Here is a 56462-nt window from a genome sequence, read left to right on the forward strand (position 1 = left end):
AAAGTGCTGCTGTAAAAATGGCATTGTGTGATTCCATGTGTATTATGCCTTACTAGCTCCATATCAAATTGCTCAGTTTAAAAGATAAGATGTGTTTTCCTAATTGACAGCCCTGCAAAATCAATCTGGGAGCCTTCGGGGTGAAAAGATTCCTTAGGGCATATTATTCCAGAACATCCCTTTCTTGAGCCCTGCACTTGAGAACTGGTCAATTTTAGTGATGTTAAACAAGCCAGAATAAAATCCAGCTTGCTCTTATATAGCTGTGCTTAACTCTGAAGAGCTATAGTAACAAAGTAGTAGGAAAATGTATGCTACTAAGGTGAGCAGTTGTAACAACACACAGGCTACATATTTCTTCAGTAAGAAGACGATTGTAACAGTGTGGCTTGCCCCTTAAGGGATAGAGGCATGGGGACAGCCAACCCTCATTATTGAAGAGACACACCTGAGAGAGATCAGGTGATTCTATTATAAGAGCAGCAGGAAGTTATAATGAGTTCAGAAAATGGCAAAGAGTGAGAGAGATTTTAGCAGAGAAGACCCCGACCCCAGGGGTGGTTGGAAGTCAGAGCTGGAAATCTGACCTCCACCCAGGTAAGGCTTGTGAACAGTGATTGAATTGGCACCCAGCTCTGGGAAGGTGGGCTGGGGACTCTGAATCTAAGGGGAGAAAGACATTAAATGAGGGTTTGGCCATGAGCGCCAAATGCTGTACGGACTAAATAAACTGGACTCTAGGAGGGCAATGTTTTAAGTTAACCTTGGACTGGGGAGTGGAGTTTAAAAGCCCCTGAAGAGGAGAAACTGAGGCAGGCTGCCTAAAGTGTGACCCTGAGCCATGAAGAAGTGGTCAGCTCTATGACAACTAGCCTAGTCTGTAACATCCTCTCCCATCGAGAAGGCCAACAGTGCAGCAATGGAGAGCAAGATGAAGGAGAGAGTCACACCAGGGACTGCAGTATCTTCTTGAAACTCCTGCAGAATCAGCAGAGGCAGTGGGAGGTGCTGTGGTCAGCCTAGCAGAATCAGCAGCAGTGGTAGGAGGCCCACCACCATCAGCAACAGAGTAATGCCCAGGGCTCCTGTTTCCAGTGTAGGGAAGTCAGGACATAAAGAGTTTGAATGTTGCAGGTGGTAGCCTGATTCCTGGGTGTGGTCAGGCCAGAAGCGGAGAAATGCTGATGGATAGACCCGAATGCTTTGTGTGTGGAAAGGAGGGGTACTGTTCCATGAAGAAGCAGTTGGGGAGACTCTTCCAGAGCAAGGGAGGTAATTCTCCAGCGAGAAAAGTCAAGGGGGAGAGGGTGCAGCAGATCCCCACTCAGAAACCAGTAGAGATAAAGGCCAAGGAGCACTTGTAGAATCAGCCCCCCTCCCCTCCCCTTCCCCCCCCCAGGATATGGACTACTATAGTTTGCTGGCAAATGTGCAAAGACCAGAGACCTGGCATGAATGCAGACAGTCATGAGTAAACTGATTATACAGCATAAAATTACCCCCCCCTTTTTATTAGACAGTATGAAATGTAAATAAGGGGGGATTAATTTCATGTTGTATAATCAGTTTACTCATGTCTGTCTGCATGCATTTTAGTTAAGGAATGTCTTTCAGCACAGTAAAGGTTTTCCCCTCCAGTAATGTTATAATAGTCAGTTCAGGGTGAACAGACAATATTTCAGAAGTCTCCTTTCTAGTTGTCATGTGCCCACCATTCCACTTCTCCATTAGCCTGCTCTGAGCCCATTACATTTCCCTACATCTCTTGCATATGTTTGCTGTTGGTAACCAGATGAAATTAAAAAGACATAACTTTGAAAGCAAGTTAGTGTAATACTGAGACTAATGATTGAGTTTTCACTCTTTCCTGAACAAATAGTTGTGCGTTTAACTATTAACTGTATCTTCAGAAGAAGCAGATAAACCTTTGGGAAACCTCAGCACACTAGATCTCTGAGGAGGCACTTGACTTAGAAACAGCAGTTTGTATGTCTGCTTAGCTCATTAAATTAGTAACCATTACCGTAAGGATACCTGTATTCATATATAACACTTGTATAGGAGTGACAGTTACTACACAAGGTGACTTTAAATTGAAGTGCAGTGACACATATGGCCCACTTCAACTCTAGATATTGTAATACCAGCAGATAACATATCTATAAAAATGAGAGGTCTAATATTTGAATAATTTCAGAACTGAAATGTGTTGTAGAATGCCATATTTAGTACATTATATATACACACCAGCACTTCTATAATTGATAGACATGTATGCATTTATATTACAATCTTTGTAATTTGCTCACTTCCATAAAAAAGGAGAGTAGAAAAAGTACCAAAAAATGAAGCAATTAGACAAAGGGCAAATAAGCCTCAAGAAGGGAAAACTTGAGATGCAGAAAGTGATGAAAGAACTTCACCTACAGTATATTTAAATCACAAACATGGATGAAAAACACCTCCATGAAAGACACTGCATAAGCTGCTGTCTCCAAAACACTTCACACAGAGGCGGAGCAAAAGAAGACCTCATGATCACCATGTGTTTGCTGCACATCTGCCTTGTAATGCTGTTCTCCATTGAGATCTCTTCTCTGGACTGTACCATGCTTCACTTCCAGCAAAATAAAATGAACATGGAAAGCTTAGAGCTTCTGAGCAAAATGGGTGGGCAATTTCCTCTACAATGCCTAAATGAAAATAGGAACTTCAGGCTCCCCCAGAAAGCTCTCAGGCCCAGAGAGTCCCAGGAGAAGAATGCCAAGATGGTAATCCAGGAGATCCTTCAGCAGATCTTCAATATCTTCAGCAAAAACCTCACGCAAGCTGCCTGGGACAGGAGTTCTGTAGAGACATTACAAAATGGACTTCACCAGCAAACTGAGAAGCTAGAGACATGTTTGCATTCAGAGATGGAGAATGAGCCACCCTATTTGGGCAACAAGAAACTCCTGTTCCCCATGTTGAAACTGAAGAAATACTTCCAAAGAATCAGGGATTTCCTGAAAGAAAAACAATATAGCTTGTGTGCCTGGGAGACCATCCGCTTGGAAATGGGGAGATGTCTTTTGTTTGTTGACCAGCTGATAAAAAGGCTTAAAAACTAAGGTAAGGTATAAATATCCTCAGAATAACTTATTTCAAACAATATTGCAACCCAAAAGGCATGAAGTAGAATTTAATATACAGTAACTCCTCATTTAAAGTTGTCCTGGTTAATGTTGTTTTGTTTGGTTGCTGATCAATTAGGGAACATGCTTTTTAAAGTTGTGCAATGCTCCCTTATAACGTTGTTTGGCAGCTGCCTGCTTTGTCCACTGCTTGCAGGAAGAGCAGCCTATTGCAGCTAGCTGGTGGGGGCTTGGAACCAGGGTGGACTGGCAGCCCCCACATCAGCTCCCCACTCCCCTAAGTTCCCTGTGTGGCAGCCGGCCAGCAGGCTATCAATTGCTGCAGTTCAGCTGTCCCTCCCCCCACTGCCATGTGCTGCTCCTGCCCTCTGCCTTGGAGCTGCTTCTCGGAGCCTCCTGCTTGCTACGCAGGGGAGGTGTGCTAATGTCAGGGTGTCGTCATCCCCTTACCTCATCCATAGAGCAAGGGGGACAGGACAGGGTTCAGGATAGAGGGAGCTTCTTGGCAGCAGCTGCTGTCTCAACTTGCTGATCTAATTAAAAAGGCAATGTACTTAGAGTGGGGTCAGCATACTTAAAGGGGCAATGTGTATCTCTCACACACACTGTGTGTGTGTGTGTGTCTGCCATGATGTGTGTGAGGCTACATTAACAACGTGTTAACCCTTGAGGGCTCAGCTGAATGCTAGTTCCTCATTTAGCAGTAAGGCATTCCCTGGGAAATATCCCAACCTCTGACTCCACCACCTCGACCAAGCTTCACAATCAAAAACTTAGTGTGTGTGTGTGTGTGTGTGTGTGTGTATAGAGAGAGATCTATCTATCTGGTACCTAACCCCCCCCCCCCCCCCATTTACATTAATTCTTATGGGCAATTGGATTCGCTTAACATCGTTAGGCTTGAAGTAGCATTTTTCAGGAACATAACTACAATGTTAAACAAGGAGTTACTGTATTTAGGGTTCTCTTCCCATAGAAACCATTTGCTAAACTCTTTGACTTCAATAGTAGCAAGATCAGGTGATTACCTTCCTCTACTGTGCAAGTGCTGTAAATTAGTACCACTGGATTTGTAATGGTATGTCTATTTTTCTCTTTATAAGATGCCATGTAACAATATGGTAATATCTAGGTGATGCATTCTATTTCAGGCCCCTTGATAGCCTCATCTGAGCCCAACCCACTAATCATCTCTGCTGGTAATTATTTCAAATATTGCAAGCCCCTAACAGTTTCCTACAGCTGCATTTACATATTTTTAAAAGCTTGCCAAAAAGTTTCCCTCCCCTCCACCCTAAAAATGTGTACTTACCACCAACCCCTCCTCCCCCCCCAAAAAATTACACTAGCTTGAAGCCCAAGGCAATAACGTTCAGTCCTGGACCGATGACTCTTTGAAAGTTAGACTTGATATAACTGATCAGGCCTAGAAACTCAGTCAAGAGGTGTGGGAGTTTTAGCTTTTGTTTAAATATCTAGTGATTTTTGGGGCCCTCAGTTTTCGGATGCCCAACTTGACATTAAAAGGACCCAACTTTCAGAGCGTGGGTGCTTGACATTTTCTGGCCAGAACCTTTATACCAGAAAAAGGAGAGTCTAAGTTTTCAAATGGGGCACCGAGCATTTGCTTCTAACACTGGGGGATTAGAATAGATTCTAAGTGTCCCTTTTTACATTAAAAAGGATGAACTTTAGGTAATCTTTACAGGCTTCAAAATTCATAAGCTATGTTTTTTTTTTCTGTGTTCTATACAGTTTTGGCACTCTCAGGAGGCACAAATCCCTTTTCACTTATTTGTTGTGTGTGTATTATATAAACAAATGTTGTATATCCAGGAATATAATTATTTCCTATAGGTTGAAGGAATGGAGAGGAGAACAAGCTACCTCTAAACAATCTTCCTCAACTTTGTTGTCCTAAACCAGGGGTGGGCAAACTATAGCCCATGGGCTGGAACTGGACCATGAGCCGTTTTAAGCTGGCCCGCAAGCTCCCGCTGGGGAGCCGGGTTGGGGGCTGTACCACGTGGCTTGGCCCCGCTCTGGTGCTTCAGCCAGGTCACCGGGTTGGGGGCCACACCACACCTAGGGTCTGGGGCCACTCCCGGCCTAGAAGCCGGAGAAGCGACATGCCACTGCTTCTGGGAGCTGCTTGAGGTAAGCGCCGCTTGGAGCCCTGCCCCAGCTCTGATTCCCGCTCTCCAAACCCCTTGATCCCAACATGGAGCATCCTCCTGCGCCCTAAACATCTCATCCCCAGCTGGAACCTGCACCCCTTCCCGCACCCCAGCCCTGACCCCCCTCAGTCCCAGCCCAGAGCACCCTCCTACATCCCAAACTCCTCATCCCCAGTCCCACCCCCAACCAGAGCCTTCATCCCCTCTCATGCCCCAACCCCAATTTTGTGAGCATTCATGGCCCACCATACAATTTCTATTTCCTGATGTAGCCCACAAAAAGTTTGCCCACCCCTGTCCTAAACAGAAGTGTCATCTTGAGTGAATATTCTGTCCCCATATTGCATTATCACTACATAAGTGACTCCTGTTAGAGAGGGAGTGGGGGCAGGCTGAAAGGGATAAGTAGAATTTTTCTGTTCTTCTTCTTCATGGCTATACAGAGCCAATAAATCTTGCATTGCTTCAGTTTATACACACAAGAGCACCTTTAACTTAACTTTCTTGCATTAATTTTAAGATAGATGCTCATTTCTGAAAATATTTGTTAGAGATCCATTTAGAAACAGATTGTGTGTTTGAACCATTTCCCTCTTCATTCCAGCTTGGAATTATCAGTACTTCAGCTACAGATATAGTCTACGCCAGAATCTCACATTTCTCAGTTGCCTCTTCCAAGTGAAAACTTTCTGCCTTTTGAATTAAGCAACAGACTGAGATAACATGCACTCTACACGTGTTCTGTATGATCAAATGTCACTTTCATGATATTTTGAAATGCTTTGTTCACGTCTTAAAATTCACAGAAGAGGAAAATGATGGTGGCGGAGCAGGGAAACCACTTTGTTAAAAAACGAACGTTTTAAGACTTGGACATAAATCAGTTCAGAAACATGGATTAAAATATATTGAGTCTGCAAAAGACTTTACAATCCACAGTTGATATTAACAGACAGGGAGTATAAGACTACGTGAACTTGACAGCTATGTGTCTGCTGCAAATGCTAAGATGACAGTCCAAGAGATCGCACATCAGAGCTTCAGTGTCTTTAATACAAATCTCACCCAAATTGCCTGGAATGGCAATTCCATAAAGACATGCCAAAATGAACATCATGGAGACCTGTTCAGGTGCAGATTTGGAGGGAAAAAATCAATTCAGGAAGTGTGTGGATCTAAAGCTTTACCCTGACACTGACAGGGGAATGAAACATTGCAAAGACCTATTTCCCAAAAGGTGAACTTATTTGCTTATATGCCTGAGAAATTCTCCAAACAGAAACTAAGTTAAGTTATCTGTTTACTCAACATCAGAAGGCTTAAAGTCTGATATAAAGATCAGGTCCTGGATCAAACAAAACAGTTTATACAAAGTTATTACCTAAAGAGTTGAGTATTTAAAATTATTACTTTTGTTTCCTAAACTGAAAACACTGTTTACTTTACTTTGTTTGTAGCACTATTTGTTTGAAATCATCTTTCACACTATTTCTAAATAAAATTATTTTTATAATATAGAAAACTACTACAGTTGTGATAGTTACTCCAGATAAGCAGTGACATCTGTTGATTTATGCATTTATCACACAATCATGTCACTTTGTAGCAAGTTCAGTGACTCTGATTCTGCATTCCTAGAACACACAGTAAATTAAATGCAAGAGTGTACCAAACATGTTCACATGCGATCATTGCCTTTGATTTATTCCCACTTGATTTACTAGTTAGGATTCTGGGGACACTACAGGGATTTATCTCTTGCTACTATCCCAGCAAAATAAATGCAAAGGGCCAAATCCCACTCATTAAACCATGAGGGATTTTAATGAGACCACTAATTTAAATAAAATAACTAGGATTAGGCCATAGCTAACTAAAACTATGGCTAGGATTTTAAAGAACTCTAATAATTTTAAAGAATATAACAACACTATAAAACAATTTAGATGAAGAAATTAGTAGTGTCAGTATCTAATTCTCAAATCCCCCTTGCAGTTTCAATTTGATCAGGACACTAGAATTAACATACCCTAGTGTTGGGTAGAAAGGGGTGTTGTAATGTGAGTACCAAGAAACTATCACAAAGACCACTAAAAATGTATAGGCTAGAAGAGTGGTGACAACTTTTTGTCATGCCTCTCCCCCCCATAATGTGATCTGTGTGCTGCCCCTCCCCCTCAGAGCCAGGGTGAGAGGCTGGAGCTGGGGCCAGGAGCAGAGCTGTGGCTGGGCTGAGGTAAGGGCTGAGTGCAGTGGGGGTGCAGCTTGTGGCAGGGCCAAAGCAGGGCTGGATGGCACTCCCTCCCCATCCCCTGTGGGGGCTGACCCAGGCCCTGCCACACTCTCCTGAATGTTCCTCCATGCCAAGCCCTTCCTATTTAAAGGACAATTTTAAACTTTACCTGCTTAGGTGGATTGCCTTGATGTTTGGGGTGTCTTCGGGGGTAGGGTTACTGATGCGACTTTGGGGTCAATGGAGCAAGGGAGTTCCCAAGATACAGCATTTCTTAAAGCTCACCCATTCAACTCTTTTTGGTGCACAGAACTGGAGCTCAAACTCTGGCTCTGATCATCCCCACTGCACAACTGATCTCCGTCATTCACCATTTACCCAGCAAGTGCATAGCTCCCACAACCCCTTGGGATATTGAAAATGTGACCTTTAAAAAGGTTTCCAGTTCAGGATTGGTGCATGGCAAATGGAGGGGGTGTTAACGGGCCACTTCACCTTGAATGATCCTTTGAAATGTTTGAGTGGTAGCTGTGTTAGTCTGTATCAGCAAAAAGAACGAGGAGTACTTGTGGCACCTTAGAGACTAACAAATTTTTTGGGCATAAGCTTTCATGGGCTAAAAGCCACTTATGCCCAAATAAATTTTAGTCTCCAAGGTGCCACAAGTACTCCTTTGAAATGTGTTAACTACTAATGTTAAACAATCTGTTCAAACCTGGTATTTAACAGCATCCCTTTGAGTCAGGCCTTGTCTACACTGGCAAGTTTCTGCGCAGTAAAGCAGCTTTTTGCATTGTAACTCCTGCGGTGTACACACTGCCAATCCACTTAGTGCGCAGAAACTGCACAGTTGCAGCGCTGTAACAAATCCACCCCGATGAGAGCCGTACAGCTTTCTGCGCCGGGGTACAGTGCTGCGGTGCCAGTGTAGACACACTGGTCGATTATAGTGCTGCAATTGGCCTCCAGGAGGTGTCCCACAATGCCTGTTCTCGCCTCTCTGGTCATCGGTTTGAACTCTACTGCCCTGCCCTCAGGTGACCAACCGTCATCCCTACCCCATAAATTCCTTTGCAAATTTGAAAGTCCCCTTCCTGTTTGCTCGGTGATGTGTGCAGTGGTCTCAGCGCATCTTTCCAGGTTACCATGCATGCAACAAGTGATCCCCTGCTTGGAGCAATGCCGAGCTGCTGGACCTATCAGCATTTGGGCAGAGGAGGCTGTCCAGTCCCAGCTGTGCTCCCGCTGTAGGAATTGTGATACCTATGGACAGATTTCACAATGCATGACAGAAAGGGGCCATGACCGGGACACACTGCAGTGCAGGGTCAAAGTGAAGGAGCTGCAGAATGCCTACTGTTGGGGTTACTAGGCCTATATGAGCCAGAGTTCTTCCATGTTTAAACTCTGTCCTTCCATGCTTAACTCTAATCGACCTCAAGAGCCAAGGACAGGAATTGGAATGTGTAAATAGCCAGTTACCAATTACAGCCCCCCCCTCCCCTCATACCAGGTACCAAGCAATAATGATGAGGTTTGCATGTTTTTAGCTGGAGAAGGGGTAATAAACTAAGGGTAAACAGAACCAAATAACTGTTTAGAGGAATGTTACTAACAAGCTAGATTTATAGCCCTAGAATGATTTAACGGCTTAAATGTATAAACATGCCTTAGGTAGAGAGGGGAGGGGGAGTAGGGGGGGGTGGTAGAGGGGGAGGGGGGGGGGCTTAGTTGTGAAAAGTATATGAAGAGAGAAACTGTTTTTGCTGGGGTGCTCGATTTGAGACTTGCCTGTCTCCTTGCACCACTTTGAGATCTCAAATAAACTTTGATTGTTTCTCCACCCCGGTATGTTTATTGGCGCGAAGCACGCCGGGCAACAAACCCCGCTGTTGCTGTCCTTGGGCCTCTGTGCCTGCAACAGTCTTGGCGTCCCTGGGTGGGCTCGAGGCTGAAATTTAGCCTTGCCCGGACCCCTCTCGGAGGTCAAAGGATTGCGACGACCGACGCCCAACGCCCAGCGCGCACCAGTGACTTCATCGGGGGCCTCGGTGGAGATGTGGTTTGGTCGACCCCGGAGGGTACAACGGTGCAACGCGCTCGATTAGTGGAGAAGCAGCTGCGGGCGACGGTGCAGAACCGGACCCTTGGATAAGGTAGGAACAGTCCAGTGGGGACTTTACCTGTTTTGACCTGGGAACGCCCAGTGTCTCCCTAGAGTATGGGGCAGGGACAGAGTACTGCAGGCAGGGCAAGGTGTATGCCCTTAGAATGCATTCTGGTGAACTGGAAAGTGTTTGGATGGGATCTGTTGATTAAAAGTAAACTGAAAAGATTCTGTACAGTAGACTGGCCTCAATATCAGCTAGAGGACCAGGAAAGGTGGCCACCGGAGGGATCACTTAATTATAATACGATCCTTCAATTGCTTTTGTTTTGTCAGCGTACGGGTAAATGGAATGAACATATGTATGTACAGTTGTTTATGTTGTTAAGAGATAGGTCAGATCTTTTGCAAAGGTGTAATTTGACTCCGACAGGTTCGGTAGTAACTACTGTTAGTCCCCAGAACCCTCCCCCGGTTGTGATGGCAGAGTCGGTGTCCCCTTTGGCTCCAACACCCCCACCATATAAAGACAGGGTGCCTCAGGTCCCAGAGATTGCCCCCTCGGTGGGATTCTATCCATTGATTACTGAGACTCGGATAGCCCGTACTGGAACAGATAATCGCCCAGCCACTACAATGCAGGTTTATACCCATGTGCCTTTTAACCCAGTCGACCTAGCAGCTTTTAAGACACAGGCAGGGGAATTTTCTACGAATCCAAGCAAGTTTATCTCGGTCTTTGAAGGGTGTTTGGCTAGCCATAAGCCTGACTGGGATGACTGTAATATCCTTATGCGGACCCTGCTGTCTGAGGTGGAGTGTAATCAGGTTGTGTCTAAGGCACGGGAGGAGGCACAGCATAGACATGAGGCAGATGCAGCAAACGTCCCTGTTGCTGCAGTTCAGGTCCCTACAGCAGACCCCCGGTGGAATCCCAATGTGCCGGCAGATTTCACCCGTCTCACTGTATACAAGGAGATCCTATTACATGGTCTCCGACACTCAGCTGTCCAACATAACAATTGGGCTAAGCCGTATGAGTTAGTACAGGAGCCAAAAGAGAGTCCAGTTGCTTTTCTGCAGCGTATTCGGGATACCATCAGGCAAACTACTAATGCAAACCCCGATGATCAGGCTACTGAGGCAATTATATAGGGTATCTTTACCAGCCGTGCTGCCCCTGATATTAAAAGGAAACTGCAGAAAAAGGAGGATTTGATGGGCATGACAATGGCACAGATTCTGGAAACTGCAAACAGGGCTTACAGCCTTAGGGAGGGAGAAAAGGAAAAGAGGCAAGTGAAAATGATGGTTGCAGCAGTACAGGCTGGTGGCAGGGGAAGATTTCAGGAAGGTGGAAGGGGCCGGGGAATGAGAGGACGTGGGCGTGGGCGCCCTGGCTTGCAGGAAAGGCGTTTGGGTCGCAACCAGTGTGCCATATGCCGAAAGGAGGGACATTGGAAAAATGAGTGCCCCGAAAGGGAAGGTACCCCTATGATGGCAGTGGAGGATCAAGAATAGGGGTGTCAGGGGAGACGGACTATCCTGCCCCTGGAACCCCGAGTAAAAATGCGGGTGGGAGATTCAGACATAGACTTTTTAATAGACTCTGGAGCTGCACGAACTGCTGTAAACCAACCCCTTCAGCTGCCTGTGGCAGATTCCCTCACTGTGGTGGGAGCCACAGGGAAAGGAACTAAGTGCCCAGTATATGCCCCAGCGGAATGTGCTTTGGGGAACAGAACTCTATCTCACAGACTGGTTTACCTCCCCGATTGTCCAACGCCACTATTAGGACGGGACCTGCTTTGTCGCTTAGGTGCCACCCTGCATTTCACTCAAGATGAAATAAGCCTCACCTTACCCCCAGAGAATGCCTGGATAATGACACTTGCAATTGAGCCCTCAGCTATGCAAGCCCCAGAGTGGAGTCAGTGGGAGAAGCGGGTTTTTCCTCTGGTATGGGCATCAGGGATCCCAGGAAAGGCAGCCCATCATACTCCTATTATTGTTCAGCTCTTGCCAGGAAAAGGTCCAGTGCGAATCGAGCAGTATCCGATCAAAAGGGAAGCCAGAGAGGGACTGCAGGAGACTATAGACCAGTTCCTAAAGTGCGGGGTACTTCGAGAATGCCAGTCAGCTTGGAACACTCCTATCTTGCCTGTACAAAAGCCCAATGGCACATACCGGCTGGTCCAGGACCTGAGGGCAGTTAATGAGCGGGTTAAGACTCTACACCCCCTTGTTCCAAATCTGTATACATTGTTGGCCTCTATAGGGGGGCAGTACACCCATTTTACAGTCCTGGATTTAAAGGATGCTTTCTTCACGATTCCGGTTGACCCCCAGTCTCAGGAGATTTTCTCCTTCGAGTGGGAGGACAAAAGGAGGGTTAGAAAGCAGCTTTGCTGGACAGTGCTGGCCCAGGGATTTAAAAATTTCCCCCACCCTTTTCAGCCAGGCCCTGGCTAGAGACTTGGAGGAGTGGGACAACGAGGACAAAGTCCTCCTCCTGCAATATGTGGATGACTTGTTAATTGCTGCTGTGGGTCTAACCTCTTGCCTTAAAGCCACTGTGAGCCTCCTGAACTTTGTTGGACTCTGAGGATATCGAGTAGCACAGAGTAAGGCTCAGATTGCTCTCCCAGTGGATGGAATCTGACAATGGAACACACTTCACATCCCAAGTCGTTCAGAAGATATCGGATGCCCTACAGATCCCCTGGAAGCTTCACACGCCATGGCGACCGCAGGCCAGTGGGGTAGTGGAGCGTACAAATCAGACTCTTAAGCGGCACCTCTCAAAGGTTTGCCAAGAGGCTTCCCTTAAGTGGCCTGATGCTTTGCCCCTTGTTTTGCTCCGCATTCACGCTCTCCCTAAGGGCAGGTTAGGGCTCAGTCCCTTCGAGATTATGTTTGGAAGGGCATGGCCTATGAATGGTACACCGGTTCTGGCAGGGGAGTGGGAAATGGGGTGTGGCTTCTCATCTCAGTACATGTGCTCTCTGTCTGCTGTTCTTTGTTCTCTCCACAGGTATACCAAAGATTTGCAGCCTCTCCCGCTGGATGCCCCGATCCACTCCTTGCAGCCAGGCGATTCCGTACTCGTTCGGACTTGGAAGGACGAGCCTCTCCAAGAGAAGTGGAAGGGACCTCACACCGTCCTGCTGGTCTCCCATACAGCAGCAAAGGTTGAGGGACACAAGAACTGGATTCATCACTTCCGTCTGAAAGCAGTGCCTGCTCCTGAACGGTGGACCGTCCAGCCTGCAGAGAAGACTGCCAGCGACGATCTGGGACTTAAGCTGTTATTCAGGCGACAATAGTGTCTGCTGGGAATGCCCTGTGATCTCTTTGGACAGTCACAGCGCACTCCCCGCGAGACCTCTGAGCGTTGGTTGTGTTTATTTTCACAGGGCCGGCCTAACCTGGTGGCCTGGTCCCTGTTGTTTTTAATCTGCTTGCTATTGGTAATTGTTATTTTGTGGGTATTTGGGGAATTGTGATTGTTAGGCCCTAGGGTCACCTGCCCAATATGAGTTCAAGTCCAGGGTCTGCCACAGTGGTGCTCTTTGCCATAGAGACACTCCTCTTGTTAACTCCCGTTTCCCCCCCAGGCACATGCGGGATGGAAAGGAATCCCTACTAACTTAGAGACAAACACATACGAGTCCCTGCAGGTTTGCTTTGCCCAAGAGTTTAACCTCTCTAACTGTTGGGTATGCTCCCAAATCCCGCACCATGCTGCAGGGTTACCCTGGAGGGTAGTTCCCCAGAATTGGTCAGATATCTGTTGGGGATGGTTCAGTAGGGGGAAAAATGCCTCGGGTACCCCCTTGTCACAGAACTGTACCATTGAGTCCCAGTATGCGTTAAGGGACGACCCCTGGAAGCCGCAGGCCAACTCAACGTATATCCCTTCCCCTATTAGGTTGCGGCCAGTGGCCCCTGGTTTGGTGTGCTATCGACAGTTTAAGTCCAGCAATCGCACCTGGTTTGCTGGGAATAGCACCTGTCAGTATTATTTATCCCCTGACAGTGATGCTTCCATCCCTGTCTATGTTAATGGCAAATCCGACTCTACCGCCCGGTTCGGATCGTTTAATGACAGATAAGCAAATAGGTGGAGTAGCGGTTATAATGGCTTGGTAGGGAATGGCCACTCCTTTTATATTTGCAGTACCTCTGCCTATAAGTGGCTACCGCATCGGTGGTATGGAAGCTGCTATCTAGGATATCTTGCCCCTCCCCTTCGTGTCTTCCCTAAACTGCCCCCTGGCCGCCCTAGGCAGCGTAGATCTTTGTATGCCACCCCAGAGCCCATTATAGAAGGAGACAGATTGGGTATGATCTTTCTCCCATCCTATGGGGTGGGACGACTGGCTCAATTTTATCGTAGGCTCTCTGTGTTTCTCACCAAGTATGCCAATGAGACCTTGGCCATAGAGAAAAGCCTTAACTCAGAGCTTTACCAGCTCCGGTTGCTGTCCCTGCAAAACAGACAGGCCTTAGATTATGTTTTAGCCTCCCAGGGCGGGGTGTGTGTCCTTATTGGGAGTGAATGTTGTACTTATGTCCCAGAAAACTCACAGGACATTAACAAACACCTCCTGTCAGCCGAACAGGCTTTTGAGCAGTGGAAGGCTCAGGAAAGGGAACCCACAGTTTTTGATTCCCTTTGGAGTTGGTTGCCCAACCTAGGAGGACTGGATAGCCTTGTGCGTCTCCTCCTCACAGGTGTGGTACTGTGCCTGGTCACCCTCCTCCTGATTGCTTGTTTTAAATTGCTCCTCCGTAAGCTTTGTGCCCCCCGTTCCCCAGAAATCCCAGCATACCCTCTCATTGAGAACCCTAGCTCTATGGCACTCAATCGTATCTTGTCTACAGAATATGAGAAAACTCAGCCAAAAGCTTGTTGAGTATTCTCAAAGGAGGGAACTGTTGGGGTTACTAGGCCTATATGAGCCAGAGTTCTTCCATGTTTAAACTCTGTCCTTCCATGTTTAACTCTAATCGACCTCAAGAGCCAAGGACAGGAATTGGAATGTGTAAATAGCCAGTTACCAATTACAGCCCCCCCCCCCCCCCCATACCAGGTACCAAGCAATAATGATGAGGTTTGCATGTTTTTAGCTGGAGAAGGGGTAATAAACTAAGGGTAAACAGAACCAAATAACTGTTTAGAGGAATGTTACTAACAAGCTAGATTTATAGCCCTAGAATGATTTAACGGCTTAAATGTATAAACATGCCTTAGGTAGAGAGGGGAGGGGGAGTAGGAGGGTGGTAGAGGGGGAGAGAGGGGGGAGCTTAGTTGTGAAAAGTATATGAAGAGAGAAACTGTTTTTGCTGGGGTGCTCGATTTGAGACTTGCCTGTCTCCTTGCACCACTTTGAGATCTCAAATAAACTTTGATTGTTTCTCCACCCCGGTATGTTTATTGGCGCGAAGCACGCCGGGCAACGAACCCCGCTGTTGCTGTCCTCGGGCCTCTGTGCCTGCAACACTACCACAAGGTGCAAGAGGCAAACTGGTGCTGCACCCACAAGCCACCAGTTCCACAAAGAGCTGGACACGATACTTGGTGGCGACCTCGCCTGCACTGCGAAGGCCACTGTGGCTACTTCGGTGGCTTGCGTGCCAGTCAAGAGTGGACCAAGCCAGGAGGAGGAAATCTTGGGATGAGGAGCGGGAGGGGGACACAGAGGCAAAGGATGACTCAGAGGTCAGAGATGCATGCAACCCGGAGCTCTTCTCTACCCCAGAGGAGGCTAGCCAGTCAGAGCTATCGGATCTTGGCGAAGCACAAACAGGAGAGGAGGCCCCCTGGTAAGTGGATTTGATTTGGGGAATCGCTGAAGCAAGTTGTTGGGGCCAGGAGGGTTGCAGAAAGCAGGCTTGTGTCTGTGTGATGCACATACCACCACATGCCTAGTCTGAGCAGTGGAACAGGCTGTTGATTGACTCCCTCACTTCATGGGAATCTGCCTCAGAGATCTCCAGGAAACTCTGATGGAGATACTGGGCAATCTGCGGGTGCAGGTTCTTTGGCAGAGCTGCTTTGTTTCTTGCCCCATTAACGGTAACTTTCCCACACCACTCTGCCATCACTGGAGGGCGGCAGGAGCACCATTGCTGCACACAGGTGAGCTGGGGGATAAGGACCAAGGCGGAAGCTACTTTCTTGGAGAAGACCGTTCCTTGATTCCCTGCTCACCCTCAGCAACAAGATATCACTCAACCGTCATTCTGCACTTGCTCAGCCTGTTGTTGAACCGCTCCTTTCTGCTGTCAAGGTGCCCCGTGTATGGCTTCGTAAGCCATGGCATTAAGGGGTAAGCAAGGTCTCCTGGAATCACAATGGGCACATCGACTTCCACTACGATGATCTTCTGGTCCAGGAAGAAAGTCCCTACTTGCAGCTTCCTAAACAGGCTAGTGTTCTGAAAGATGCATGCATCATGCACCTTTCCGGACCAGCCTACGTTAATGTCTGTGAAATGCCCATGGAGAACCATAGAGAAATACCCCTTCTGATTAATGTACTCGGTGGCCTGGTGCCAGAATTGGAATATGCTTGCCATCTATCACCCCTCTGCAGTTAGGGAAGCTCATTTGTGCAAAGCCATCCACAATGTCACGCACGTTGCCCAGAGTCACAGCCTTTCGGAGCAGGATGTGATTAATGGCCCTGCACACTTCCGTCAACACGAGTCCAACGGTCGACTTTCCCACTCTGAACTGGTTAGCGACCAATCGGTAGCAGTCTGGAGTAGCCAGCTTCCACAATGCAATCGCCATGCGCTTCTCCAACGACAGGGCAGCTCTCATTCTCATGTCCTTGTGCCACAGGGCTGGGGCAAGCTCATCACAGTCCCATGAATGTGGCTTTCCTCATCCGAAAGTTCTGCAGCCACTGCTCATCGTCCCAGGCCTATGTGATCCCACTACTCAGTGCTTGTTTTCTGAGCTCAAAAGCAGCGGTCCACTATGGTCAGCAGCTCCGTGAATGCCACAAGCAATCTCGTGTCATAACTACTATGCATGGTGAGATTAATGTTGCACTCCTCTTGCCTTTGTAGTGTAAGGAATAATTCCATTGCCACTCGTGACGTGTTAGAGCCAGCAGCATACTGGTCAACAGTGCAGGATCCATTCCTGCAGACCCAAGAGGCAGAGCACGCAGTACACAAACCATTGAAAGATGGCACCAAATGCGGATGGAAGCACAGGGATTGCTGGGATGCAAAGCACTTCATCATGGGGCATTGGGACAGGACCCAGGATGGCCCATGATCCCCTCCTCCTTCCCACAACTCTTAGCGGCAGAAGAGAAAGAGATGCTCTGTGGGATAGCTGCCTAGAGTGCACTGCTCCGAATACCGCTGCAAGTGTGAACACACTATTGTGCAGGCAGCTGACAGTGTGAACACACAACAGTGGTTTCCCTTCAGCACTCTGAGTGGCGCTGTAACTCTGCCAGTGTAGACTTACCCTTCATTTCCCACACCCAAAGAAGAGCTCCGTGTACGCTTGAAAACTTGTCTCTCTCACCACCAGAAGTTGGTCCAATAAACAGCAGCGGCTCCAGGCACCAGCGCTCCAAGCGCGTGCCTGGGGCGGCAAGCCGCGGGGGGCGCCCTGCCGGTCCCTGCGGGGGGCGCCCTGCCGGTCCCTGCGAGGGCAGCAGTCAGGCAGCCTTCGGCAGCTTGCCTGCAGGAGGTCCGCTGGTCCCGTGGATTTGGTGGCAATTCGGCGGCGGGTACGCCGAAGCTGTGGGACCGGCGGACCTCCCGCAGGCATGCCGCCGAAGGCAGCCTGCCTGGTGTGCTTGGGGCGGCAAAAAAGCTAGAGCCGCCCCTGCCAATAAAAGATATTACCTCACCTATCTTGTCTCTCTAAATGGATTACAATGCAGTTGTTCAGAAAGACTAGACAAGAGGGTTTCTAAGCCACGTTTTTACATGACATTGGTGGTTCAAGGGACATGATGTGGCCATTGAACCTGAGCTGTAGCAATATAGCTTCAAAACCTACCCATGGCAAAAATCTGAGGAAGACCTGTAGGCATATTGCTTCAGTCTAGCCTTGTGGATTAGGAGGGTAGTTTTTTTGGGGGGGGAAGCTTAATTGAGCACAGCAGATAATTTAGGAAGTGCTCAAACTATTTTTTTTTTTAATTACACCTGCAAATGCTTGCTGGGAGAAGGGTAGGGGCTGTTGGCTGTGGCAAGATATTATGGAGAGGGACTAAATGGGAACGTGTGGGAGGGGAAAGGAGTTAGGGGAGCTCAGGTCAGGGGGAAGGCATGCGTGGGACATTGAAGAGGGGACAGTGGATTGGGCAGGGGAGAGCCTGTCAATCCCACATCTTCTCCTCCTGTGTGTATGCTAGGATGGTGGGGAGGAGGGAGACCTGCCCCTCTAAGGGGTTCTGAGATGCTCTGCCTGCCTAACTGTGCTGGCCTGCCCCTCTATGGGTTGAGGCTTGGTTGAGTGGCTGAGTAGTAGGGGCCTCACTCTGTGTACAGTTCAGACTACATAACTCAGAAAATGTGTAACTCTCTAGTCAGCTGCTGCCTGGATATGAATATGTAACAGCAGAGGGGCAACTTTTCACACCCTAATGGTAATGGGACAGGAAGGAGAGGATGAGCTAGAAACATTGGCCGGACATTGTATTTTGTGGAGAATGGGGGGGAGGAGTGGTGGGTGGTGAAGGAGATGGACACACAAGTCTTCTCTCAGGCTCTTAAATGTATTGTAACCACCATCTAATAAAACTTCCAAGATTTGAAACCTAGATTATGTCTCCCTGGCCCTGTTAGCAACTACACACTGCAACAATTTCAAAGCACAACCATTAGCTCCATTCCACTATAAAAGTATATGGGGGGGTACACTTAGATACACATAGCAACTGTGTTGCCTAATTGAGAGAGTACTGGACTGGGACTTAGGTTTTAGTCCCAGCTCTACACTAGCCTGCTAGGTGACAAAGTCATACTACAGCTATGTGATTCAGTTTCCCCATCTGCAAAATGGGGCTAATAATCCTTTGTAACATACTTTGCACTGATCATCTACAGCTAAAAAGCACCATGAATGCCAGGTATTGTTATTACCTAGCTACAGTAGTATATCAACCTGTGTGATAATCTCAACTGCCTAAATGACTACTAATTCCTACCAAAAACACCTCTTTCTGTTTACAAACCCAGGAAATTCACTGATAAAGAAACATGAATGTACTGTTAATGTACTAGACCCTCTGGTGTCTAGTACCCTTCCAGAGTGTTGAGTTCTATGACACTCAAACCCATGAAATGAAGTGTTAAGGTATTTCAAAATAATCTTCTGAAAACCAGGAAATACACAATTAAGGTACATGACAATGCAATCTTAACTCTTCCTCCCTCAAGCGGGCAATAGCCACTGAGAATTAGCTGCATGCATTCCAGTTGTGTTTACTGTGTTACACCAAGATGGGGAAGGAGGGATAGCTCAGTGGTTTGAGCATTGGTCTGCTAAACCCAGGGTTGTGAGTTCAATCCTTGAGGGGGCCACTTAGAGTTCTGGGGCAAAATCAGTACTTGGCCCTGCTAGTGAAGGTAGGGGGCTGGACTCAATGACCCAAGGTCCCTTCCAGTTCTAGGAGATAGGATATCTCCATTAATTTAGCAAACAGGATGTTAGGGATCATTAAAAAGGGGATTGAGAATATATTATTGCCCTTATATAAATCGATGGTACACCCACATCTCAAATACTGCATACAGATGTGGTCTTCTCATCTTAAAAAAAAGATATACTGGCACCAGAAAAGGGCAACTAAAATGATTAGGGGGTTGGAACGGGTCCCATATGAGGAGAGATTAAAGAGGCTAGGACTCTTCAGCTTGGAAAAGAGGAGACTAAGGGGGGATATGATAGAGGTATATAAAATCATGAGTGATGTGGAGAAAGTGGATAAGGAAAAGTTATTTACTTATTCCCATAATACAAGAACTAAGGGTCACCAAATGAAATTAATAGGCAGCAGGTTTAAAACAAATACAAGGAAGTTCTTCTTCACGCAGCGCACAGTCAACTTGTGGAACTCCTTACCTGAGGAGGTTGTGAAGGCTAGGACTATAACAGCGTTTAAAAGAGAACTGGATAAATTCATGGTGGTTAAGTCCATTAATGGCTATTAGCCAGGATGGGTAAGGAATGGTGTCCCTAGCCTCTGTTTGTCAGAGGATGGAGATGGATGGCAGGAGAGAGATCACTTGATCATTGCCTGTTGGTCCACTCCCTCTGGGGCACCTTGCATTGGCCACTGTCGGTAGACAGGATACTGGGCTAGATGGACCTTTGGTCTGACCCGATACGGCCGTTCTTATGTTCTTACATTCTATGTTATGACTAGTGGAAGGAAGTGCTACATTTAGAGAGATTTACACTTTTTTCTTTTCACAGTCTATATGTGATGTTAAAAGACAACACTTTCAGGGGCTTGGGTGTATTGAAATATCAGCTGCTATCACCTTTTCATTGATTCAACACTTTAATGTCCTGGTAGCTTCTTCAGCTCATATACAATCTAGTAATGCACATGTAGCAGGACTGTAAATCATCTTTAACTTTATGGTCATCTTCCTTTTGACTTTGTGACAAGAAAATTCTCAGAACATCATTGACATTATAATTTTAACTCTTATTTAGTTCATTTGCTGAGAGATCCCTTTAGTTCCCTCAGTATTTAATAGGAGTTGAAATTATGTTTCAAATGACTCCTATTTTCTATATAAAAGCCTTTCAGCTTTAAAAGTCTTTCTAAGCTTAAAAGATTTTTAAAACAGTCTTTAAACTTAAATGATCATCAAAGAAGATGTTTTCTCTTAACAATTCTTAGAGAGGCGCTTCCTGTTTTTGAGCATGGTGAGAAAGTTGTTATTTAAGCAGTGTCTGATAACTAATTCCCCAGTTAATATAAATAATTTTATACTCGTGACTTCTTAGCCAATTACAAGGTTATTTGATTCTATAGTGATACATTGTTCACATAATGATATCAGCAAGTTATTTTAGATGCTTTCATTTAGACACAAAACATTTGCAAATGAACATCACAAGGTGAATCTATACCATATTGAGCATTCAAGGAATAAACAAAGGTTTTTGCTTTTAAGTGGAAATATGAGGTTAGAAGTAAAAAATTTCCCAACTATACATGTTTACACTAAAGTTAAACAACTGAAGATTTTGGAGTACTTATAAGAGAAATCATTCACATTAAGAATATTTCTAGAATTCTTTGTGTAGATTTAAAATTGAGATTTTTCTCTATAAAAAGAAATGGAGTAACACAGGGCTACTGGCCTAGCTTTTGTGGTCATGATAAACCAGGTGCTATACATCAGTTATCTTTGAGATCCTAGAAATAAAGAATAGTCATATTCCCTTAACAAGGGGAAATGACAGGCTGTTTCAGAAGACACTCTTATTGTTTGTTTGCCTTATAACCAAATAGTTTCCAAGATTAAAACAACACAACATGTAAATACATCTCTAACATAATACAAAATAATATAGAATACTAAAGACCTGTGTTAAACATCTTATGAAAAAACTTTCCCCCTGACACCAGGCTGTGCATGGATTCAAAACACACTGAGGGCCTACTCCAGAGGAATCTAAGCAGGCAAAACTTCTGCTGAGGTTAATGGGAATTTACCTGCAAAAATAGGCCTTCAGATAAAACTGTCCATTGTTGCATTATTAATACCACTCCTGAAGCTCTGAAGTGTTCTTTGAAAGCTTGAGGGAAAGTGGGGGGGAGCACTCTCCCCCATTCAAGAATCAAGCCAGTCCAACTCTGTTTAGCTAGTGAGAGGTGACCAGAAACTAGCACAGGAGAAAATAGAAAGGAAGGAAAACAGCAGAAGAAAGCTAAAATTGAGCATTACCTGTCAAGATCCTAATATCAATGACATTGCCACAAGCTTAGTATACAAATTCCTAAACAGCAGCCCTGTCTGCTTTTCTATACACACTTCCTCACATCAGATTAAACAAAGCAAAAGAGAAAGGAATTATACCAATTTTACAGATGGGGAACTGAGGCAGAGACTTCTTAACTGAATTTCAGGAAGAGTAAGTCCTGCTAAATAATGTTAAACACTTTCCTGTCCCAAAAGGGAAAGATAACATTATACATGTATTTAAACAAACTCTTCTGGTGCTAAAATATTAAGAACGAATGACATTTCAGTAACAGATCTGGCACTTCTTTGAGACTTCTTTCAATCCTGAGCAAATTTACAATAGATAATTGACAGGAGTATGGAGTAGATGACCTAAGGGGAGATACCATATTTTAATTTTCTGATCAAAAGAAAAAGGAAAGTGGTACAAGACAATGAAGTCATTAAGCAGAAAGTGAAAGTGGTAAGTTTCAAAAACACAGGGGAAAATCCTTGAAAACCAAAAGTGATGAAAGAAAACTTCTCCTACAGAATAATTAAGTTTATAGCTATGGAAGAAAAATGCAGGCATCTACAAAAGACCTTCAAAACATTCCAGTGTGTCTGTCTGGATTTATACTCAGTCGAGAAGTATAAGACATCATCATTACCATGACCACTTTTTGTTTGCTGCAAATTAGTCTGGTGCTGCTGTGCACCACCAAAATCTCAACTCTGGATTGTAATATTCTTCCGCTCCTGCACAACAAAGTGATCCAGGGCAATTTACACCTTCTGAACAAAATGGGTCAACAATTTCCTGAGCAATGTCAAAGTGAAAAAATTCACTTCAAGTTCCCTGAGCAGTTTCTAAAGCTCAGACAGAAAGAGAATGCCAAGGTGGAAATCCAGGAGATCCTGCAACTGATCTTCTATATCTTTACCAAAAACCTAACCGTAGCTGCCTGGGATGGAAGATCTCTTGAAAGATTCCAGAATAGACTTAATCAGCAAATTGAGCATCTGGAGGCATGTTTGACAGAGAAGATGGAGAAGAAACAACCCTACTCAAGAAGTGAAGAAATCATTAGACTGAAACTGAAAAAGTACTTCCAAAAGATAGATAATTTTCTAAAAGACAAACAATACAGCCTGTGTTCCTGGGAGATCATCCGCCTGGAAATGAGGAGATGTCTTCAGTTTATTGACAAAGTTATAGGAAGGCTTAGAAACTAAGGTATAAACATTTTGATCTGAGAATTGGAATCAGAAAAAAAAATATTTTAAATTATCTACCTACATTGTGAAAATGCTTCTAGTTAAATTTCACTGGTTTTCTATTACTGTTTATATGTTGCCAATTATGTATTGTTGCATTTAAATTATTGCAAAGAAATATTTTGTTTATAAACAATAACACTTTCTTTATTAAACAAATAATTGCACACTGACCACAAAATAACCAACATAATTTTCAATAAGTATGACTGCATAGGACAGTGGTAATTTTATGGCAATGAACATTATTGCTATAGTGTTCCCTTCTGAGAAAAGTGTGCTATTTATTTTGGTTCCCATTTCACCTGCCTACACAAGATCTCTTAATTCTGAAGGAACCACCAAGCCATGACCTTTCCAGGAATCATGTAAATCAATTATTTGGATTAAAAATAAAATAATGGTATTTTTCTGCTATATGTTTTTTAAATTATGTTTTTGTTTAAAATAATTTATCACTCTTTCAAGATATGCTATTTCCAGTAATGTATCTGATACGGTGTCTGATTAATTCCAATGTTTGCTTTGTTCAAGCAGTTCAAGTTATCCTCTAAGGGTTTGTCTACAGAGGGAAATTGACCAGAGCAGCTATTGCAGGATAAACTATTCTGCAATAGCTCCCCATGCAGACACTCTTATTCCACCATGTGTGTGTCCATACAGGGAGCTATTCCAGAATACCTATTATGTTTTAAATGTATACCCTGTCTTATTTCCCCCTGTGTAGACACACCTCCTAGGGCCATGTTAGCCAACTACACCTCTTAGTGCTCTGTGTGTGTCTTCAAGCTGGCTGCTGAAATCACACACACCACTACTCACACTATTTTATTACTACTTAAAATTTTCTGTCCCTTACCCTTTGTTTGGAAGTGCAACCAGTGGGAAGAGTTAGCCCTTGGTATTCCAACATATTTTACACAAAAGCCACATGGTCCTGAACATAATAATTACAAAGTAAATGAGTTCCTCAAAATGTTAAACTAAACAGATCCTGGCATCTGTTGAACTCAGTGACAAATCTGCCATTGACTTATATGGGTCCAGAATTTACCCTTGTGTAAATATTCATTGATAATTGAATTCAGCTTCAGCTCATAGTTTTCCCCTAGTAACCTGATGTGTGTTATTCAGGGGAAAGCACATCTTCAGCAGTTCAAGAAACCAGGACGCAAAGTTGTAATGGTAAAATTCAATCTGATAAAAGATCAATGATGACAATGATATTCCACAGCCATTAAGAAGGTATAGGTGGCACAGGTCTCTTTGCAGGATGTACCTACTAACTTTCCTCCCTGATATCTAGTTGTGGATAAAAGCAAAAAAATCAAGAATCAGCTAAAAAGACTAAGGTCCAAGGACAGCAGATCTGAAACAGAAACATCACAAACGCAATCAAGTACAGAAGGAATGAGGATCTGGGACAACAAAAAAGAAAGATTGAAGGAACAAAGTTAAGACTGAACCCACCCTCTTTTTAATGAGACACTAGTCAAAATAATATGGTTTATAAAATTAACTTTCTTTGCTCATGTTACTAACACCACACTTAAATATTACTACTGCAAGAATGTTTAAACACAAATGTATGGTTATTTCTATTGTTTGGCTACTTTGTGCACTTTTTGAAGCCTATACTACGAAAATGCAGTTGGTCAGTTTCACTTTCTGCTTCTGATACACTAGCATGCTGCTGCAACATACTATGTTGAAATCTAAATGGCAAATTTTATTGAAATATAAGTTACATAAAATGTTAAATGTTAGAACTCACAGTAATTATTAAAGAACATATGGTAAAACTACACTGAACCTGGGGGAGATTTAGGAAAGCTGAAAAGAATTACTTCAAAATTAATTTGTCCATTAACACACTTAGTCTCAGGAAAAGACTCATAGGATCTTTAATGACACACGTTGATCAGGACTGCACAGCACAGTACTTCCCAGCATCCTGCTGTGCATGTTCTTAGTACAGGAGCTTGATTTTGTAGTTCTTAAGCAGGCAAAATTGCTTTTGAAATCAATAGGAATTCATAGGACTGCAGGAATGAGCCCTCAGATAGAAGTGTTATCTATGACATCATGAATATAATGATATAATGCTCTGAGGTTGTTCCGAGGATTCCCCATTCAAGCCTCAATCCAATCCAACCCTTCTCTGCTGGTGAGAAGTGACAGAATGTTAGCACAGGGTCCTCTAATCATCCCATAAACTCTCAGCTCATTAAGCTTCTCTTTTCAGTTCCTACTCAACCGCTCTTATTTTTTGCACCATGCAATGTAATCTCCGCAGCACTGCTGACTACAAATGTATGGAAATCTATTTCAATCAAAGGTATATTTTGCAATGCAGAAAATACTGCTACATTGGGCACTAGAGGGCAAAGTGAGATTATAGCTAAAGTGCCACAGTAAAATCGTTCAGTGCCTTTAAAGCAGTAAGAATTGCAGGGGAATAGGAGGAAGTTTATTTCGCTTTACCTATTCCAGTCAATTTTCCTGTGCAGACAAGACCAAGAGTTTTAGAATTTAGCCTGTTGTGCCATCATGTTTTCTAAAATCTCTAAATTTTAGGTACAATCCTGCAAACCCTTATGCCTGTGACTAACCTTACACACCTGAGTTACCCCGTTGACAATAACAGAACTACTTACAGGCATAAGCATTCGCAGCTTGGGCGCACCGATAGTGGGTGCCATAAGACTTCAACGGGAAGGCTCCCTAGATCAGGGGTTCTCAAACTGGGGGTCATGAGTTGTCAGCCTCCAGCCCAAACCCCACTTTGCCTCCAGCATTTATAATAGTGTTAAATATATTTAAAAAGTGTTTTTAATTTATAAGGGGGGGGTCACACTCAGTGGCTTGCAAGGGGTCACTAGTACAAAAGTTTGAGAACCACTGCCCTAGATTAACTTTCACCCCCAATAAGGAGTCAGCAATTTCCTCATAGATGTGGGGGCGGGGGGAGACTGTGTGTATGTGTGTGTGAGAGAGAAATTTCTGGCACCCCAGAGAAGCAGTGCAAAGGCTTGGGGGGACTCCGGGGTGTTGGAGAAGCTGAGGGAAGAGGAAGTAATTGTTGGGAAAGTACCTGGGAGTGAACCTGGGGGTTTGTTGAGTGTGGGTGAGAGAAGTCTGGAACAGGTTTTTTTGGGGGGGAGATTGTTGGGGAGCCTCCCTCATGCAGACCCTGCCTGACCCCTAGCCTCTCCCATTTGGTCAGGCACATCTGCTCCTCGCCTCATGTGTCCCTACACCCCCCTCCAAGCCCCTGTCCCTATATGGCCCTGCACCCCTCACTCCCATTCAGCCCAATGTTGTCACCCCACTAGCTCCCAGAGGTGCTGGGTTGCTGCAGCACCCACTGGCTTGAAGTGATTTCTATGGTACACAGGGTTTACAGTTTGGTTCAATGGCTCTCAGCACCCCACGATACACATTGTTCCAACCCCCTGCTAGCTCCTGTGCCCCAGCCTAGTCTTCCCCCACTAGCCCGTCTGAACCCCAGTGCGTGTGCCCCGCTCTGTCCGGCCCCATATCCCGGGTCTCCTCACCTGGCCCCCGGGGCAGTGCGCTGTGCCTCTGCCCCTCCCTCCGGTGGCTCCAGCCCCTAAGCCAGCGGCCCTCTCTTCGGGGGCACAATGGGCACATCCGCCCCTGGTGGGGGAAAGGTGTAATTGCAGGAAACGCGCAAGAGCCTTGCTTGGTGCACGGAGAGGGCGGCATGGGGGAGTCACAGTGATCAAAGGAATAATGAAAGGGGGAAGTCTGGGAGCTCCCGTCATTCCTCGGTTTGCTCTAGGGACTGAATTTACATCGCGTAGGTCCAGCTGGTTAAAAAGAATCCAGCGTTTTGAAACCTTTTTAGGAGGTTAAGTATTCTGATAACCTCCTCAAAATACCCCAGTGGGGGCGGTCACCATTTCTGGTGCGGAGAAGCTGATTTCTACCGCTAATTCAGCTAACCCTGCTGACAGCAAGACAGCTTGGTACGAACACGTCCGGATGCAGGAGGCTCTTCTACATTAGGGCACCCGCTGGTTTAACTGAACTAGTCATAGCTGCGACGAGGAAGTCTCCTGGGTGCATTGCCCCAGAGAAAGACAAGCTTCAGAGCGAAAGCCTGGTGCTAAAGCCAAACAAAACCAAAAGGGGCTGCTGGAGGAACGCTGGGTGCTCAGAGACCCAATGTAAGAGAGACAAGACAAATACCTTCCAATTCTGGATCGGCCGGAGACAGCCAAGAAGAACTAATAATAATCATGAAAAAGATAATGCAGAAAATGGCAAAAAGCAATAATCCAGAAATAATGCTGACGGTAAAATGCCTCCAAATTCCGGAAGCTCTCTAAAAGCAAGACCTCCTTAATGTCGCTGGAAATAGAGGTGCCCAATTGGTTTTTGAATGTCGACATAATACAACCAAAATGACCGTACACTGTACCGGGGTGTAATCACGTTGCGGCTTGTATGCGAACCAGAGCTCTAAAGAAGAATGCTTATTGGCCCTTGAAAAGCCTCTGGGGGTTGGGGGCGGGATGTAAAGATGTGTCCATTTAAGACCAACTCTGCTAGGCACGGTTTTGTGGGTTAGTTCCGCGCTGGCGCTGTGAGAAAAGCTCTCCACTAAGCATTAACGCTGTACACATGTGGACGCTGGATTTCCTTCCCCAAAACGCTGCATGCTGGATTTTACTTTGTTTCCGGGTGCAATTTAAGACTATAAAGGGAGTGGGTCTTCAAGAGCTCAGAGATCACCTTTCTTCTTCCTACGTGTTACTGTGATAGCAGAGATCATCAGACATGTGAGCTAAGAACCTCCGGGTTTAATTGCGGGGGAGGAGAGGGGGCTGCAGCAAGGGGCTCTTGCAGAGGGGACTGCAAAGCCTATGTACAATTCAATTCGTGCCTTAGTTGGCTGGAACCTGAATGCATTGACCTTCAGGCTATACTGCGAGGCTAATTTGTGTGCTCAGGCTGACATTCTTAAAACATGAGTGCCTAAAGTTAGATCCATATTTAAACGTAAAAGTTAATAAATAAATAAAAGTAACCTGAATTTTTAGGGGTGCGGAATACGCTCCATTCCTATTGACATAATTTATATTTGTAGGTGCTCAGCAGTTCTGAAAAATCAGGCTCCTTTCCTAAATACGGATTTTTTGAGTCCTAATTTCAGGTTGGAAAGGTGTTGTTCCTCCCCTCCTCCCTCCCTTTTCTGATTGGAAGATATTAGTGGTTGCTTGAATAGGGGCAATAAAAGGAGGTAGTGGGTTATTGGGTAAGATTTGGAAAGTTTATTTTTAGGTCTCTCTCTTTTTTGGGTGGTGGTGGTGGCTGTTTACTATGGGATATTTACACATGAGCAGAGTGGGAGATGGAACCATTTTAGAAAACAAACAAACAAAAAAACCTGTTCCTACTGGATTTAACACTGTAATTGGCCAAATAATTAGCAACCTCAATCCTCTAACACAATAAAGGTTTGAGTTCCAGAAGGGCTGAGCACTTGTAGCTACCACTGAAGTCAGTGAGGTGGTTGGTTGATAAATATCCTGTGGTGGGAGAGGATAATGTTTCAGGGGCAATTTATTCAAAACATCCACATGCCTAAACAATGAATGGAGCATAGTTTTTGCATTTATGTGTCAGATGGTGAGAATCAAAGTGCAATCTATGGACCAGATCACCCTCTCCTATTAAAAGAGCCACAGGATATGGTAAACACGCAGCACCTCTGAAAAATGAGGCCATACATTTTCATTATCGGTGTCATTAAATTCACCTTCCTCTTGTCCTCTGTCTTTGTTAAATGTGTGTGGGGGGGGTTTTTTTTTTTTTTGGTTTTTTTTTTTTTTTTTAATTCAGAAATGTTTTCTTCATACTTCCAATTACTTAAGAAAATCCAGCCTTGCTTCTGAGTCATTTGCTTTTGCTCTTACTATCCGCTGTAGTCCTAAGGTTTCTTATCTTGGCAGGCCAGAGGCTGAGTAGCTTCCTTTGGACTATAGCTGGAATACTGTCTGTTTATAGTTTGTCTTCCTTGATAAGAAATATCTGGAAAACTTTATTTGTATAAAACAAAAATGTTTCCTCAACTGCTAAAAATACCTAAAATAATTTCCAGTGGTTCACTGTAAAAATAATACCTTACACCTTGTTTTGTATTATTTGCTTTGCTAACACACAATGTTTTCCATTTAGCCATCTTCCCCATTGGGTACAGCCCTGAACTCCTTATCTGGACAAAAATCCCACTGGCTCCCCTGCAGATTTTTTTATTATTATTTGGAATATCTTAAACTTTTACTGCTCCATCATAGAATTTACACCATTGCCTTAGTGATGAGAATGCGTCCTGTTGCAGCATCATGCACACATTCAAAGTGGGTTTGCTGTGTTGAAAAAGACTTTTCTAGGCATCAGCTGGGAAGCAAAAGAGCCCTGGTAAGAGTTAATGAATTAAAAAAATAATAATTAAAGGATATTATTTAAAGGGTCCTCTGTTAGACATTGGATTTTTTGTTTTAAAAAAGCTCCATTTTAAAAAAAAACCAAATTGACATTTTCCCATTAATTGATTTTAAAAATGAACTGTAGAAATTTATATTAGATTCAGCTTCTTAAACAGCAATATAAACAATAATTTACAGTGGTCAACTCAAATGATAGCATTTCTTTACTACATCATAAACTCAAGTTACTTCTGTGCAGCTCTGATTTTTATAAATTATAAATGGATTAAGATCCATTATTTGAAAAAATGAGCTTTTATCCTATGGTAGGAGTACTTGGCTGTATGGTATTAATTTCGTGATTAATATCCTGTGGTCTGAGGTGATAAAGTTTCCCCAAATTTATTCCCCAAATCCACATATGCCTACACAATGAATAAAACCGTGTTTGCATTTATGTGTCAGAGGGTGAGTACCAAAGTGCAATGTATAGGTCAAATCCCCTCCTCACATAAAAAGAGCTACAGGAGAGGGTAGTTAAGGTTAACTCCATGAGGTTTCCCTCAGAGAGTTTTCTCTAGATCATTCCTTTGAGGAGTTTAGCTCCCAGAATCTCTTCACTGGCTTCAGGCCCCCTGAACTTCCTCTAGCTTTCTGGCAGCTCTGCTCCACCTGAGCTGTACAGTCAAGGACGCTTCCATCAGCCACCACTTCTCTTCTCAGGGGCTCGTTCACCTGCACATCTACCAATGTGATATGTGCCAGCAATGCCCCTCTGCCATGTACATTGGCCAAACCGGACAGTCTCTACGCAAAAGAATAAATGGACACAAATCTGATATCCGGAAGCCTAACATTCAAAAACCAGTAGGAGAACACTTCAACCTTTCTGGCCACTCAGTAACAGACTGAAAGGTGGCAATTTTGCAACAGAAAAGCTTCAAAGACAGACTCCAAGGAGAAACTGCTGAACTTGAATTAATATGCAAATTAGACACCATCAATTTAGGCTTGAATAGAGACTGGGAATGGCTGAGCCATTACACACATTGAATCTATTTCCCCATGTTAAGTATTCTCACACCTCTTGCCAAACTGTCTGTAATGGGCTATCTTGATTATCACTACAAAAGTTTTTTCTTTTAATTAATTAGCCTCTTAGAGTTGGTAGGGCAACTCCCACCTTTTCATGTTCTCTGTATGTGTATATATATTTCCTTACTATATGTTCCATTCTATGCATCCGATGAAGTGGGCTGTAGCCCACGAAAGCTTATGCTCAAATAAAATTGTTATTTTCTAAGGTGCCAAAAGTACTCCTGTTCTTTTTGCGGATACAGACTAACACGGCTGCTACTCTGAAACACTTCTCTTCTGATAGTCTTTTTATTTCACATGGACATGAATAAACACACATTTCTAGACGTAAGTGTTGCCCCTTTCACCCAGGTGGTTAGGCTTGCAGGGTTGTATCCATTAGGATAAGAAATTGATTATGAGTTAGGGATGTTCTCAGTGTAACTTTTTTTATTTACAAAAAAATGAACACAGTAGAAACATAACAGCAGGCAGTTCCTTTGCTCAGAAATCCTCACAATCGCTGCTTTAGTGAGCTCTTTGCTGTAGAAGCTCTGTCTCTCTGCTTCTTCTCACAGTCACACTCACTACTTCTTCTCCTGGCTTTCCTCTGCCTCAAACATAGCACGCAAACCAATAGCATAGCCCCTGCTTTTGCAACCAGGGAAACAGCTCAGTCCACATGGTTTAGCTCTGACCTGAAATATAGAGTATTTCCTGGGGCAGTAGCGCCCCCCCCCTTTTTTTTTTTTTTGCAACTCCTATTGAGCCTGCAAGAGAGCAGTTGGCACATCCATTGGCTTTAATGAGGTCTATAATTGTCTTTGGATCCAAGATTCCCTCTATGGCAGCTATTAGCACCTTTCAGCCCAGCATAAAGAATCAAAAAGTTTGCTTTAAGATGGTGAATATTTTAATTTAGGGCCAGATCCTGGAAAGTGTTGAGTCTCCCTGCCCTGGTCAGAAGTCAATGAGAGTTGAACGCGCATAGGACTTGGCGAGTGGCACTCAGCACCTTGCCAGACTGGGCTCTTAATGTTTAGGGCTAGACTGTGAGCCTCTTGCCCACACTGGTAAGCAATTACTCAGACAAGTAGTTCAATAGAAATCAAGTGGGACTATTCATGTAACTGCTCACTACTGTAAGGCCTGGTCTACACTAGGCGTTTGTCGAATTTAGCGCCGTTACATCGAATTAACCCTGCACCCGTCCACACCACGAGGCTATTTAGTTCGACATAGAGGTCTCTTAAATTCGACTTCTGTACTCCTCCCCAACGAGGGGAGTAGCGCTAAATTCGACATGGCCATATCGAATTAGGCTTGGTGTGGATGGAAATCGACGCTAATAGCTCCGGGAGCTATCCCACAGTGCACCACTCTGTTGACGCTCTGGACAGCAGTCCGAGCTCGGATGCTCTGACCAGCCACACAGGAAAAGCCCTGGGAAAATTTGAATTCCTTTTCCTGTCTGGGCAGTTTGAATCTCATTTCCTGTTTGGACATCGTGGCGAGCTCAGCAGCACTGGCAACGATGCAGAGCTCTCCAGCAGAGATGGCCGTGCAATCCCAGAATAGAAAGAGGGCCCCAGCATGGACTGATCGGGAAGTCTTGGATCTGATCGCTGTGTGGGGCGATGAGTCCGTGCTTTCCGAGCTGCGCTCCAAAAGACGGAATGCAAAGATCTATGAGAAGATCTCTAAAGCCATGGCAGAGAGAGGATACGGCCAGGATGCAACGCAGTGCCGCGTGAAAATCAAGGAGCTGAGACAAGGCTACCAGAAGACCAAAGAGGCAAACGGACGATCCGGATCCCAGCCCCACACATCCCGTTTCTACGAGGCACTGCATTCCATCCTAGGTGCGGCCGCCACCACTACCCCACCACTGACCGTGGACTCTGAGGATGGGATATTGTCCACGGCCGGTTCCTCGGACATGTTAGCGGACGGGGAAGATGAGGAAGGAGATGAGGAGGACGAGGCAGTCGACAGCGCTTACCAAGCTGATTTCCCCGACAGCCAGGATCTCTTCATCACCCTTACAGAGATCCCCTACCAACCGTCCCCAGCCATTAACCCGGACACAGATTCAGGGGAAGGATCAAGCAGTAAGTGTTTTAAACATCTAAACATTTATTTTTAACAGAACTGGAATATTAACAATAACAACAATGTGTTTTTCATGATTTGTTTGCCCTAGGCACTTAACTATTCAGTCCCAACTATTTAAAAAAAAATCTAACAATGTCCGGTTTTGCATGATTCTGCTGCCCAAGCCGCTCCACTCTTTAGTCCCTGCCAGTGCAGCTATATTAAAATGCGGTCTATATGTCCGGGGATAGAGCTGCAATCCTCCAGGGACATCTCGAGGAAGCTCTCCTGGAGGTAATTGGAAAGCCTGTGCATCAGGTTCCTGGGGAGAGCGGCCTTATTGGGTCCTCCGAAGTAGGAGACGTTTCCGCGCCAGGAGATCCTCAAGTACTCCGGGATCATAGCCTTGCACAGCATGGCGGCATACGGCCCTGGTCTTTGCAGGCTTTCCCGAAGCATTCGTTCTTTATCGCTGTCTGAGATCCTCATGATTGTGATGTCGCTCATGATGACCTGCTTTGAATTAGGTAGGGGACTGTTAGTATTGGGACTGCTTGCCCATTCCTTTACAGAACTGTAACCGCCGGTTTACAGCCACGTGGTGGAGGCGGGAGAGGGGCAGCATACAGGGATCTTTCCCTGGGACAGCCGCGAGGGGGTGGGACAGGGGCAGAGTTCATGCTTGGCCGATTGCTGGCAGCAGAGACTGGCATTGCTTTCAATGTGAAAGGAGGCCAGTGCTACTATTAAAGTTTTAAGCAGCCACAAGTCTACGGATTACCATGTCTGCCTGCTACAGAAATTCCGGTGTCCTGCCCCGCTTCCCAGATCGGCAGTGCAAGACCCCAGGCACTGAAGGCGAGGTCCGAAAATTCGACCTTGTCCTGAGTGCGCATGTGATAGGTGCAGTGCATGGTCTTGTTCACAGAGAAAGACTATGTTCTTTGTTCACAACTACATTTATCTTTCGGAGGAATTCACTACCTTTTTTTCATTCCCACAGCCACATCTGCGACTGTCTCCCAACCCAGCCTGGCATCACACTCCCAGAGGCTAGCGCAGATTAGGCGGAGGAAGAAGAAGACGCGAGAGGACATGTTCTCAGAACTAATGGGCTGCTCCCGAGCCCAGGCAGCACAGCAGAACCAGTGGAGGGAGAATTTGTCCCAAATGCACCGGACACACATGGAACGTGAGGAGAGGTGGCGGCAGGAAGACCAGCAGGCGACTCAAACGCTGCTTGGACTTATGAGGGAGCAAACGGACACGCTCCGGCGCCTTGTTGATGTTCTGCAGGAGTGGAGGCAGGAGGACAGAGCCCCGCTGCAGTCTATCAGTAACCGCCCTCCCCCGCCACCAAGTCCCATACCCCCCCTAGCCCAAAGTCCAAAGAAGGAGGGGCGGCAGAGTCCGTGAAAACTCTCACTCCACCCCTGCAGACTGCTCAAGCACCAGAAGGCTGTCATTCCCCAAAATTTGAAAAGTCCTTTCCTTCCCGCCTCACCCAAGCCCCCGTCCAAGTTTCACCCCCCAGTTTCATGTGTGGTTGTTAATAAAAAATACATTTCTGTTCATTACTGTTTCCATCATGTTCTTTTGGAGGAGAGTCTGTCTGAAGTGGGGTAAGGGGCTTGGTAATTGGACAGGACAGTCACCTTTAGCAGGGTACAGAGGCGGGGGCAGGTCCAGCAGCAGGGCACATGCACAGTGCAGTGACTAGTTACCCTGGTCAGTCTGGGAGGTGGTTTTCATGTTCTTGGGCGGGGGGGGGTTGCTCTGTGACTTTGTGGCGGGGGAGGGCAGTTACAGATCTTATGCAGCGGTCCTTTTCCTGGATCACAGAGCCACGCAGCAGGGGATCTGTAACGCTCCTCCCCCTGCCATAAAGTCACATAGCCCCCACATACACGCAGTCCCGCTCAGGAGGGCTGGCAGGCTCCGTTGAAGCAACCAGTCCACCACTGTGAATCCTGGCATTCCTGGAGTTTAGAAGCATCATTTGCATCAGTACACTACACCCGCTCCCCACCACAGTCTGCGTCCCAGGTTTAAAACATTCCCGCGAAAACAGTAATAAAGACAACGGTGTTCATTAACAAAATAAAACTGATTTTATTTTTTTGGAAGGGGGTGAAGGGGGTATGTAACTGGAGAGGATAGTCAACATTAACTGGGTAAAGAAACGGGGGCAGGTTCAGCTTCTCTGTACACAAACTGAAAAGTCACTGGTAACCGTGCTCACTCTGGAACCTAGCTTTCAAAGCCTTCCGGATGCACAGCGCGTCCCGCTGGGCTCTTCTAATCGCCCGGCTGTCTGGCTGGGCGTAATCAGAAGCCAGGCTATTTGCCTCAACCTCCCACCCCGCCATAAAGGTCTCCCCCTTGCTCTCACAGAGATTGTGGAGCACACAGCAAGCTGCTATAACAATGGGGATATTGGTTTCGCTGAGATCACAGCGAGTCAGTAAGCTTCTCCATCTCCCCTTGAGACGGCCAAAAGCACACTCCACCACCATTCTGCACTTGCTCAGCCGGTAGTTGAAGAGTTCTTTTTCAGTGTCCAGGGCGCCAGTATAGGGCTTCATGAGCCAGGGCATTAGCGGGTAGGCTGGGTCCCCGAGGATCACTGTAGGCATCTCCACATCCCCAAGAGTTATTTTGTGGTCCGGGAAGTAAATACCTTCCTGCAGCCGTCTAAACAGACCAGAGTTCCTGAAGACGCGAGCGTCATGAACCTTGCCCAGCCATCCGACGTTGATGTTGGTAAAACGTCCCCTGTGGTCCACCAGTGCTTGCAGCACCATTGAAAAGTAGCCCTTTCGGTTGATGTACTGGCTGGCCTGGTGCTCCGGTCCCAGGATAGGGATGTGAGTTCCATCTATAGCCCCACCGCAGTTTGGGAATCCCATCGCGGCGAAGCCATCTATGATGACCTCCACGTTTCCCAGGGTCACTACCTTTGAGAGCAGTAGCTCAACGATTGCGTTGGCTACTTGCATCACAACAACCCCCACGGTAGATTTGCCCACGCCAAAGTGGTTCGCGACTGACCGGTAGCTGTCTGGCGTTGCAAGCTTCCAGAGGGCTATGGCCACTCGCTTCTGGACAGTCAGGGCTGCTCGCATCCGGCTGTCATTGCGCTTCAGGGCAGGGGACAGCAACTCACAAAGTTCAAGGAAAGTCCCCTTCCGCATGCGAAAGTTTCGCAGCCACTGGGATTCGTCCCAGACCTGCAGCACTATGCGGTCCCACCAGTCCGTGCTTGTTTCCCGTGCCCAGAATCGCCGTTCCACAACATCCACATGACCCATTGTCGCCGTGATGTCCTCGGCGCTGGGTCCCATGCTTTCTGACAGGCCTGTGCTACTCTCAGACTTCAGGCCCTCACCGCGGTGCCGTAGCCTCCTCTCCTGGTTTATCTGCATCTGCCTCTGGTAAAGGTGGATGATAAGCTGCGAGGCGTTGACAACGGCCACAACTGCAGCGATGGTCGCAGCGGGATCCATGCTCGCAGTGCTGTGGCGTCCGCGCTGTCACTGACCAAAAAAGTGTGCGAACTGATTTCCCGCCGGCGCTTTCAGGGAGGGAGGGAGGGCGGTAGTGAAGGACGGATGACGACAATTACCCAAAAGCACCCTCGACACATTTTTTTTACCCAGAAGGCATTGGCGGCTCGACCCAGAATTCCAATGGGCAGCGGGGACTGCGGGAACTGTGGGATAGCTGCCCACAGTGCACCGCTTCCAATGTCGACGCTTTCCCCGTTAGTGTGAACTCACAAAGTCGAATTACTGTCCTTAGTGTGGACACACACGTTCGACTTTGCAATATCGATTCCACATATTTGATTTAAGTGAAATCGAACTACCCTCGTAGTGTAGACATACCCTAAGTATGAGACTCACAATCTGGCCCATAGTAATTTGTTTTGCCCTGACTTATGATAACCATGTTTTTAGACTCCAGACACCAAGCCACAAAACTCAGATAACCTCTCTGCAGAAGCAGAGAAGACCAGAGCAAGAGAAACCTTTTAAATATTCCAATTAACTTTTTCTATTACCTGTTCCTCTATGTCAATTTTATCTTTCTTAGTACAATGTCTGGTTGAAATAATCACTCTCACAAAGATTCAAAGAATAAGGCCCCCAAATAGAAGGTATTTAAGATTCAAAAGTACTTCTCAAATAAAAGTTTGGAGAGTCTATTTTTAAACAACTACTTTGCTCACAGCTCTTAGGCTTTAGGGATGTGGTTATTGTTTGTGCAGTGCACTAAAAACCACAACATAGAGATCCATGTCTCTTCCTTTTGGGCTAGACCAGAGGTGGACAAACTACAGCCCGCGGGACCCTCCTGCCTGGCCCCTGAGCTCCTGGCCCGGGAGGCTAGCCCCCAGCTCCTCCCCTACTGTTCCCCCTCCCCCGCAGCCTCCGCTCGCTCCGGCGCCGGCGCAATGCTCTGGGCAGCGGGGCTGCAAGCTCCTGGGGCCGTGCAGCTGCAGAGCCCGGCCTGACCCGGTGCTCTGTGCTGCGCAGTAGCGTGGCTGGCTCCAGCTGGGCGGTGTGGCTGTAGCGCCACCAGCCACCGGTGCTCCAGGCAGCGCGGTAAGGGGGCAGAGAACAGGGGGGATTGGATAGAGGGCAGGGAAGTTTGGGATAGTGGTCAGGGGGCGTGGGTATGGATAGGGGTCGGGGTGGTCAGAGGTGGGGAAGAGGGGGGTTGAATGGGAGCAGGGGTCCCTGGGGCAGTCAGGAATGAGAGGAGGGGTTGGATGGGGCAACGGGGGGAAGTCAGGGTCAGGAGTTGCGGGGGCTGTCAGGGGACAGGGAACAGGGGGGGTGGATGGGGCAGGAGTCCCAGGGGGGGGCATCAGGGGGCAAGAAGCAGGAGAGGTCGGATGGGGGTGGGGTCAGGCCACGCCTGGCTGTCTGGGGAGGCACAGCCTCCACTAACCGGCCCTCCATACAATTTTGGAAACCCAATGTGGCCCTCAGGCCAAAAAGTTTGCCTGCCCCTGGGCTACTGTAACCTTACAACTTTTCCTCAGTGAGGGAGAATGCACAGCTGCATGGCTCCAGGAGCAGCCAAGAGAATGAGTCACAATTCCTCTCCTGCCGTGGGGAGCAGCTAAGTTACTTCACCGCTTTTTATCCACCAGCTCACTCTTTGCTGTGCAGCGAGCCAGCTACTCTCACTGGGGATGGGAGAAATGGTTCCTCCCACTCTCCACCCTTCACTTCCTCATTATCTACTCTGTGGGCAATGGCAAGGGGGTAGCTGTGCTCACTTCCCCCACATTTTGAGTCACAATGTCACTGAATATCCTCTTGCTCTTGTACTATGAGGCAAGGGAACAGACGTTCCTTCCTTACCGTCTGTAGGCCATTAATTATTTTGTCTATTTTGATCACGTTTCCCCTCTGATTTATCTCCTCAGTTTCAGTCTTTACAATCTCTCTACAGCTGTTAGTATTTCCATGCCCCAAACACTCCTGTTACCTCTTGCTTATCTGGCTCTAATTTTGCAATATTTATAAGTGGATAAATCAGCTAAAATGTTACAAAAATACAGGGTAAAGCATTGTAATAAGCTACAGATTAAATTATATCAAACAATGAAATATGGGTAGCATAACTTCTGCAATGCATCTGGATGGCCTCTAAAGTGATAAGTAATATAGTCTAATGGGACACACATTCATTCCCTTAATGTACTCCATCAGTGACAGTGTAGATTGCTTTGTCCTGTCTCACATTATGTGTATTCTTGCTACTGACAATGCTACTTTGATCTATTTTGTCATGTCAAGTTATTTAATATATTCTAAATTATTTAAAATGCAAACATCTGGATCAAATAAATCAAACTTGCACCCAGCAAATCTTGTATATACAGGATCGCATCTGACCAAACATTTGCACATTTCCAAACTATAGGCATAAAAAGTGCAGTCTCCATTTCCAGCAAAGTAACAGAAACAGCATTATGTAGCATATTTATTTGCTTTGGAGTCACTTAGAGTCTGCTGAAAATTAAATACCATCATGTTCTCTTCTATTTATGGATACTTGTTTAACTGGCTTCTGTCTTCTCCAGAATAATGTGCATTTAATTTTGCATGCTTATTCTCAACTGGCCTTTGAAACGATCCCTTCTGACTAACCGCAAAAATTAGTGGAACTGAGTCCAGAGGAACTATTTGTAATAAGGCAAGAAACATGCCTGAGCTAGTGCCTGTAGAAGAATGATAAAATGAACGAGGATCCCTTGAGTTAGTGGTTCCTTCCTTTTTACTAGGAAAGTGTCTCCTTCGCTGTAGTGCTGCTTTCAGTGACACTGGGGGGAGAAAGGAGGAGGGGTAACCTCCTAGAAAACCGCTGTTGCAGCTGTGACCAGAGAGGGAGAGAGACAGACACAGGAGCGACCCATCTCCGCACCAACTAGTAACTCTTGAGCAAAGGTAAAAAACAAGCTATTCAACCCGTGCAACTGCAGAGAAGCGGGGGAGGGATATGCGTGCAGGAGGAAACGTGCTTTTTGTGCTGGTTTTCAGTCTTGTCCTTTCCCCCCCCTCCCATCCTGAGCTGTAAAGCTTGTGTGGGGGGGAAGTGGGGAAATGTTAAACTAGGAGCTCAGACCACTATGACAAAGGAAACCAGGGCAGCAGAGGGGGTTTTCTACCAGCTTCTCATTTTTTATTTTTTTAAAAACCCCTCGCTCTTCAGTTTCCATGAGCTATTGCTTCATCAGTGTCTATTTCATTAGGTAGCAAGTGTTCCCTTGGGGGCGGTGTGGAACTGTATCGCTACTGACAGGGGGTACTGTTTAGCTCTTTAAGCTGTTCTGGGAGATTCCTCCCTTGGAGGAGGAAGTGACCCTGGCCGCAGTCTGTGCCACACCACACCTAACCAGGTTGTCATGATCTCTGTCCTTTGGATGTACTATTTAGTATCATAACGGAGAGAAGCCTTAAGAGGGTATGGTGGAGGTTTACAAGCCCACTGTCAAATGCAGACACCCAGGTATTAATGGTGACAGTCCTCACAGAAACACAATCTTATTAAATAATAAAAAGAGTAGTAGTAATATGTAGTTCTGTAATCATCCTATTCCTGAAAAATATCTGACTTTTCAAACTAAAGCTATAATGCTGTTACAATCTCATATTCAACTAAAGCATAAGCAGGTATATGCTATCTGCCTGTATATTTTAGGAGGAAATAGGACACCCCCATTTTGCAAGTTATCATGCTGAGGGAAAACAGAGATCCAATATCTCACTTTTCCAGACCTGTGGGTGTGCAAGAAAAAGCAAAGTTCTTCTTCTGAACATGTTGGGATCCACCACTGGGTCACAGCATCATAGAGGTTTCAATGTATTTAGGCAAGTTAATAATTATAACTTTATAAAAATTACAACTAAAGCACTGTCCATAATAAACTCAGGTGGCTGGATTTGTTTGCAGTGATGCATATCACTCTGTCTCTCCATTCAATTCTCAAAACAGGCAGGGTATTGAAATGCAGAATATTCCTATAGAACCTTTCATCTGAGGATTTTAAAAGCACTTGACAATATTAAGGGATGTTTTCTTAGATCACCCCTGAGAAGTATGTCTCCCCCATTTTACAGATGGTGAAACAAAAGCACAGTGAGTCTGTGTGACAGATGTAGGAATAGAACAGCTATCTCCAGACATCCCAGCCTGTGCTTTATCCAGTGGGCCATGCTCTATCTCTAAGAATGCTGCAGGATCAGGCAATCCAATGTAAATGTGGATGGATTCCTGCTGTGACCCCAAAAAAGCAGGAAATCTAATTAAAGCAAACCACCTTTGACATTGACCCTTTAAGTGGAAACAGATGACAGTGGAGTTTTGCATCAGACCTGTGCAATAGGTTCCCTCTCAGAACATTTCTTTTGCTCCTCAGACATAAAAGATGCTGCAACTCACATATAGGAAATATTGTAGCAAAACAATAAAACTTTCTACTTTATTATTTTTCATTACATTTAAATCATCTTTCTTCCTCAGCAGCTTTCCCCTCTTCCCTCAAAGGCCCTGCATGGTAGGGACCTTCCATGGGTGAAGAGGGCTGGATAAGATTCCTCTTGGAGCTCCTCAAAGACACTTCTTGTTTAGTGCCAGAAGTCCATGTGGAATGAAGAAAAGTACTCCCAACAAACAGCCTAAATGTGCTACTTACACAATGTTCTTAGCCACTGTCAGCCTGGTGTATGAAAGCCCCAGAGTCCAATGTGGTCCCTCATAAGACTGTGTGGAATGCCATCCTCCAGGTCAACCCTTCATTTAAATAATTTTAAGCTCTTTTAATTTTGGGTGCTGCAGTTAGTGACTAACATTATGTATTGATGCCAGTTACAACATAGTCCCTAACACACTTACACTGCTCATCAGGATGAGTTTTAAAACAAAATGACAAGTATATTGGCCAAACATTGGAGAACACTGGCACATAGTATTTATAAACATCCTCTTGGTTACCATTTGTTCTCTCATAAGTGGTTTAAGAGTTCACAGGATTTGCAGCCAACATTATCCAGCTATTTGGCTGATGAAAGATTCAGAGGAATACCCCAAAATTCTTGGAATAGTTTCAAACTATATTGAGGACAAGGAGACAAATGCTACAAATTGTACATATCAGAGAGAATATATGAATTACAAAGGATAGTACCTGGGCTTTGCACTGTGTTTATATCATTAAACTGTGGTGATTGTGACTAAGTAATGGAGGATCTTACCAGAACCTCTCAAAATATCTAACAACTTGTTCATACTTTTCCTATTGTTATAATATACGGATCCAGTTACTGGTTATTAATGGTACTTGACAGAGCAATGTTCATTTTCTGTTGTAACTTATTATTTTTCCCTTTTAGGGATTTTTTTTTCTTAGTGCAGTAAGCTGCACAACAGAGAGTATGTCAGCCACTATTAAATCTGTAGGTTTTTAGAGCGATATCTATACATCCCTGTTGGCTTCATTTCTATTAAACTGTATAGGACTTTTCCATAAGGCGTTTGTACGAATGTATGTGTTATAGCCCCCATTGTCATAACACTGGAGCACCTCCGAGTACTGGAAAATAGAAATAACATCAATTTCCTTCCTTCCTGGCTTGTAGAAAATAGCTTGATTGGTTGTTATGTGTGAGAGAGGAAGACAGACATTACAAAGAGAAAGTCATGTCAAAGAGATGAGTTTGCATTTAATTCTGATTTAGGTCATTCAGTGTCTGGGTCATCCTTAGACCTTGCAGGAGCAAATTCCACAGTCTAGGTCTAGGTCCAGCTCCTGTGAGAGTTTGGTCTCCCATGCTCACAAAACTCTCACTGTTGGTTGACATTTACATGCTTTCAGTAAAACATAACCATTGTGGAAGGCCCTGGTTGCCTGGAAGATCTCTTCTCCAGTCGGAAGAAGAGATCTTCCAGGCAACCAGGGCCAATCCCATGTATATCAGGAGGGAGAGCCTGAGTTGGATTCCGTAGTCAGTGGGCAAATAGCACGGAGAGCAGGACATTAGAATGATATTTTCATGTTGGCCTGATTCATTGTATACCAGTTGGAGCTTTATTCAGGCTGTGAGGGTTAATTCCTAGATATGAGTTGCAATAATCAAGCCTGGAGGACATGAATACGTTTTTCACCATGCCAGATAATGGATGGTCCAGTAGTTAGTGCACTAGCTTAGGATGGGGGAGACCTACTTTAAGACCCTGCTCTACCATGGACTGTGTGACACCTTAGGTAAATATCAAGGCTAGGTCTACACTCGCACTTCTGCTGATAAAACTTTTGTTGGTCAAGGGTGTGAAAAAATACAAGTTTCACTGAAAAAAGTGTGGACAGTGCTATGTCGGTGGGAGATGCTCTCCCGCCAACATAACTACTGCCACTCCTGGGGGTGGTTTAATTATGCCGGCATAGAGAGGCTACACGGGAGACCTTACAGCGGCGCAGCTGCAGCACAGCTGCAGTGTAGACAGAGCCTTAATCTCTCAATTCCCCCTATGTAAAATGGGAATCAAAGAATTTCCCTACCTCTCTAGGGTGCTGTGAGGATAAATACATGAAAGATTGTGAGGCACTCAGATACAGAAGTGATGGCAGCTTTAAAAGCACCTTAGTTTGATTTATGTAAGTCCACAAGGAAGAAGCATGATTTTCTGGCTATTGACATAGACACACTTATTTAAAGTTTCAGCTCCTTTTCCTGGCAGTGGTAGACATATTCTGAGTGGGGGGTATAATTTGCTTTGGGACACTGGCACAAATTGTAACATAATACAAAGTAATGCATTTTGGGTTTGCTTATTTACTTTACTGTTCCGGCCTTTACAGCTGTACAATGAACACTTATCTCTTCATCTACTATTTAATCCAATTCTGTGGACATTCCTGGATCTTTACAAATATGATCATCAGGTTCTTGTCATTTGGGAAAGGTAAGACTCTTATTCATTTTACATTGCTTTTATCATTTTTACTTTAAAATCCCTAAACTGGACATAACAAACAACTTTGTAGGACTCTCTTTGCGTTACTCTGTCAAGTTATAATTTCATAAATTGATAGAATACTGCATCGTTCAGTGCAGCCGAGCACTGGATTGGTCGAACAAAGCAATACCAATACATCTGCACTATTTTTATAGTTCTTGCTGCTATGCTTTTTTTTCTGCTAAGAACCATTAATATTCCACTGTATTTGATCTGACTTACTGTAATATTTTGGAAGATCAGAGCTATATTGGGCCCTATGTTGACTGGAGTTCTGGGATATAATAGAAAATGACTGACTTCAGAGTTAAAAATAAATGACAGATGGTGGGAATACAAAGGACAATGGTTTACACAAACTATAAAGTCCAGGTAGCAGATATTTTATGAAACATCAAACCGTCCTCTATTGCAGAGGAATGTTTCTGAAACCAAATATCCAGGTCCTGCACAGATTTATTCAGTGCTCATAACAGCCACTTAACTGAAAAAGGTATGTCAGATGTAGACTATTCCATGCCCTCCTTAGCTTCCCCACTATGTATACTGCTCTCCAGACATCCTTTCTGTGGCTTCTCTGTTTGTTTCAAAAGGTCGGTGGCATGTGAACGTTACTTTTTGACACCTCGGTGGTCATATCTGAGGCTTGGCATGGAAAGGGTTCAGAGATTTAACTAATGGCACTGTTTTCTTCTCCCCTGCGGTTGTAGATTCTTTGGCCGATACCTTCTATTCTATAGGACTTGTAATGCGCCTTTGTCAGTCGTTGTCCATATTAGAGCTCCTGCACATTCTAGTTGGCATTGAAGAAAACCGTTTTCTCCCAAGGTTTTTACAGGTAAGTCAAGTTATACTGTACCAAAGAATCTCTGGCTCTTTCTTATTTGACATACAGATTTAACCTGAGCTGCAGTTGGTGCCCAGGAGATACTTACAGGACAGAATGCCCCAGTATAATTCCTCATGGAACTTCCAGCAACTCAAACTCACTTCCTTGCCCCTTCCTTACAGTTAAGTGTATGCTCATCACCAGACCAGCATGTTGAGTATCAGAATCCCCAAATGTATAATGGAAAAGAGCAAAACAAACACAATGTAACCTACTGGGTGACCAGTAGAGGAGAACGAAGGGAAGATTCCCTCCATGGGCAACTGAGTGTGCTTTCTGGAGCAGTGTTTATAGTCAGTAGGAGACTGGCTAATCCTGAGGGGTTGAATTCTCCCCACTTCCCTCAGCTGCCAGTTCCTAACCAGTTTCCTAAGGCAGGCATGAGCAATGGGGAGGCACCACATGCCCAACCACATGTGAGGAGGAACGGGAACTGGAATGCAAAGTGGTGGCTGAGAAACCCTTCCCAGCAGTTCAACAGGCTTGTTGCGGTTTGCGGGTGCTCATTGAGGGGGAGGATCTCTTTTAGAGAGGAGCGGGCAGGGAGAGAGGAAAGGCTATGGCTTGGCAGGAAGAAAAGAGCAGTTCTATTCTTTGATTAAAGGTCAAAGTTAGCACAATCCAGACATGATAAAATCAACTTACAAAAGGCTCCAGGCATTGTGACATTTTATAGGGATTTAAGTGCATACCTTTTGTTGTGGGAGTAAAGAAAGAGAACAGACACGAACTATGTGCTCTAGCAGAGAACGAGAGAATTTTGTTACGTTCTCCTAGGAACTTTCTTGTTCTCTGCTTTGGAGTTAACTTAAACTTGAGAGTTTTTAGTCTTCCTCTCTAGGAACTGTAAGACCAAGAACTCTACACCTCCTATTCCTTAACAGGTGAATATTGAGCAGGATAGGAGGATTGAGGATATGAGCAGGTATTATTTGTATTATAGTTGCACTTAGGTTGTGTCTTCACTGCAGAGTAGTCCAGGCTCCTTCCTCCTGTCCATACAAAGAAACGGGTGCGGGGAAAAAAAAAAAGCTCACTTGAGGTTATTTTCAACCCAGGCAAGCTGGCACAGTTGGGGGTATGGGTTAGAACCTGGGTTCTGCTTTCACTCAAGCTGGTAATCTGCCCACTTTGCAGCAAAGATACAGGCTAAATCACTCAAGTGTTGATACAGTCCTTCAATGCCTTCCCACAATTTCCCTCATGTGCCCAGAAGGACAGACAAATTACTCCACAATTCACTCTGAAAGAATTAGAGTGGATCACAAAAGAACCATGGGATATGTTGCCAGAAGTCCTAGCACCACTCCTGGGTGAGTGCAGCACTGGTGAGGATGCAGTAACTTGAGTGTGGCTGTGTAGTGTGACCGCTCACACCTGAGTTAGGCTAAGCCTGGGCACTGATTACCCAAGCTAACTCTGCGTCTAAGGACATACACTTAGAGGCCTCCTCCAGGGCACTGTTCATGTACACAGACATGGTCGCTGTGCCAAAGAGCTTACCGTATAAGATGAAAGACAAGTGTATATAACAGATGGATGGGGGAGCACAAGGTAACAGTTAATATGATTATGGTAAGTGTAACAAGCAGTGATCACAGCACACTGGTAGCCTGGCCCTGGTGCATTGTTATGTAGACAGTACAGCCGAGGTGACTTTTAAGGAGAGATTTAAAGGATGAACATTGTGGCTCTACAATGTGCACAATCCCTCCCTGTACAATCTATTTTATCCTAAATGAATTTGATTTATTGCTGTCTTGCTCACTCTTAAAATGGTCAAATTATACTGTGGAAACATGAGTCGTGGACAGAACTGAGTGGATGCTGTGATGGGGTAGCCATGAGAGAAAGGAAATTCCACTTTGATCTTCATGTACTGAATGAGGACGAATGAAAAACGAAACCATGCTGTTTACGTTTTGTGAAATGACTGCACGTGCTTCCTTCTCCCTTTTTAAGGACATGAAAAGACATGGTTTCTAGTGGAATTTTTTTTTGTTTGTTTTTTTTTTTTTTTAAGAGTATCGGGGCAAATACTTTACCATAGTCAATTAGAGATTGTAACAGCAGGCAGGCAGAGAGAGAACAAGAAGCTACATGCAAACCCTCATTTACACAAAAAGAAACAGAAGGTTTTTTTTCTTTTTCTTTAAACAAAAAAAACAAAACCCCACCCTACTTCCTTCCCAATTTACTAAGGTACTAACCCTGCCAGTTGCTCTGTGTTGACAGATCCCTGAGAGCCTGTGAGGAACCCCATTGACTTAAGCAGGGTTGTTGCAGGCAGCTTTTTAGTTTAATAATTTCTGAAGGCTGCTCTGTTAATCCCTTTAAGCTTTGCTCACTGGCTGAGACTGGAGTTTGATTCACTCCCCTCTAAGAATTTACTTCCAGTGTTAACATCTGAAGGGGAAGAAATGGCCAGAGAGCAAAGATTAAAATTTGTGGCATACTTTAAAGATTTTCAAGATGAGGAACTGGATCCACCAGGGAGGGCTGTGTTCTGTTTCTAGATGACTAGGAGCTGGCAATAGGAAATGTGTCCTCGCATGAATTTGAAGAATAAGCTGATGTGTGAACATTTTGCTTTATCTGACAGAGGTGGAAGAGCTTTGTTGTTTGTTAAAATTATAGTCTGTGCCCAGAGTTCCACACAGGAACTGGTAAATAAGATATAGAAAAAGTGCTGTACAGACAACTTCATTATATTCTAGTTACACAGTGTTCATTTCATAGTGGGTAGATACTCTGCCCATTAAACTTAAATCTATAAGAGTTAACAGAACAGATTGTGTGGGTCAGTTGCTCAGCTGGTATGATGTCAGTGTAGCTATCTTGGTTTACACCAGCTGAGAATTTGTCCCTATATTTTAAACACTTTCGATGCAAGTATAATCCAGAGTAGATTAACGTCAGGCTTTTGGAAGGGTTACACAGGCCTTCAGGATTTTTTTGGTACTGCTAAAGGCATGAATGCAGCCTGGGGACCTAAACTGAAGGAAAGAAAGGGGATACTGGACTTAGTGTAATATACACTAGAGTGTCATGGCATCCTTGTTGCTGAAGTGATGCAGAAATCAGAGATACACAAACCATACATATGAGTAGAAGGTCATTATTACTGTAATTATTTTCTTCTTGTCAGATAACTGAAAGAATCATCATTTTATTTGTTGTCATCACCAGTCAAGAAGAAGTTCAAGGGAAATATATTGTGTGCGTTTTATTTTTCCTTTGGAATTTACTGGATGTGGTCAGGTAAGAAATCAAAGTAACCTCATAAAAATAAAGCAAGCACTTCTGTCAAATGGAACTATCCAAATACAGTGCGTGCCATCTGATTTTCATTATTTTGACCTCAGCAGAATCATAGTTTTACATTTTAAGCAAATGTTTGGATTTGATAAGGCACACTGTGGTTTCTAGAATAATTGGTATATCAGTTAGGCAAAACGAAAACCTATTGCCTTATTACAAGAGTAAGCCACTGCATTAAAGTTTTCTATTTCAAAAGATTTGACCTTTCTAACACCAATTTAGAACAGCAGCACAGCTATTTTTTAAGGAAGGGCATTCCCTAACACTATCTCGAATACCTTTGCTTTGATGTATAAAAGCAGTATCTCCTTTTTACAGCTCATTTAGGCCACATCTACAGTACAAGCTAGGGGGCGATGCCCTTGCTCATGTACACATACTCACAGTTGCTGCCCCTGGGCTAGTGTGAGTAGAAACAGCAGCATAGCCACTGTAGCACAGGTAGCAGCAGCAGAGCTGCACCCACCAGTTTCAGGCAGGTTTATACTGTGCATGGGTCAGCCATGCCTCTGCTGCTGCCCGTGCTACTGTGGATACACTACTATTTATACTCGTGCCAGATCAATGAGAGCTAGTGCAAATATGTGTATGTGAGCAGGGGGGAAAAATCACACCCTAGCTTGTAGTATAGACAGCCTTGGACACAAGCCTTGTAGTACAGTAACTCACAACTGCAGGCCATTCATTAAGATTTTGATTATTATGCATTAAGTGGAAAATTTCTAGTTCTTGCCCGTGACCTGAAAATTTAGGCTAGATAGAGCATATAAATGACACAGGGAGAAATCACAGTAGGCAAAGAGCATGGGACTAGAAGAAAGATTTACACAGTATGAAGTTACAGGTGACTTTCAATGGAATGTGTGTTCTTAAGTCACTTACAATCCCACCCTAATAGTTTTTGCATTGGACATAAAACTCACCCCGGTGCAGAAGGCCAGTGCAAGGAACTATGCGCTGCTTAAGTGCCACTTAAATGGCTGTGGATTTCCGTTTCTTTACTTAAATCAAGGAAGACCTGTAGGCTTAAGTGAGGCTTAAGCAGTGCATAGCCCTTGTGCCAGTCCTCTGCAAAGGGATGAATTTCACCTTGGATGCATTGTTAATTCCATTATTTGTACTGAGATGACCTTGATGTCAGGGTCAGCATTGGAGAGGTAGCTGAAAGTAGTATGGTATGAAGAGAGAGCTGGAGAAGGAAAATGAATGGTATATGGGACCAAGAAGATTTTTGTTTGGGTTCTAGGTGGATTTGTTTTAATTATTCATATGCCCCTCTCCCCCCATTTATTTTTTTAATTTTTAAAGATTCAAAGGTAAAAATAAAACCCACTGAAAATGCACTCTTCAGCTAAAGCGAAAAAAGAAGAAAACATCAGCAATGAAAAGCTCCAGCATAGAATTGTCAATATGTAATTATTAACTGTAATCCTTAAAGACAACTATTATGGTCAAAATAATGGCAACCATAGAATGTGTACATGGATGAGACCTCATACATAATAGTATTGTCTCCAGCATAAATGTATGGTTCAAATGATAATGTAAAATGTTTCATATCTATGGAGAACATATCTTTGTCTAGTTCCCTTTCCTTCGTTTGTTTACCGTGTGTGTATATATATATGACTTAATCTGATTTGCATCACATACAATCATAATCAGTAATGGATAAATTAGCCCTGTCTGCTTGATTGTGTTGGACTTATTAAATGTTCTATTATGCCTTTGAGACACAACTTCCTGTGGGGGATGATGTGTCAGAATTCTGGTAGTGCAGCCGTCTCTCTCCTCTGCACCTAACCAGGTCTGTTGGGCTGGTATGTAAAGGATGTTGGGCCACAACATCCTCGCCAATGTTTTGGGGTGTATAGATGGAGCAGTCCGAGTTACAATGGAATACAATTGTACTCAAACTGATGTACAGGGGCATAAGAGGAAGGGGCTTGCACATTCTCCTTTGCCTATTGCAGAGCAACTGGGCACATTTTAGCCCAAAACAAAAAAGTTGCCTATATTGCAAAGTAAACAAATATTAGGATATATTGTAACTTTTATGCCTGAGGAACAGAAGACTTAAGCAACCTGGGCAAGTCCAGGAAACCACTCCCAGTGTAACACTAGAACAATAGTAACTATCCGAGTTACCAGGAATGATGTCTTTCTTATGCACTGAAGATCAAGGACTAGAGCTGTTTCTGAGTATATAGTGTAAATTAATAATAATCTTTCCTTGAGGAATGATTAAGTATTGTTTAGGAGAAGTACCTGCTCCTTACGAGAATTTCCTTCAACTATATTTGAAAACATACCAACAGAAATTTCACTAGACAAACCCCGTGAAAACAACTCTGCAAAGCTCAAATTTAAATTATTTTCAATGTTTCCCACTCTCTAGGGAATACTAATATTGTCTAATTACTGATTATGGTTGAGCATCTGAGAAAGCATTATTATTTGAAATTCTGTTTTGTCAAGGCTTAGATATTTGGTTCCACATTTTGGGGCAGATCTTCCAGTGTGGTACAGTGGCGTTGTGCCCCAGCACTGGTAGATCCAGTGTGCACGGTGTCGAGAAGATCACACTAGTAAAAAGGGATGCTTTTGTGGTATAGAGCCAGAAGGAGGCTCTTCTTTCATACCCTAACAACCAGTTCTAGATACATTCTTAAAAGATATGAAGTTTTCTGAGCATTAGGGCTAATGACACAGGGCGGGTGAATTCTGCCTACGCCTACAAATCTGATCTTTCTTGCTTATTACCAAGTGCACTATCTGCTTTTTGTATTATATTGCAAGTTTGCTTTAAAAAAAATCTGGTGAAAAATCAAGGGAGAGGAGAATGTACAACACAGTTTCCCCTAACCTATTAACCTTTCCATCGGGTGTACCACCCAGGATTGCATAAACAGTTGTTAATACTGGGGCCACCAGGAAGTTTGCCTAGGGCTGTGTAATCTGCCAGAAACAGTCCCAGCTAATGGTGGCTTAAACACACCTTTTTAGAGATCTACAGCCAGTGTAGGGCCTTTCAACTGACCAAAAATGTGATCAAACCAGTCTCTCAAATCTTCAGAAAGTTACTAGGTCACTCAGTTCAAACAAGCTGGTAAGAATTAGACCACCTTGAGACTCTAAAAACCAAATCTCATAGAGAACAGCTAGGAGTTCTGGATTCCCATTATGCATTATGACTGCTCAATTTCAGAGGAGATTGCTAATTGCCATATAGCCCTAGGAAAGAAGTCTCCATTATGAAGCAGCAGGAATTCCACTTAGCTGACAATCTACCAGTGTTCTGGAATTCTTGTGTTAGTACACATAAGCCATTTTCCATTTTACTTTTCTGAGATGGCCAAATCCTACTCCCAGACTCTCTAGGGAGAGAGTGAGACATGCTGAATGGGGACACAGACTGAGCAACAAAAGGTTCTTAAGAGTTCTGCCTGCATTTCTTCACACAAGGGGCTCTGTGGGCTTTTTTTAACCCCCTACTAAATCATCTCAAGATTCAAGAGTGCACATAATTGGGATATGGAGACTTATTGATGGGCCCTTTCTGAGAGGGCTGCTAGGTCCTTGGTGTTCTCCTGGGTCCCTATATCCACCTCAAAGGTTTTTAGAATGACACCCATGTTGTGTAGTTACTAAGTCTGACCCTCAGTTTTTTGCACAGTGAGGATAAGGGAAATATTCCAATGTGCATTTCTGGGCCCCATGATGGGGGGGCTGCCCTCTTACTGAACAGTAGTGCCATCTGTAACCATGGCAGTAATCCAACTTCTAGCCTGCTTCAATAATGATTTAGCAATAATGTTAATTTGATATAAAAACAACTATAAAGGACCATATTCTAGTGTCTGTTACATGTATGAGCCTCCCATTGAAGTTACAAGCATATCTGAAGCCCATTTTCTGACAAACCAATATGAAAGCACATTGGAACCTGGTTTGCATAAGAACCTTCATGAGGAGAAGTGTAACATAGAATGCACCATATTATTGTTATTTTCATCTCCCCCCCGTAAGCCAGGGTCACAAATAAAAGAACTCTTCAGCAAGTTGGTGATCTCTGGGTTCTGATGAGTTTGACACTAAATAAAATGGGTGCAATTTTTCTCTAACACATGTCCAGCATTCCATCTGAGTGGCTCAAATGCTCAGTGTACAGGAATCTGGAATCCACAGATTTCTCAGTATAGATGGCTGTTTTAAGGAGTAAGATGTTTAGTCATTCCTATTTTATCTGAATTTGAAAAATAAACACAAGTTCCCTGTCATTTTTTTTAAATTCCAGATACACTTACTGCATGTTATCAGTGTCAGGAACATACTATGGAGCTTTGACATGGCTGAATTACACATTATGGATTCCAGTATATCCCCTGTCAATTCTGGCTAAAGGTAAAAGGGAGGGAGTAGGCATGAAGCAAATTACTTGTTTTCTGAATCTCACTCAGTAGAGTTTGATCATTTTGATGAGTTTTTGATAAATAAGACACGTTTAAACCCCTTTACTCTTATCTACACACTTTTTCATCTGTCTTTCCCCTTTCTCTTTCTTTCTTGGTTTCTACAGGACAGTTCCTTTCTCCTGGAAAATTAACAATTTGTTAGCACAACGAAAGCCACAGAACATCAACCTAGGATGCTGACACTTTTCTGCAGTTCTTGGTGTAGCTTAATTCTAGGCACCCAGTGCAAAGCGCAGACAAAGCTGGCAAATGCACTGGTGCAGCTGACCCCTACTTGAAACCATCTTATGCATGAAACCATTGTGGCTTATAGCAGTTTACTGTGCCTAGACTAGGTGTGCGCACTATACCTGTAGCTGAAAACCCCAGTAGAGATGAGGACTACGTAAATATTTACTAATCCTAGTTATCAATGATTACAACTTCAGTCCCAAGAAAATGAATTAAAAGTAAAGCCATGTATGCATGCTAAGTATGCTGTTTCATACAGATTACATTTCACAAGATAAGGCAGTAGACCAAGACCTATTTTTCATGCCTTAAATGTAGTTTTCTTAGAGATGATCTTTCACTTATAAGAAGTCTTTTACTATAACTCCAGCTTTAAAAAACATCAAAACATTATTTTGCAGCATTTGCCATCTATGAATCACTGCCTTACTTTGAATCCTTCGGCACATACTCCACCAAGCTACCATTTCCAGTTGCCTTATCGATCTACTTCCCGTACATACTAAAGCTGTACCTGGCAATGCTGTTTGTAGGTAAGATTTTCATCATTTGTGAGCAGGACCTTAATGCCACTGTGCTGGAATTCACAAGCCTGAGCAGGCAAAAATCAAATCAATGAAAATTCTTTGTAAGCTGTGCCTTCTCCTAGGCAGTTCCTGCATTGACAGCTCTGTGTTGAGGGGGAGTTCATGTTGCTCAGGAGTTGGCTGGTTTGAATTCCAGCATCCCATTTGGAAGTGAATTATCTGTTTCTAGAGAGAGGGAGTGTGGGGAAAAGAACTATTAAGAAAAAAGGTGGATGGAAAATGAATATGGTGTGTTTGAGCCACCTTCATCATTATAGATGTTAATTCAACAGAAAGTCCTGAGTCAGGTCTTGATTCTGCTGCCATTTGTAGTCAATGGAAACCTTTCCACGGATTTCCAGTGGGCATTAGATCAGGCCCGCAGTTTGTTTGTTCTTTTAAACTAGGTCTGACATCCTGTACCAGAACTCCTCCAGCCTTGAGGAGATTTGGAGCTAAATCCAAACTTCATAGCTTGTTCCCCCACCTACGGTTACTGTGGGTTACAGCAAAATCCTGGATCCAAACAGAAGTAGTTTGGGTCTGCATCTAACTTTCTGGCTGACCCCATTTGAACCCCCTCACATTTGGTTAAAGGGTGCTAATTTTTGTAGCATGGGCCCATCTGTTTTTAGATGAAGTACATTGTTGGCTTGTTCATAAGGGATTCTTGTTCAATTCTCGACCAGTAAAATGAGGACACTAGTCATGACGGTGGCTGTGGGGTGGACCTGCTAATCTGGGGGCCTGGGGCAAAGCAATTTCAGGGGCCCCTTCCATAAAAAAAGTTGCAATACTATACTATAGTAACACGTATTTGGAAATGTAAAAAATATCCAGTGAAATACATTCAAAAATTAGTTTTTGAATGTAATTTGAAAATACACGAAATACATTATTTAAAAACATTAAATGATTTAATGGTATGTATACAGTTGCAATTACATACTGGGCTGTCACTGGGTGATGGTGATGGTTGGTGCTAATGGGCTGTCGCTGCCTGGGGGTGGTGCAACTGTTGCCCATGGCTGGGTGGGGAGCTGGGCTCTGGGTCGGGGGTGCCTGGCTTAGAGGGGCTGGGCTTGGAGCTGGGGGTCAGGGCTGTGGGGGGGATCAGCCTCAGGGGGGCTGGGCTCAGAGCTAGGGGTCAGGGCTGTGGGGGGGATGGGGTCAGGGGGTACCCGGCTCAGAGGGGCTGGGCTCAGAGCTAGGGGTCAGGGCTGCGGGGGGAGGAGAGAGGGGGTGCCTAGCTCAGAGGGGCTGGGCTTGGAGCTGGGGGTCAGGGCTGTGGGGGGGGGATGGGGTTGGGGGGTGTCCGGCTCAGAGGGGCTGGGCTCGGAGCTAGGGGTCAGGGTTGTGGAGGGAGGGAGTCAGGGGGTGTCCGGTTCAGAGGGTCAGGGCTGTGGGGGGATGGGGTCGGGGGGTGCCCGGCTCAGAGGGGCTTACCATGCCACTTACCCCCTCTCCCAGAGCCTCAGCGAGCTGCGTCCAGGAGCTCCTGCTGCTCAGCCCGCCGGAGCTCGCAGACCCCCCCCCCCCCCCGGGCGGCCCTGCTGAGGTCTCAGATAATGTATTTAGCGTGTGCATAGTCGTCTAGCCAAGCGATAGCATCTTCAGTGGCGTGATGCAGTTCTAGGCCACTGCTGAAGCTAGTCAGCAGGCATTCATCGGCAATGTGCGTCATCGTCTCTGTTGCGCCACAGCTGCACAAAGGGCTGTCACAAAGGCCCCAGCGTTACTGATTGGCTGCACAGAGACCTTGCCCAGTCCGGGCATTATATCTCATATAATGACAGATACCTAAAAATATAGTGTGGTTAGCTACAAGAATATAGAACTTGTCTGAAAAGCCTTACTCCTGTGGGTTTAATGGGACCATCCACAGGACCATTTGGGTCAATTGGACTCATCCCATTAGGGTTTTCAGGTGCAGGTCCAGGTCCACCTGTTCTTTCTAGGTAAATGCTGGGCCTTTTGGAGTCTGCTTCCCTGCACTTACATTTTATGTTTCAATTTAGGTATGTACTTCACCACTAGATACCTCTGCTCAGAAAGGAAAGCTCACCTAGGAGCCAGCTACATCAAAGAGAAAAGGAGCTAAGTTGATATCTTGTCTTATAATGAGGAAAATGCTCTAGAACATGCTATGCTAACACATTATGTGGAAATAATTTAGACCAAGATTTTCAGAAGTGCTTAGTGATCTTATGCGCCCAACTGGGAACGCCTTAGAAGTTCCCAATTTACAAGGGCAGGTGCTCCACACTTTCTGAAAATGAAGCCCTTTAAGGCATCTCACATTGGGCACTCAAACATAAGCACCTCAAATCTCCCGTCACTTTTTAAAGTCTTGGCCTCAGAGGTTACTCTAGCTTTTTCTAACATAAAATGACAGGTTACAAAATGTGGCAAAAAATGTCAATCATATCAGCATTTCCTATATTTTAATAATGGGTTCCTATCGCAGCAGTAGCATGGATTCTGCATTTTATATCAGAGTAAAATGTCAATGGTATTTTGTTTTTATCATTATCTCACCTGTTAGACTATGTAAAACAGATGTATGAATATCAAATTTGCTGGAACTGCAATAGATTATGAAGCAGAAGCTGATTGTTCTGCATTTTGCCACATTCACACAAATACCAATAGGTAAAACTGTTCAAAGAAAACCCATCCTCCTCCACTCGCCCCCCCCGCCCCCCGATTCTTAAAGTAAATGTAAGTGACAAATGCAGTTACAGTGTCTATTCACTACAAGTCCTAGAGGGCATTTAACGTACAGAAGTAGAAGTTATGATTCTAATATATTTCCAGCAGACACTATTGACAGATCTGTTTTTCTTAACTGTGACATCCAGATTATCTTGGAACTGAAGAAACAAGACAGACAGACGCTCACTCTTACTTAACTTATCAAAGTGTGATATAGTCAGTCCAAGAAATACTCTGCCTTTAAAAATAAGATAATGGATTATATAGACTGTGGGCCAAATCCAAATTGTCTCACTCATGAGAATTGTCCCATTCATGTCAGTGAGGTTACTTGTGCAACAAAAGTAATTAGGATTTGGTCCTATGAGGTGGGGAACTACTTATATGAGAAGAAGCAAGAAAATAGGATACGTTTTCCTGGGGGACAAATTACTTCTCCGACTGCACAAGCTACTCAGGGGGAAAAAACATAGGCTGACTTGTTCCCCATTGGTACTATTCCCCACCACCCTTTGGGCTTGAATAAAAGACAGAACAAATTAAGTGGATTAAAGAGTGAAATGAAAACACTTCTGGTCATGAAAATTCTCTTACCTATTTAAGCCTCTGAAAAAGTGAAACTTAAGTATGCTTTTGTCTTGAGACAACATTTGAATAACCAATGAGTGAAGAGCATCTCAAATTGATGATATTGTGGCTCTAGGACAAGTCCACAGCCACACCAGGCAGCTCAGCTGTATCTGAACTGCCCCTACCTGTGCTACCACGGCTACACTGCTATTTATGCTGGAACTAGCTTGAGTACGTGTACATGAACAAAGGAATCACACTCCTAGCTTGTACTGGAGACAGCCTTAGACAGGTATATTTGTTTGTTACCTGGGAACAGTACACTAGAGTGGGTACCATTAAATACTTTGCTTTTGCATCCAGGTATTATTGTGGTGTGCATGCTAACATATAGCACTTTTGGTCAGTAAATCTCAACGCGCTTTACAAAAGAGGTAAATATTATAGTATTGCCTGTATTTAGGAAATAGAGCGAATATTGTTGTAACGTTATTTAGTTACAAAAGCAAATGTAATGTTTTTAAAGATGATGATGCTATCTGTTGAAGGAGAGATTTATGGGATCTGGGCAGGGGAGAATTCCCTCAGTGCAGGAGCTGAGGAAGACAGAGGACCCTCTTAAGAATCCTGGGGTAGCAGCTGTGCCTGGTGTGGGA

The 56462-nt window shown here is 44.6% G+C and overlaps 3 protein-coding genes across 4 annotated transcripts; all 3 read left to right on the plus strand.

The window, feature by feature from the left end:
* The first annotated feature begins 2534 nt into the window (after positions 1-2534).
* Positions 2535-3110, plus strand: LOC135880595 (interferon beta-like). The gene has a single exon (XM_065406937.1). The coding sequence runs from the start codon at positions 2535-2537 to the stop codon at positions 3108-3110; it is 576 nt and encodes a 191-aa protein (XP_065263009.1).
* Positions 3111-22271: 19161 nt separating this feature from the next.
* LOC135880555 (interferon kappa-like) lies at positions 22272-22835 on the plus strand. Its single transcript, XM_065406884.1, has one exon. The coding sequence runs from the start codon at positions 22272-22274 to the stop codon at positions 22833-22835; it is 564 nt and encodes a 187-aa protein (XP_065262956.1).
* A 4739-nt stretch (positions 22836-27574) lies between these two features.
* HACD4 (3-hydroxyacyl-CoA dehydratase 4) lies at positions 27575-54622 on the plus strand. 2 transcript variants are annotated; one of them, XM_065406833.1, is made up of 7 exons: positions 27575-27685; positions 42882-42985; positions 43750-43877; positions 47077-47189; positions 51547-51653; positions 52357-52488; positions 54540-54622. In XM_065406833.1, exons 2-7 carry the CDS (start codon positions 42889-42891, stop codon positions 54620-54622), a joined length of 660 nt encoding a protein of 219 aa, XP_065262905.1. In that variant the 5' UTR covers positions 27575-27685; positions 42882-42888. The 2 variants fall into 2 exon arrangements, with proteins under 2 accessions (XP_065262905.1, XP_065262904.1); XM_065406832.1 differs by lacking the exon at positions 27575-27685 and adding an exon at positions 38882-38970.
* The last annotated feature ends 1840 nt before the right edge of the window (positions 54623-56462 follow it).

Source organism: Emys orbicularis, chromosome 6, assembly GCF_028017835.1.
Source record: "Emys orbicularis isolate rEmyOrb1 chromosome 6, rEmyOrb1.hap1, whole genome shotgun sequence".
NCBI classification, from domain to species: Eukaryota; Metazoa; Chordata; order Testudines; family Emydidae; genus Emys; species Emys orbicularis.

Coding starts and splice junctions, on each gene's coding strand:
- LOC135880595 (XM_065406937.1), top strand. CDS start 2,535: ATGATCACCATGTGTTTGCTGCACATCTGCCTTGTAATGCTGTTCTCC.
- LOC135880555 (XM_065406884.1), top strand. CDS start 22,272: ATGACCACTTTTTGTTTGCTGCAAATTAGTCTGGTGCTGCTGTGCACC.
- HACD4 (XM_065406833.1), top strand. CDS start 42,889: ATGAACACTTATCTCTTCATCTACTATTTAATCCAATTCTGTGGACAT. Junction 51,654..52,356: donor CCTGTCAATTCTGGCTAAAG/GTAAAAGGGAGG, acceptor ATTATTTTGCAG/CATTTGCCATCTATGAATCA. Junction 52,489..54,539: donor CCTGGCAATGCTGTTTGTAG/GTAAGATTTTCA, acceptor GTTTCAATTTAG/GTATGTACTTCACCACTAGA.